The following is a 72089-nucleotide window of genomic DNA, read 5'->3' as shown; positions in this document are numbered from 1 at the left end:
ATCAGTTTTTATTTTTTTTTTACAACCTTATTCAAAATATGACTTTAAGTTATTTATTCAAACTTTTAAAGTTCTTTGATATTTGATTAAATTCTAAGTTTTTTATGTATAACAATTTTTTTATGTTAAATTTTAATTTAACCTATATTATAAAATTTGTTTATTCAATTATCTTTTGTTACAGATAAAGTACATGACAATTTTTTTCATTTTTAATTACAAGTTATATAAGTTTGACACACTCAATATACTAGGTTTTAGAAATGGACAATTCCTTTAAAAAAAAGTTGCACTATCATTGAAACATTGAAAATAAACTAAAAGTTTGTTAAATGGTAAAAAGCAATGTACTAAACTCTTTTTTAATGGAGAAGTTTAGCAAAGTCCACTTTGTATAACATTTTGAAAAGTGAAGAAAAGTTTAAAAAGTATAAAAGAGAAAAAGTAGAGTTAAGCGTTTGTTATTTATTATGCATTACATAATATACAGCAGTTACACTATCAAAAAAAAAATTATTTTGTACTTATCCAGACATGTTTACAGAAAAACCTTGCTCAACATTTCATGATAAGTGAATAAGCAGTGTAATACTATTAATTAGTAAAGATTGTTTAATACAAATGTTTTGTTAAAATAAACACAATGTTACTGGTTAAATGTTTTAATTGAATACTAAGAAAAAGAAAGTTGTAAAAAAACATAAAATCTACCTGTACGAAATCTCAGTTTAGATGTTAAATTTCAAGCTACTTATACGACTAATTTGAATTTTGTTCTTCTATGACGTAAAAGAGAATTAAATTAAGTGTTACAATGCTTTAAAAACATAACGAACTCTTTTTTTTTATAATAGGCTTTACGTTAAACTTTTACTTACAATATTTCTTTATCAACTGTTTATATATACAAGTTAAGTAATTTAGTAAATAACATTTACTCATATCAACACCATTAAGCTACAAAGAAGCCTATTCTTGTTTGTTCAAGTTGTGATGAAGAAACAAAATTTTTTCGCCGGTTTTTGGAAGAAATCGATTCCGCGATTTTGTTCGTACAAGTTACCAGCTTCTGAAAATAATAATTCAGTATAAACAGAAGATGGTGGTGCCGAAAGATACCTTATTGCAAACTGGCAATATGTGCGTATTTTTCTTGTTTGAGTTCCACCAAAACAAGATTTCAGCTTCCTTAACTTTTTAAGCAGATAAACTTTCTTCAGCCAAAAAAGCCTTTACTTCTGTCTCAGTTTCCTGATCAAATGAATCCTGTTGCTCACTTTCATGAGTCTTTGTACTTTTTTACGATTTAAATGTAAAATAGTGCGACAAAAAAAATTTAGAAACATCATTTATAGGTATTTGAGCTTTAGGTTTATTAGGCGGTACTAGAGGAACTTGACCACTTTGACCAGTCTCACAACAATTATAATTTTTTACTTGTGATATCAATAGTCTTACAATCTTCTGTTTGAGATTAGCAGGGAAAAAGTCAATTCGCTACCGTGGATTAACAGCTGTTGTGAGTAAAATCAAGTCGTCATCATGAAGGTTTATTCGTGTGCTGTTATTAGTAGTATAAAACCTTCTTTCTAAAGCCTCTTTAATATTTTCTGCCAAGGTTGTAAAATTACTTTGATCTAGATCTGGTAAATTATTAGCTTTATTACCAAAAAACTTTTTTAGTATTGCTGCATGTGACAGCAATGCGATGTTTTTACTACACATCTGCGTTACTATAACAGAAGGTTCGAGCAGTTCATTAAAAATGCTAACAAGTTTCTATTCATCAGCTGTAATAATAATCTTAAGTTTAAATTTGTTGTTAGCCACGTAGTTCTGAACACTTGTTTATAATTTATAAATCTTTTCAACATAAGGTAGGTTGAGTTCTACCTTGTTTCAACATCTTGCACAAGTAACAAGACTTTTTGCATTGACACTTATGAACCTAAAGTGACCTGTTTTTTTTTTAGTTTCTTGCACGCTGTAGTAGAATGGTTAAAGTGGCCAATAGTTTGATGGGCCTAGGCTATTAAGACGCCTATGTTACTTTCTGAAAACATTTAATCTTTAATTATCAATTGAAGGGTGTGAATGAAACAAGGTGCTTAAGAGGATTTCATAATAAACATACCAGCCTTAATGTTAAATGCATTGTCGCGCAGAAAAACGTGAACTCGACCCATATTAATATAACACTTTTCAAACATCTCCTTTATGTTTTCACAAATATTAAAGCCAGTGTGAGAACCTTCTATTTCCTTACAGCGCAAAGCTCAATGTTTGTACTCAAAGCTTTCATTTAACCAATGCGCTGTTAAAGAAAGATATGATGTCTTTGTCTTAAAATTTGTCCATATGTCACTTGTAAATGACAAAACGAAGCTTTTATTTTTATCTTCAAACTTTCATAAATCAGAGATAGCATTGTATCAGTTAAGTATTTAGTGCTCGGATTCAAGTAACCCGGATCTAAAGCAGTCAACAGGTCTATAGAACCTTGATCGCTAGCAGTTGAAAACCGTTGGTTGTCCATAGCAATCATGCTCATATTTTTTTATGAATTTTAATTGCTTTTTGATTGTTTATTTTCCACTGTTTAACAGGGCAATGACTTTCAATACTAGCTTGGTTCATTGCTGTTAGCTTCTTTTGTTTTGGAATTGTGGACGAACTATCGCTGACTGCTTTATTAGGTAATGATTATGATTTTAAGGCCTCTGAAATTTCTTTTTGATGTTTTGAATTCAAATGCTTTAGTAAAGAAGAAGTGCTGTACAAATTAGCTTTACCTCTTTTAATGAGTTTATTGCAAAGACTGCATTTTGTATACCAAGGGTATTCCTCACTTACGTTGAAAAATTCATGCAAATGACGTTTTAAATTAGGGAAAAATAAACTATGTAACTGTTAGAAAAAGATTATTTTAAAAATAATATGATTAGTTTTATATTTCTACAGGGTTGCCATTCTTTTTGACAGTGAAACTGTATTGATTTATCTTGAGTTTTACAAATGCTTTAAAAAAATTAAACTTTTCAAAAACATTAAAAATCAAGTTTTTATCAAAAAACATGGTTACAAAAAATTGAATTACAATAAATTCAACAAAATATTACTTAAATTAAAAACTTGAGTTTTTTATAATTATAAAGGTTCTTGAATTTACAAAGCTATCCTGAATTACCCTTATCTTTCGCACGTTGCTTGTGGTTGGTCTGATGGACCAGGTTGGCTACGGCGCGAAGAGTGTGAGTCAACACCCCTTTTGTTAATCCCTCTGTTTATATTACGTTGGCTACAGCGAGTTTCGGGGTTGTTGACCTTGTCTAAAGTATGATGTATGTTCTCTTTAGAGAACATACTATCCTTTTTGGTGGGCTTGGATCTGTTACTCATTGTGCTATACCAAGAGTTAGGTGTGGCCCACTAGTTTATTTTAAAATTAATTAAAGTTGGTTTGTAAATTTCAGAGATTTATAAGAGTACCAAAAGCTGCTTGCTACTTAAATTAATTATCAACAACAAAGCTTATTTATTCAATTTTATGTAAAACCAAATTACAGATAATTTCAATATATTTATTCTTTCAAAAATTTATTTTACAAACTAAGTTTCGGTCAAAGACCTCTTCAGTGCTTAAATAAATCTTATTCAAATAGAAATAACTTCAATATAATTAACTATTAACACCAAAGTTTATTTATTCAAATTTATGTAAAACCAAATTACAGATAATTTCAATATAATTAAGTATTAACACCAAAGTTTATTTATTCAAATTTATGTAAAACCAAAGTACAAATAACTTCAATTTAATTTTATCAACAGCCAAGTTTATTTATTCAAATTTATGTAAAACCAAAAGTACAATTAACTTCAATTTAATTTTATCAACAGCAGAGTTTATTTATTCAAATTTATGTAAAACCAAAGTAAAATTAACTTCAATTTAACTTTATTAGAAATATCAATTTAAGAGACAGAACTAAAAATAAGAGATTAATAACAATACTCACAATTTAGCACATAGAAAAGTTAAGCTTGAACTGCCACACATCTAATAATCTCAATCTAAGGCGGCAATTTATAAAGTTAACAAATTAATAAAAAAACCCTAATTAGAGAAAGCTCTTTTGCTGAATTTAATTTATAGCCAGAGGCGTTACATTTTCCCCTCTTATTAAATATTTTTAGAATTTTAACTTGGGTTTTTTAGATAAACATTAGTTTTAAGGTGTTAAACGTTTGTTAAACTGAAAAAAACTTTAAATATAGTCAAGGTGAAAACCATTATACACTAGAGCACTCAACTTAGAGATATATAAGCATGCAACATAAGTTTATAACTTTCTTTTTGTAATTTACATGTAATAATCAGAAATAACATTTTAAGAGATACTTATGATCATCAACTTATGTGCTAGAAGGTACTTGCATATAACAACCTTTATGAGCTAATTCAAAATCTGGATTTAAACACTCTACTACCATTTTTTAAAGTAAAATTAAAACTATAAGTATTTAAATGTAGTAAATGCTTAAGACACTTTTTAAGTGTGGTAAAAATGCTTTTTTTTAACAAAATAAAAAAGAAATTCTAAAGAAATTGTAAAGAAAAGACTTTTTTAAATATAAATTTACAAATTCCTAATTACAATCATGAGTCAAAAATTTTTTAAAAGTCAATGTTTACCGTTCATGATGATGGTTCCTTACTCTTACACTGGAGGTTGAGGCTCGGCCTCTTCTTACTCGCCTTCTCCTCCTCTTCTCTGGTTGCTCCAGCTGCGGCCGCTCTTCTTGTAGTGGTTCTCCCGGAACTCTGGCGGGAAGTTTGGCTCCACTGACGTCCTTCTCCGCGAATTAATCGCTGGCGACCTGGCGTTGTTCACCATCGTCATCAACGCCAACGGATTCGAGGGTCTGCTTGACATCATCAGCAGACGGGTTGGCATTGCCCCCATGGCATCCGAAGGTGTGCTGCCATGTATGCATTTCCAGACGAATCGACATCGTCACTACAATTCTGCTGTACGTAGTGGCAGCCTGTTCTTATTAGAATGGTTCATTCTGATGTCTCTGGGGTGTGGCAGTTCGACTTATGTTTTCGACCCCACCAAACTAGATGAGTGAAAGTTACTGAGCCATGATTTTTACAATTTGCTTGGCAAGCTTTCCCAGTGCTAAACAGGAGACAACCAAAACTCAATGCAATATAGAAAATTTTAGATTTTTATATAAAATATCACACAGTACCTATTTTAGCTAAGATAATTACAAAAAAAATACATGTCTATAAGATACCAATTTTTAATGGTTGTACAAATAAATATAAAATCAAAAACCCCATTAATTTTAAAATTAAAAAATTTAAAAGTTAAGTCATTTAACAGTAATATAAAAAATGCAAGCAGCTTCTAGGTGTTGTACAAAATAATCAGTGAAAATCAACTGTTGCTTATTTGAATAAGCCCTTAAGTAGTATTCATCTAAAAAGTACCAACTATCTTTTTATGCTTGTACAAAAAAAAAAAGAAGAAATCTTGGAGTTTACCATTCAGAACCAACGGTTCTCCATTGTAGCAGTTGTCAACCAGTTTTGTAATTTCCTAGTTTTCGTCGCTACTGCTTTCTTCCTGGCAGTTAATTACTTTATCCCAGTTAATCACTTTTTTCCTTTCCCTTAAATTATATCTGTTTTCGGGAATTTCATCACATTTACTCTCTTCCAATTCCTCTCTTGGGTAATATGCCTTAACATTTCTAATTGACACTTTTACTACCCCACCGTTTTTCTGAATGAACATTGAGTGTTCAGAGGCATGAAGCACCCTGTATGGCCCATGGTATACTGTAGACAATTTCTTTTTGTTGGCACGCTTCACCCAAACTTTCTCACATTGGAATAGGGAGGGTTCGTAGTATTCCTTTCTCTCTTTGTGTCGTTGGTGTTTACGAGTGACACCAGACATAATGTTGAGGAATAACCTTGTATCCGAATGATTGTACTCAAACTTCCCATCTTCAACCTTTTTGTCAACAAAAATCTGGCCAGATAGGTTCACACACATTCCTAGAGCGTATTGAGAGGGAGTGTATGGTGAGCATTCAATGGAGGTGTTGTTGATAGTGGCCGTAATCATAGGCAACCTTAGTGCCCAATTGGTCTTTGTTTTTTCTGCTCGCAAAGCTTGGTTGATTGTTCTGTGCTGGCGTTCGATGAAGCCGTTGCTTTGAGGGCTGTACGGTGGTACAAACCGGTGGTCCACTCCCAGTTGGATGAAGGCATCAGACAACAACTGATTTGCAAATTCTTTTCCATTATCACTCACAACCACCTGAGGTGTCCCGAAGTAGCTACACCAACTTTGCATAAATGCGTTCCTCACTGTCATGGCTCTCTTATCAGGAATAGGAGTCGCCACAAGGAATCCCGTTCCGCGGTCCTTTATTGTAAGAACATAACGACAATTATTTGAGACTACGTTCATGGGTCCTATGAGATCCATATGAACAAAACTGAGCCTAGTTGTAGTTTCGGGAAAGAATCCGATCTTTGGCCTGTTATGGCGGATTACTTTAACCGCCTGACACTGAAGACAGGTTTTGACCCAACGGGTCACATCTGCCCTCAGGGTTGGCCACCAGAAGTCTTTGGCTACCGCATCAATTGATTTTTCCACTCCTAGATGTAGGACCTGATGGGCCGCATTAAATGCCTGTAATCTCAGACTTTCAGGCAAAATTGCTCTTTTGTTTCCGACCTCTACAATTTCAGCAATGTTCTCGGGCTTGCTAAACTCAACTACTTTTTTCAGTGTTTGGGCTGTTTCAATCAAGTCAGGTTCACTTTGTTGCAAGAGAGCCAGAGAGTTCCTGTCGATCCTTTCTGGTGTGATTATCTCCTCCTCTATCTCCATGGACTCGTCTTCTGAGACTTCGTCTTCAGAGTCGGAGTACCACATTTCCTCATAGTCTGGATCCGTTTCGTACCTACCCATGTACATCGTTGCCGCTTGCGGTGGTCTGCTAAGATTATCTGTGCCTTTAACATGGATGACGGTCGGGTTGTATTCTTGTATTCTTTGGAGATGACGTTGCACGTAGGGGGATTGATCTGTCAACTCCTTCTTTAATGCGTTACAAAGGGCCATGTTGTCAGATCTTATTATTAGTTGTCGCCCATAGATTCGACTGTGGAAATGCTTAATTGCCATAACTAAACCTGTTAGCTCTTTGTAGTATGTACAACGTGCTCGTTTGTTTTCCGGAATGCTTCTTGAAAAGAAAGCAAGAGGTACCATCACATTTTTATCGTTTAGTTGTTCTAGTGAGGCACCTGTGTGGGTGTCCGAGGCATCAGAGAACAATATGAGCGGTTTACCCTGGTCTTCAAACGACAGGGTGGCTGCGTTAGCTAATGCTGTCTTTGTGTCCTCAAACGCTTTGATATGAGAATCGTCTAACTTCAAGATGGTTCGGTTGGTCTTTTTTGGTCCCCCTGATATTGCGCTTAAGGGGGCCAAGATCTCTGCTAAACCAACAATAAAGGAATGGTAGTAATTCGCCATCCCCAGAAACCTCTTGAGATCTTTGCGCGTAATGGGTACGGGGTACTCTTTAATGGCCGCTACTTTTGAGGCTTGTACATTGATCCCCTCTACGCCGATCACGTGCCCGAGAAATTCTAATTTCGACTTAGCAAAGGTAGCCTTTTTTTACATTCAAGAAGAGTCCGTATTTTGACAGGGTTTCAAATACTTTCCTCACATGATAGATATGCTCCTCTTCCGTGTAAGAATATATCAATATGTCGTCAAGATAGACATAAGTGAAGTCTTCGCATTCCCTCAGCAAGGCCTCCATTACCTGCTGGAATTTCATCGGTGCGTTTTTCAAACCAAAAACGCACCGATTGGGAATGAAAACACCACTATGAACGATAATTGCAGCACATTTTTGGGAGTTGGCTGCGAGAGGCAGGCTGTAGTATGCCTCTTTCAAATCCAAGTTTGTGAAATATCTCGTACCGCCAGGGATGATCTGGGCAAGTTCGTCAATTCTAGGTAATGGGTAGCTTAACGGCCGTGTTGCTTTGTTCAGCGTGGTATAGTCGATACACACGCGCATACTATCGTCTTTCTTTTGTACGCAAGTAACTGGAGATGCCCCTTCGGTTGCCTCTCCTCTAGTCACCACTCCCCGATATAAGAGGTCGTTGAAGTGGTCTTGTATGGCTGCTCGTCGGCCACCAGGTCTCCTGGCTTTGACCATGGCAGGCTTGTAATTATCCAATATTATCTCGAGCTCGTAGTTGTGTTTTGGCTTCGCGTGGTAGGTTGGCTTCCTGGTAATTTCAGGGAAGTCCATTAATAGTCTTTTGCATTTTTCTTCTAACGGAGTCGTATTCTTACCACCCAGATTGATGTGGTTGACTGAAGCGACTATAGGGGTGGGCAACTCAGCAGGTGCGAACAGTCTAGCTGATTCGTTTGACCCCATCTTGCATAGTTGAGAGGTAGATGGCAGGATCGCTAGTTCGTTCTTTCTTAATAGGTCCATGCCAATAATGCCAAAGTGGCGTGATTCTTGAGTAACCCAGAACGAGTGGTTGATGGGTTCTAAATTCCCCAATTGAAGTTCGACATCCGCGCTACCAATAGGGTGGGTTGTTTTGTTACCAAACCCTTGGATGGTTCTACTTTGTTTAGGAAAATATTTGTCTATACCGTTAGTCAATTCCTTCGGCAGGATTGAAATTTCGGATCCGCTGTCAACCAAAAAGATGACATTTGTGTTTGAATCCGCTACAAATAGTAGGCCCTGAGGGAGGTTCTTCGGTTTAGGTGCAGGGAATTTATTTAGTTGAAATGTCCATTTTTTTACACTTTTATCTTTGTTGTGATTGGTAGTGTCGAGAGATTTTTGTTGTGGTTCTGGCTGCGGTTGCGCTGACCGTTGGGACTGCCCGTTGTGGTGCTGGCTAAGGTAGCTCGGATCGTTGGCGCTGATCGTGGAGGTGCTGGCTTCGGTGGCGCTGACCATTGACGCTGGCCCTGGTGATGCTGGCTGTGTTTGCGCAGACCGTTGGGACTGCCCATTGTGGTGCTGGCTAAAGTGGCTCAGATCGTTGGCGCTGGTCGTGGAGGTGCTGGCTTCGGTGGCGCTGACCGTTGACGCTGGCCCTGGTGATGCTGGCTGTGTTTGCGCAGACCGTTGGGACTGCCCATTGTGGTGCTGGCTAAAGTGGCTCAGATCGTTGGCGCTGGTCGTGGAGGTGCTGGCTTCGGTGGCGCTGACCGTTGACGCTGGCCCTGGTGATGCTGGCTGTGTTTGCGCAGACCGTTGGGACTGCCCATTGTGGTGCTGGCTAAAGTGGCTCAGATCGTTGGCGCTGGTCGTGGAGGTGCTGGCTTTGGCGGCGCTGACCGTTGACGCTGGCCCTGTTGATGCTGGCTGCGGTTGCTCAGAACTTTGGTTCTCATCAGGTGTTTCTGCTGCACTACGTGAGGCTGTTTGCTTTATATGAAAAGTCATCTTCGGTTTGTTTGAAGGTGTGGACACTTCATTTCCTGGATGACTTATAGTGCAGTTTGAGGCATTTCTGGTTGGTCTCGGTTGAGATGGGGGTTGCTGTCGAGGGGCGGTTTTATTTACAAATTGAACAGCTTTGGTGTGAGATAGTGTAGCCCCAATCACTCTCCCTCTCACTGCGGAGAGTTTGGGATCTCGTTTTTTGCATGAGGCTGAGATATGGTTTGATGGCGCATACTACATCTCCTGTCAAAACAGGTACGGGTATTTACACCAAATCTCTGATGGTTTCTGCATATAATTTCATTGTTGTTAATGGTTGTCCATTGCTGTTGTGCTTGGGCTGGGCTGTTTTGATTTGAGCGCGGGGCATTGCTATAGTTTATATTTCTAGCTCGTCCCTTTGCCTCTTGCTCATTTGTGTCGAGCATTACTTTCCAAGCAATTTGAAAGTCTTTGTCTTTCAGGTGAAGCTTCTCCCGTAAACGATTTTTTAAACGAGGAGGTGCTAAGTGTATTGTGAGAAATTTTGTTAATACACCTTCATTTCTGAACTCAGCTAACCAATGATTAATCTCATCACCTAGTTCCCTACTTGACATGAAGTGCCTGTCAGTTCTTGCCAGTAGCACGTTGCTTACTCGCGCTTGCCCACTCATTAGGAACTCTTTCAACGTGTCGTAGTTCCTATCTTCTGGTTTATATCTGTGGTAGTAGCTCTCTCTCTCTTTCCAGGTCACTAATGTTTCAAGCAGCCTGTAAAGATCTTGATCCGATCGAATGTCATAATCGTTGGCGATCTTCTCAAAGTGTTTTAGCTTTATTTTTAACTGCTCTGTATCGCGCTTTAAGTATCCGATTTGACTGACAAGATCGCCCTTTTTCTGCATTAGTTTATACAGCTGGCTTGTTGTTGTGCGGGGCGTACTGCCACCTATGTCTACTGTGACGTCATACCTACTATCTTCTGGCTGGGGTTGGCAGTTGTAAGACGGACTGCGAACACATGATTGGAAGTTTTCTTTCACACCTGACCCTCCTTGCTCTACTGAAGGTCCTCTATAGTTCGGAGGAGAGCGACTGGTCACCTGGCTCCTTGGTAGGTCTTGAGCCTTTGAGGTGTGTGAAACCTGGTGGGGAACCTGGATTTGAGGATCCATGTATGTATTCTGTCTACCCTGAGTTGAGATGTCGTGATTTGTCCTTGTGGATGGATTTGGATTTCTCAATTCATGTAATTCTTCTTGTAATTTTCGAAATTCCTCTTGAAGTTTAGCCTGTCGAATTTGTTCCTTCAAATCTTTGATCCCCTGTACTATCTCCTCGGCACTCAGTTCTTGAGGTGGCACTTGAATAGGGGGTCTCCTGTTGTTTTGGAGGGAATAGTCCATGTTTAAGTTGTTAGGTTGGAGTTGTTGTTGGAATGGCAAAGGAGAGGTTCTTGCTGGAGGAATGGAGCTGTTGCTAGGTGTAGAATTTTGTTGGGGTGGGTAGCTTTGTCTTGGCAGACCACTTGGATTAGGCTGGTCTCTAGGTTGTTGATAACTGCCCATTGCTGCCTGGGGTTGTTCCTCCTCCTGGCTATTTCCTGACTGATCCCCCCCTGCGTTCATGTCAATCACGTCCTGGTCATCATATCTTTCGCACGTTGCTTGTGGTTGGTCTGATGGACCAGGTTGGCTACGGCGCGAAGAGTGTGAGTCAACACCCCTTTTGTTAATCCCTCTGTTTATATTACGTTGGCTACAGCGAGTTTCGGGGTTGTTGACCTTGTCTAAAGTATGTTGTATGTTCTCTTTAGAGAACATACTATCCTTTTTGGTGGGCTTGGATCTGTTACTCATTGTGCTATACCAAGAGTTAGGTGTGGCCCACTAGTTTATTTTAAAATTAATTTAATTTGGTTTGTAAATTTCAGAGATTATTAAAAGCACCAAAAGCTGCCTGCTACCTTAATTAATTATCAACAACAAAGCTTATTTATTCAATTTTATGTAAAACCAAATTACAGATAATTTCAATATAATTTAGTATTAACACCAAAGTTTATTTATTCAAATTTATGTAAAACCAAATTACAGATAATTTCAATATAATTAAGTATTAACACCAAAGTTTATTTATTCAAATTTATGTAAAACCAAAGTACAAATAACTTCAATTTAATTTTATCAACAGCCAAGTTTATTTATTCAAATTTATGCAAAACCAAAAGTACAATTAACTTCAATTTAATTTTATCAACAGCAGAGTTTATTTATTCAAATTTATGCAAATCAAAGTAAAATTAACTTCAATTTAACTTTATTAGAAATATCAATTTAAGAGACAGAACTAAAAATAAGAGATTAATAACAATACTCACAATTTAGCACATAGAAAAGTTAAGCTTGAACTGCCACACATCTAATAATCTCAATCTAAGGCGGCAATTTAGAAAGTTAACAAATTAATAAAAAACCCCTAATTAGAGAAAACTCTTTTGCTGAATTTAATTTATAGCCAGAGGCGTTACACCCTGACCGTGTGTAAACCCTGTTTCTAATTACTTATTTAAAGAAGAACCAAATCATATCTCCCTTAACTTATTATAATGAAACTAAAAACAATTTTTCTACTCCGAAACTATTTTAAATTTGCATCATAAGTAGATTAAATAATGGTCATAATTAAGATAAGAACTTAATAATTTTTTGATTAACTACTGTATGTACCTGTATTTTTACAAGAAATTGATGATTAACTAAAGTTTAATATGTCTGTCTCGCTTGACTTTTTTCATATATACTAAATATTCAAACCAAAAAAATCTAAGTAAATAAAACTAAAAGAAGCTGATCGCAAAAAACAAAGTTTTTCCAAACTAACTGGATCCGGACCCGGCCAAACTTTAGCTAGGATCCGGCCGGGTTCGGATCTTTTTTTAAATTTAGGATCTGACCGGACCTGATATCTTTAGAAATTAGGATCCGGCCGGATCCGATTACAAGCAAAAGATAGCCTGTTCCGGGCAGTTCCGGATCTTGGATCTGGTAGATCCATATAAGTAATATTGTTGAAGGGGGCCATAGCTTTTTTAATTTCTTCAAAAAGGTCATTTGAAAAAAATGTTTGGGAAACCCTGCTATAAACGATCCTAAAACTGCATTGAAAAACTTTTAAAATGTTAAAAATATATAAGAATTTTAAAATTATTGTGCATGTAAAGTAACAAGATAAATTAAGTGAGTTAATATAAGCTTGCAGTAAAAAAATATCTAGGTTATTCTATATGTAAAGAAGATAAAAAAGTACGGATTTTTTGTTACAAACACGGGCTTTAAACTATAGTTTAGAGATAGCAAAACATAATGTAATGTCAAGGTGAAGAAGAAAAAATAAAGAAACTTTGAATCAAACTATAATAATTATATAACTATATGATTTTTTTGTTACACGTTTGTGTGAAAATGAAAGTTTGAAAGTGCAATGGATATTATTTTAAAAAAAACCGTCGATTATGTACTAAGTTGTTCGACATTTCTTGCCTTTGGTTTAAATGGTATTTTTATCTTAACGTGTTATTGTCATGCACTCTTGGTTGCACACTTTGAAGGTATTCCTTATGCCAATGATGTTATTTTTAAAGGGATATAGGATGCACCATACTTATTCTAGTTTAGTTTCATACATGATAATACACTGCAAATCTGATTCTGATGGTCTAGTATTTTTTTACTAACGTAAAAAAAATATACTTGTGACCAATGTATGGTTCAAAATTCAATATATCAAGTGGTTGTATGACTATTCAAATTATAAAAATTTATACTCTTATAAAAACGATAAACGGCTACTTCTAAAAAATAGTTTTAATTTTTAAAAATCTCTAGTAGATCTATTTAGTAAGACTATATAAGTAAAAAAATATACAAAATATAACTTTTAATCAGAAATTTTATAAGTACTAAAAATAACCATGTTTTAGTTGGTTTTAAATATTTTATAAACCCTATTGTATGGTTTATTGCTTGTGTAGGTCTAACTAATAAAACTACTATGTTTTAAAAACTAATAAAAAACTATGTTATCAAAATAAATAGTTTACAATAAATATAAAAATAACTAGAACTTGAGTTAACGGAATTCAAATTTTCAAAGTTCGAATAATCGTGCACCCCTTCGAAGTGGCCTCTTGTCATCCAAATATAAACTCTATAATTACTACTGTTGTTATTATTTTTATTGTAAATTCTAACTAAAAGTTTAAATACATAGGATAGTGACTAGCGATTTATGGTCTAATAACATAAGTATAATAGTGAAGTTTTGCATAGTTCTAAAATTAAGAATAAAGAAAGTACTAGTTGTGTTTATCGTAAGTAAAATAATGATTTTTATTACAATTCCATCCACAAAAGAAACTTCTTGTAAAACTGGCAAGATAACTAGAAAAGTTTCCCACCGCTTAAAATAAGAATGAAAATTCCCTTCGAAGAAAGCTCAGCATTTTTAACAAGAAACAGTTCTGTTACCTATAGACATTTTCAGCTGTTGTAAATAAAGCCGATTTTAAAACATACTTTGATCGTTTAAGCAACATGGTATTGTATATGTTTTTAATACTTTCATCAGTATAAGTCAAATAGTTAAGTCAAGAAGTCAGAAATTTTATCAAAATTATTTACATAATATATTACAGATTTTTTAAAGGAAAAAAACAATTCTGATTCTTCTTGCAATGATTTGCGTAGAAGAGGTTATACTAACAATGGAGTTTATACAGTTAAAACAGCGACAAGTCACAACGAAATTGAGGTAAATTAAAACTATACTGTTGAAGTTTATGTAGTAAAAATAGCAGTATAAGTTTACAGATTGTTACAAATAATTTAGTAACAGAAAATTGTTCAAATTACTTGAAGTATTTTTAAAAAAAATTTTGTTTGTTTATAAATATATTTTAAAAGTTTCTCTAGTTCAGGGGTCGGCAAACTTCGACCCGTGGGTCAAATGCTGCCCACAAAGTCAAAATCTGCGGCCCGAGAGGTACTTTTCAGATAAAAATATACCTTTTTTTATTAATTCAAAAAAGCAGTTATGTGGTAAAAACTTATAATTAGACTATTAATTCAATGATTACTTTTTACTAGTGCTGTTTTATTGCTTATTTTATCTTTATTTTGTATTAAAACAGTGGTTTTGTATTACTTAGTATATTAGTTTTAAAACAACTGCGGCTCGCGGGAGATTTTTTCTATAGAGTACGGACCGCGACTTAAAAAGGCTGCTGAAACCTGTTCTAATTAATTTTAATTTTTAAGTATTACCTAGTGAAATATTACTAAATAAATGAATATTATGCAACTAAAACGATTATCTCATTTGTTACATATTTATAATATAAAACTTTATATTGGATAATACGAATATTTACAGTTGTATAGGACTTTTCAATGAAAACTTGCGTTAAAAAACTTATTTATTTTAATATATAGAAACATCAAACAAAACGTTGTTTAAACATTGCCTTAAAATTTTAAATTTTAAAACTTTGCAAAGTGTGAACCGCTCAGTTTCAACCCAAGATCAATTACCACCTGCGCACAATTCCTATCCTTACAATTTCCACTCAATTAAATCCGAGTACCGCTTACCGACCAAGGGTTAGGGGTAACAGTGATAGTAAAAATAAAAATATATAAAAAATTAACAAATAATGAAAAAATATAAATTGGGTGGGAATTGTGTGGGTGGAAATTATAAGTATACTGCTGCACAAGTAGCATTAATAATAAAATTATCTATTATCAAAGATATTTTTAAAGCGTATCTTACTGCTTCATTCATTTTCTTTTTCTTTTATCAGTACATTACTCAATTACTTATGATTAGGCATAAGTTCCTTTACTCGTTTTTTTAGATGACTCTAGAACAAAACTTTGTAATAATGATGTTTGTGCAGTTATATATAAAGTTTCAACATTTAAAATTATATGTTTAAACGTTCATTCAAACTTGATGCAGTTTTAGCTTATTAAAACAAACTTAAACTTTATAAAGAAAAATTCTAATTACACTAGTAAATTATTTAGTTATAGCTAGTTTGAGATATTTTACAACATATTACATACTTTTCACTTTTATATGCTTTCGTTTTACAGTAGAAGTATAATTGATTGAGTTACAAGTATCCCTCCCCAACCTGTGTTTTGTTTTGCAGTAGAGTTTGTTTTTATTGGGTAACAGATAAATTGGGTAACAGATAAATGAGTAATTACATTAAACTATTTTTATCATATTTTGAAAAATATTAAAACTTGAAAACTGGCTATTAGACTTTCTCTCTTCTAGCTAGAGCACTCGAATAAGTAATTTTTAGTTTTACTTATTTTTTATGCTAATTTTAACCATTGAATATTTGCCAGATATGTCGACGATTGTTATTAAAGTAAACAAAATTAGAAAACTTTGATTGATTGCAACAAAGTCAAATAAGGCTCATAAGTCAATAAATTTCACTTTGGCAAATAAAACAAAAAATTTCTACTATACATTTTGATGTACTCATGAGACGATGCAAAAAAAAATCTATATCAATTGTTTTTAGTAAAGACACGTTTACAAAGAAATGTTTAGTTTTTAATTAAATTGCAGTTAAAAAAGAAAAAAACAATTTAATTAGAACGCTTGACGCGCATACAAATTTTGTTTCCAAAATGATATTTGTTACATTAAATGTATACATACTGGACAAAAACAGGTATCCAAACTATCAAGCCGAACAGTTACAGTTCATTTAAAAAATTTAAAAAAAATAAAGAAATTGAATTAGTAAAATACGCAGTAAACTTAAAAATTGTTAAACAGAAAATAAGAGTTTTTAGAAAATAGTTTAAAGAAAGTTACAATGAGTTATTCTTTTTCTGCTAAACTAACAGTGATTTTTGCATCAAAACTATTATTAACACTAGCTGTAAAATATATGATGCTAAAATTTAATAAAAAAAACTTATATACTAACTGTAGTGCTACTGTGACAGTAATTATATTTGTCTTACCAATCAAAATCTATAAAAAAATAAAGAACACATATCAAAATGTGAAAATAAAATTTATGAGGTTAACAAAAGGAGTTTAAAAATTAAAAAAAATTAATTTATTAAATAAATTTAGTAAACTTTTAACAACTTTAGTATAGAGTTATAATCACAGTAAAATCTAACTTTGATATTTTTATATAATAAAAATTAACTTATTAAATTGATGATTTTTTTAGTTCATGGTTTTTTATAATTATTGATTTTTGTATTGTGCTTTTTAAATTAAATTTTTAGTATTACAAAAATAATTTACATTCAATCACTATTTAAAACTATTAATAATCTTTTACTAACCCTAACAATTTTACCAAAAAAAAAAACTGCATTTATATGTAGGGTCAAATGTTTTGCCGCTAGTAGTGTTACAAACGAGGCTAAGATTTTGATGAACCCTATAAATATTAAGTTCTAAGTATACTGTTTTTTATAAAAGATCTGAAAAAGTAGTTTTGTCTTTTTAGTTTCTAAACAATATAGATTTCAATAAGCTTTTTTTATTTTGAAACTAAATTCTACTTGTCAAAGTAGATTGTTTTTAATCTACTATTTAAAAAAGGTTTACTGTGATATGAATACTGATGGGGGAGGATGGAACTTAGTAGCAAGTGTTCACGAAAATAACATACAGGGACGTTGTTCTCCAGGAGATTTGTGGTCCGGAGAACTAGGGCCGGATAATCCTGGTATCTACTAATATAATTTTAAGATTTACATTAGACATTCAGTAAAAAGCACTTCTTGTTTATAAATATTAACAGTAAGTTAAGACAGTGGTTTTACTTTTTGTTTAAACATATCAAGTTTTTAATAAAACCGGTCTTAAAATAAGTTTGTTATTAAAAATTTACAAAAATGTTATAAAAGAAAGTTAAACTTGATGTGTTTAACCATTTTTTAGAAGCAGTAAGTTGTAAATATAGTGTATGTTGTTCATTGTTAAAAAAAAAATAAATAGTTTAATCAGGTTTTTTTTATTTCAAACTCGTTTTATTTTCAAAAGTAAATATTAATTATTTTTATAGCAAAATTTAGTTTTATTATGTCATTGTGTCAACAAAAAAGGTTTTGTATTAGATTTAGAATAAATATTTTCAGTTATTTTCAGTTTTTATCCTATAGTTTTGCTAGTTTGTACTAAAGTTAATTGATTTTAAAGTACTGGTGTATCATCAGCTTTGTATACTTTTCGTAGGCTATAAAGTCTGGCAATATTTAAATCAGATAGACGTATTGAATCATAATCATTACAATTTATCTTACTTCTCTTTTTTAGATGACAGTAATCTGAACTGTACAGCAGATTCTATTCACATGGTGTTTTCAAATAATTGAACTTGTCGTAATTTCAAGAACTTATATTTGTCAAACCAAATAGTGTCCTTTTTCTCTTCATAGTTATTTTTATAAGTTTGTCACGAATATCTAATTTAGAATATCTGCGAAACTTAACCTTACAACTTTTCGCAAGATTTGAAAATTAAGTAGCTCTACTTTATTTTTATGTATAAGAAAGTTTTTATAACCCATTCATTAAACTATTTCAAGAAAATACATTAACACTTTTTACCGAAGGTCACCAGTGTTATTTAAACAAACTCTTTCTTTAAACATTAATATAAAGCTAAACAATATTTGTTATAAACTCTAAATATGAATAACATTTATAGAAACGAGTTTAATAATCAAATAATTTAATATAGACAAGCAATATTAAAATTAAGGTTTTGAAAACAAATTAGTTTGTTAAAAGTGAAGTAGTTTTATTTATAAGTTAATAAGTCATGAAATTATTAATCATAGATTTAAGTTGAAAACAAATAATTTGGTACACGAATTTCTTCTGTTTACACTGGTCATGACAACATTATAAGAATAAAATATGCTATACAACTCAAATTACTGTCTCCAAGAAAAGTTGATAACTAATTTTTGATGTTAGTAAGTCATTACAGCCATCTGGTTCATATAGATCAGGGGCCCGCAAAAGGTAAATCCGCAGCCCGCGAGCACGTTATTTTTTTTCTAATTGAATGCGGCCCGCGAAAGAAAATTATATGGCCCGCGAGCATGTTAATGTGGCCCGCTGAGCAAAAACAAATTTTTAATCAAATTTTTTTCGTAAGTTTGATTTGATTTGATAGATTTCGTTTAAAGTCCCTGTTTTTTAAAAGATATATAAAAAGACTTTACTACTTTGGCTTAAAAATGTGAAAAAGACAGATTAGCACTCGACTAGTATTTTTTTCACAGTTTCATAATAACTTTCTTCTTACATCAGCAAGTTATTATCTGAAACGGAGTGTAAAGAGTGCTTGGATTTAGTAAGTTGTATATAAAACTTATTTAATAAATTAACTAAATGTAAACGGTTTTCATTGTGTACAAGAGTAATGCACAATAATTAATTAAAATGTCATTTAATTACAAGTTAAGTATCTAGTTTAACATGTAGTTTATACCTATGTTTCTCTTAAATATGTTTTATAATTATATGTTATTTTCAAGTGTACACAAACAAACAAAGTTATTAAGATGCTATATTTTTTTTATTTAATACTTAGTTAGATTAAGTTAAATTAAAAAATAATGTGTTGTTACTATTGTTTCTATATAAAATACTTAAAATTCACACTTAAAATAATATATATGACATAAACTAAAATAGTTTTTGTTAGGTATATATTTTCTGTTTTCAAACAATAATTTTTGGAAAATTTTTGTTTCTTTTTAATTGTTCTATAATTTAAAAAAAAATTCAATCAAGCTATAGCACATATTAAAATTTGGTTGTAAATGTGCGAAACACTCTAACAAAATACTTTTTTTGTGGAAGTTTTATAGGATCTGAATTTATTTTCTAATAATTGAAGGTCAGAAAGACGTGTTGAAAATTCGTCTGATAAGTTTATAATTGTATTTAAAAGTCAAAATCTGTTTTTAGTTTGATGTTCTTTAAGGTCTTGGAACTTTAAATAGTTTTATTTTTCTTCTATCTGAAACCCCTATAGGCTTAACTTTGTTTCTAAAGTCATAATATTGTACTATATATCGTAGAATTTTTTTTTCTTGTAATACCAAGTTATGTTTTTAAGTTACGATGTAAGAAATACCAGAAATGCTAAAGTTAGTATCAAGTTTTTATCTTTATAGACAGTATTGTTTATGATTTCACTTTTTATAAAAGATACAATTTCATTTCTTAACTTGTAGACTCGTTATTGCATCAAACAAAAATTTCACCAAAGAACAAGCCAAAAGTAAACTAGGTCAACGTATTGATTTTACGTTTTTCTAATACTTTTTGAAACTGTCGGTGGTAAAGTTTGTTTGACAAAATTGTTTTCACTACTTAAACTGTTAATTTCATAATTTTTTAAAGCTTGTTGTCTTCGCTCATAATGCTTCGGTTTATTACTAAAATGAAATTAACTTATAAACAACATAAGTCCATTATCTGGTTTCAAACAAAATCTTATTACCATCATGTATCTAGCAATAATTGCAGTAGCAACATTGTTAACATAAAATTAAAATCAACAACCTTTTCACCTTTGCTATTGAAATATATTTATCTTTGTTGTGCTTTGCATTGGAATTAAACCGATAAAATGTTCTAAATTTTTAAAGTTAGTAAAACAACCTCTTAAAAAAACTCTTTGATGAGTAGTATCTGTTGTATCAGTGCTCTAATCTTAACAGATTGATTAATGTCCTAATTTGATTTTTATGGCTTTATAATCTTCAGACAACTTTTAAACACGAATTCTTATTGTTATTAAAGAAATAAATAATAATTGTTTACTATCTCCAAAACATTTTCTTTAAAAAAGTTTTTAATTCAAAACTATATCTCCTTTTTAGTAATTAATTTTGCTATTTTATAACTTGCCTTAACAATTTGTTTCTGATCATTCTGTAATTACAAGTAGATAATCACGTGCTTTGTTGAAACTGACTTAGGTAATTTGTTTTTTCTCGTTTCTCGCAATAACTCCTAACTATCGTTTTTTTTAGTTCTTATTGCTCGTTTTATATTTTACATTTTCTCTTTTTAAACGCAATACTTTATTGCAGATAAAGAATTTCTATAATTCTCAACAAAAAAAAATAGTTTTTCTACTTCATTAATGGCTTAATGAATTTTACCCTTTAGTTAAAAATATTCAAGGAACTTAATTGTCTTATCAAGCTGACTTATAATATACATTTTTAAATATATTTAATTAAAAATTTATAAGCATTTTTATCTCTTTATTTGTGAACTTTATTCTAAACAGGGTTGTTAAACAAACAGGCTAGTTTAAAAATTTGAAAAACTTAGACTAGGTTAAACCTGTTTAAGACATTTTTTAAAACTCGGGTGTGTTTAAAACTTTAAATTTGAATAAATCTTCGATATCTCTTAATATTTTTTATAACTGTAGTGTAGTTAAAATTATTTTTTCTAGGCTACTTAGTTATTATGTACTTTTTCAAATGATGATATTTTAGATAGGTATTTAAGTTAGATTAACAGCAAGTTTTTAGCCTTTTCAACTTTTAATAAACTTAAACTGGTTTTTTATAACTCAGTCATTTTTGCTTTTTAAGTGACGACTATGTAAAAGACTAATTTATTACTAATAAGGTATTTTATTAAAGTACTTCAGTATTAATTATTAAAAAAATATTTTTAGTGTTTTTACCATAAAAATAGTGATAATATTTATTTAGTTTACTAATTACTCTATTTTAAAAGAGTGAAAACTATTTAAAAAGCAAAAATTATTTTAAAAAACTAATGTTTTTAAAAATATGAAAAAGCGGTTCATTATATAAAAATATATAAAAATGGCGCCCTAAAATTGTTTTTCAAGCTCAGTTTTCATAGAGAACTAGATTGTAAGTAAAAAAATAAAAATTTTAAGTTAAACTTATTTAGTCTTTAAGACAGTACGTAGTTTGTTAAGATTTAAGTATATTAGTTAATGTAAATTTTGTTTTGATAAATATGTATAACCTAAATAGGCGTTTTATGTGTAGCTAAAAGTCATTTAAAATAATAAATTGAACAAAAGTAAAACTTTCTTTAGTTTGACTAAAACTAAAACCAAAGGATTATTTAAAGGTCACTAAAACTAAAACTGCGACCCGCAAAAATTTTGAAAACTTGAAATTTGGCCCGCGAGCACCAACTGCCTGCTGACCCCTGATATAGATAGACCAGGACTTATTAGTTTAAAAAAATACACAAAACTGACTTGCCCTTCAGATAACCCTCAGATGTGTTAAATTGTCAAAAGTTGCTAATCCAAGTATAGCACAATTTTTTTTGCTGATGAAACAAGAAAAATTAAAGTTTTCTAAAGAAAAGATAGGTATTTCCTCATTAAAAATAAAATCCCTATTTAAATAACTACCTGTAGAACTTAGTTTGTTCTAAAAACATATTTTTAAAAGTAAAATTACTTTAAAAAATTAGAATTTTTCGATCATTAGGATAGTTGAACTTATTATTTTTTATTTGAAATATTTTTAGGCTAAACAACTTGTTTTATAATAACATTGTTTTGATTCAATACGATAAATTCTTTTTTTATAATCTTACCTTTGTAGGCTCAAACAGTTGGAGTAACTATGCAACATTTGGCAGTGTAGATTCTGCAACCAGTCAAGACTATAAAAATTCACTGTACTATGAATACAAGGTCAGTTTTAATAAATGTTTCTAAACAAACAGTTAAAATACAATTTAAGTAAGTTTCAAAAAAAAAAAAATATATATTTTTGTTAGCGTTTAGATACTTTTTATTTTCAAATACTGGATATAGGAAAATACCATTCTCTGTCATTATTTATGTAAACAGTTCTACTTCTGCATTTGTAATTTGAAAAATATCTGTTATAGATGCTATCTGACAAGTTATTTTTTTTAAGTACAAAAATACTTTTATTTTTGTGCTTCTTAAAATAATTATGAAATGTACATTATACACTGCATTAACTATGTTTTTTTTAAGTTTTTTTATTAGACTTATATTTAAAAAAAGTTTTATACTTAATATAAAATTACCATACCTACTATACTAGATTAAACTAATATTTAAATTAAAGATTTTAAAGCTAGGTATTTATATTAAGTAATAAAAGTTTTTATAGATTTGATTAATATCAACAAATAAAACAAAATTATACGAATTTATAAAAGTACTAAATATAATAAGTTTTAAGTAATAATAGTGATAATTGCAAAGAAGATTTCAAAACATATCTGCTTTTTATTAGTTAAATTTGTGACACTCATACTTAACATTTTATGAATATAAATTCTAAATACACTATCTTTTTTTTATTTAAAGTTTTTTTAGTAGTACAGTAGTTAATTCTAGTAATCATTGATAGGGTAATTTTATTTCTATATATATTTTTTTACATAATTTGTATGACTTTTTCATTAAAAAATGTTGTGATTTTGCTTATAAGTTTCTTAACAGGGTAAAAATGTTATGATGTGGCACATCTTAAACAACAACGTTGTACAGGACTGGTCAAACCAATCGTTTTTGCAGTATTACACAAGTAATAACTTTCTCACAAATTATGGAGGAAACCTACAGACGATTTATCTGAAATACCTACCTCTTGTTAACTTAAATAGTAGCTGTAAGTTTTTTAAATAAGAAAACATGAGTTTAGAAAATTAAAAGTTAAGTTTATTTAATATATAATAATGTTAATTGAACTTATTGTAGCAAAAAATTGATTAAAAGTATAAAAGGATAACATTAATGTCCTGGACATGACAATAAACTGTATCCTGGTGTATAATTTGATAACCGAAAGGTTTTTTCGTACACCAGGTCCTTGGACCAAATTTTTGAGCGCTTTTTTTTTCGTTCAATAAAAAATATATAATAGATAAAGTTTAAGTTTGTATAATTAAAAACAGTTAAAAATAAAGTACAAAATTAATTGTTAGTTGATAAATTTATTTGGTAGAATTTTAAAGAATGTTTTTTAAAAGGTTTTATAGTAATCCACTTCTTTTATATAACTATAGTTATTTTTGCCTAAGTCTTTATAAAATTAATGAAAAGTAAACAAATTTTACTGTTTTTTACAAAGTATAAAAATAACTCTAAGTTTAAAAATGAATAAGAAATAATGAATTTTACCACACGACCATCAACAACAGCATTAGAGACAACCTACGACCGGTTCTGTCCTTATTAGGACTCATCAGGCAGGCATAGTCGCGAGAAACCGCTGTTGAGATCAAACCAATCGGGCTTAAGTGCATATGCACTGAAGCTACCATTTAAGGGTAAAGTCCAAAAAACTGACGCTGTCAAATCGTTCTCAGCCCAACGTCTGAGACATTGTCAGCCTAATGTAAGATTTTACTCTGTGCTCGTTTTATCAGTTTTAGCCAATACTTATTTCGGCCATCATCAACAAAGTTAAGATGTTTCGCGCCATTAATAACTATTAATGAACTTTACCGCACGACCATCAACAGACCGTTTTCATCCTTATTGTGCAATATTTGTGCAAAACTTATCAAACGAGCGTAGACTGAAATCTTACAATTATCTTACAATGTCTTAGACATTGGGCTGTGAGTGATTTGGCTGCATCAATTTTTTGAAATTTACCCTAAAACGGTCGCTTCAGTACATATGAACTTAAAACCGCTTGTTTAAATCTCAGCAGCGATTATTCGTGACTATGCCTGCCTGTTGAGTCTGAATAAGGACGAAACCGGTCGTAGGTTGTCTTGGATGCTGTTGTTTTTGGGCGTGTGATGAAGTAAATTTTTGATGGCGCTAAACATATAACTTTAAAAATTGATAATGGTAACGAGTAAACTTTCAATATTTATTTACACAACAATGTGAACTGCTCTGCTCACTGGATACGATCACGTCACAAATATCGAGCGTTAAGCTTTTGTGTTAAAATTCATAAGTTAAACTTTTTATTTAAAGTTTCAAGATTCTCTGAGTCCTTTTCAATTTACTCCTAAAAATTTCCATTGATTCTGTTAAAAACTGTTTTATATACTTATTTTGTTTATGCAACTGTTGCAGAAAATAGGTGGTTCTGCTTTTCAACTTATCGTATCGAATTAAAACTTGTGTTTTCAGTTCTATGCATAAAGAGGATGGTTTATAAAGTAAGAGATAAAAATAAAGTTGAGTTATATAGGTTATTTTTTATACCTGCTTAGAAATTGAAATTAAGACAACGTTTTATTCCTAACAAAAGTAATGTCTTACATTTTAGATTGGCTTATGTAATCCAAGTTTAGTAAGTAAGTGCAGTGTATAGAGGTACCTTTATATATATTTTTTGACTGCTGAAAAACTAAAAATATTGCTAAGTAGCTAAAAATTAACTATGCAGAATTTAAGTTTAAATGAATAATTGTTAAAAATATATTTAGTTTTGAGGAGTTGGTTGTTTTATCTTACGTTATATTGCTTGTAGACCCTTATTTTAGAACGTAAAGACTTATTTTCAAATTTTCAATTATTTCTAAAAGTTTTTAATATTTATTGTTAGTAGATTAAATAATAAAACAAGTAATATTTTAAGTATATTGTTATTTTTGGTTTATTTTTTAAATAGTAGCTTAAAAAATAAAGATAAAATGACAAAGTAAATCACCAAAAATAATATTCGTAATAAAAGTTTATACTTACAGCTTCAGGCTCTTCTTTGTTCTCATTTATGGAAAGTAATCTAAGAGTTATTCTAGAGCAGATAGTGAATCGAATTGGACCTTCATATCACCCTGTAGAGTACGATGATCCTTCAAACAATCAGCTAAATGACGGTGGAGGTGACATGTATGATGGTGGAAACATTGTTTGTAGTATTATGTTCTCAATTATAATTTCTACTAAAAAATACTTTAAAAGTCGTAAAACAACAAAAAAATAATTAAGTCCGGTTTTTATAAATAACTTAGACATTTTTTATGAGTTTGTACTTAAACTACGTAATTAGGCTACACTATTTTAAACATTTCTAATTACTTATCTTGAGGTTCTTTAAGGTATCTTATGCAACTTTTCCTGAGGAATGGAAACAAATCGAGTACAGCAAACAATATTTGTAAGTTTTTAAGTTTAAAACTTATTTCACTAATGGGAAACAGAGACTCAAATACACTTAACAGAGACTTTGAACATGGAATACAGTTGTACAGTATAAAGTCTCAACCATTTACTACGCTTATGTGGGTAGAAAACCCTGATGGTGTAAATGAAAAATTTGGTATTAAGGTTCAATTATTTTTTAACCTTCCAGTAGGTTTTATTTAAGTATTTTTTGTTTTTAGTTAAGTATAATACAAGTAAGAATTAACTATTTTATTTATTACCATGTTTCGGTGAAAAAATATTCTGACCTCGTAGAATATTAATAAAAAAATTAAACGCACCCTACAATATTGTGTATCTAAATTAATAATACTGTTAAAACTTTTCCGTTTTCAATAATAAAACTTATATTTTCATTTTTTAGACTAGTTATTAAAGTTAGTTTAAATAAAATATAAGTATATTTTTGACAGGTATAGATTTCGAGACTATAACTTATGATTCATTATTTTTTATTAATTTTTAATCTACAGGTATCATCGGATACTGGAGCAGACGGCGAAGGAAGAGCAAATACAATTAGTATTACTCAAGTTACAGTAGGAGATATTACCTGTCATTATACAATGTTTAACATTTATAATAGTGGCGACCCAACAATTGCTGAACTATATTTTGCTTGTTTTAGTGATGTGAGTATACTAAGAAAAAAGTTTTGGATTAAATTTTTGTTTTATTTAAATATAAACAAAATAAATCAAACTAAATGTTAAAATAATATTTTTAAATTAGAATAACTAGTTTGTACTTTATTTATAATCTACAGCTTTATACTATATTTTTAATCTAAAACTAGAGAAGTTTTTAAATAAAAGTTTAAAATAATTTTAAATAAATATTACAAACTATGAAAAAAAACCTAAATAAGTAATAACAAAAAAATTTTAATAAGCTAAAATATATATTTAAAAGCAAAACAAGATATTAACAATTATGCTACCTTTTTAAATCAAATTAATTAAAAGTATTTAAAAATATAAACAAAGTCAAAATTATTATTAAACTTAAAATCTCCATTAATTTTTTTATGTTTATATTTTTAAGTTTGTTATGACTAATTTAGAATTTTTTAAGAGTTTGTTATATTTCTTGTGAAGTATTTACTGTATAGTATGTTTCAGAGAATAAGTTAAGTTTTTAGTAATAAAAAAGTGCTGGCTAAAAGTTTTAAACTTTATTCAAAATAGTAAATAAAAGGTCATCATTAAAAGTATGTCTAAAATAATTTAACATATAAAGTTATTCATTTTTACTTTATTAACATTATTAAGTTGTCTTTTTTTGAAAATATACTTAATGGTTTGTCTGGTTTGCATATTTTCTGAGTCATCAAAAAAATTTAAAATTTATACCGTTATCCCCAACCCACCTTATCAAAAAGTATTAGAAATTAAATAAAAACAAAGTTTTGTAATTATAATAATAATATAAAAAAAACTTTTTTTACTTTCTGACTCAGCTAATTTGTAAATCAAACTGACCTTAGAGTTTACTAGCCGTTTTTTTAAACGAAAACAAAATTATACTATTAAGAGAAAACGCTTATACATATAAGCTTTTGAACCATTTTAGAGTTAAAGTTTTAATGTTTTTTTAATTAAACAATAAATTTAATTTAGATATGGAACTCTACTTTTGAACAAGGTAACTTTTTAACTGGATTGTGGGGATCAAGTACAAACAAGTACAGTAACTCAGTATGGGTTAGGGGTTATTCTCAAAACTTTTTAATGGGTTATATGTTGCTTTCACTTAACCCTGGCCAAGGGTTAGTTTTTTAAGCTTGATTAAAAATTTGATTGCTTATAAGCATCTGCTTTTTAAATACTGTAACATTATTTTAAAGTTTATATACTTATTAGACTTTCAAATATTAGTTTTTTAATGTTTTTATTTTTCTTAATTTAAAAACAGAGTTTTCACTGGACTGCAAGTTGATTCTTATATGAGAACTATAACTGGTGGATTAAAAGATTTTTACCCGAGTGGTAGTTTTTTATATGAAAATTAGTAAAAAAAAGATTAAAAGGAAATATATTTTGTTAACTTTATGCTGTAAGGTTATCTATCTTTTGTTAGGTACCTGATTCTGAACTAGATTTTTTTTTGAAAGAAATCTTTTTCACAAATTTTATTGGTCTATTTGGTACTTATATAAAAATACGATAGCAGTAGATAGTTCCAAATTACCCAAATTCATAAGATATCATTTTTTTACTTTGGTTTTTACAGTAAACATTTACTTTTTTTATCTTAAGGTCTGCATTAAATATTGAAAACTAAAAAAAAATTAATTAACTATCTAGTTGAAGAGCGCAATAAAGATGGAACTTCTGCAATAATTTTTAAATAAATATTTTTAAATCTTTAAGAAAGTCTGTATATAATTGTTTTGATTATCTACAGCTATCAATTGCGATAGAACAGCAGAAAGTATAACCCAACCCGTTCAATTCATAAAAGGAAATGTAAGAGATCTGACAAAAAGTTTAACAGTTAAAAGTAAACAAGACTATATGACTGGTTTTATTCACTTCAGACCGTATAGTTTTTATGGTAAACCTTACGCTCTGTGTCCTGGTGTAAAGTAAGTTTGACGAGATTAACCCTAGCTAAATTACTTCAAAAATAGATTTCACCCTTATAAATGCTGCAAAATGTTTTTTAAATTACAAAAGTACTTCCAGTGTTTTTTAATGTCCTCCAGGTTTTTGAAAGTACAAGTAATTTTGTTTATTTTTGTATCAATTTAAGGTAAAAGTCTGTCTTGAACAGTATAAAAATCTAGAAAAGATACTATAATACTTCTTTAAATACGTTTGATAATATTAAAATTCTAAAACTATATTATACAAACAAAAATTATTGTATATAATAGATGTTTTGTACGTTTTCAAAATTTCATAGTTTATTATGTAAAAATTGTTTAAAGTTCTAGGTTTTAAATGATTCTTGTTCCAAATTCAAGTTTTTTTTTCAAAAAATTTTATATTCCACGTTTTTCTAAGAATTTTGGCAACCCTTTTAATAAATAGAGTTTTTGTGCATCTTAAAAGTATTATAAGTAATTATTTTCAACGTGACATTTTAGATCATTAAGCTGCAACCCAAGCAGAATGTGCTTAGGAGCTTTTCCAAGTATAAATGAAAACTTAAATGAAGATTTAAAAATCAAAATCGATAACGAATGTGGAGACTTTTCGAGTAAGTTACAAACAAAAGCAATGTGTTAATTGCATAGAAAGAACAAATATAAAATAAATATAAAAAAAAAAGCTAAAGAAATTTTTGCTGTAACATTTTATAATTTTGTAAAACTATAAAGGTTTTATTTAATGAAAATAATTTATGGTTATATTTTGTTTTTTATACATATCATTCAACGCTAAATTATTTTTAAGAAATATCCTATGGAAACTCATATAATGGCTCTTCACTGTTTTCACCATCCTCATCTGTGCTAATTTTTGTTCGTTAATAATTTTTATAATCGATAAGAACATGATTAAAAATATTTTTTTTATTGTTAAAATATAACTTTGAAAATAAACATTGTTAAATATGACAAAAGGTGTATTTGCTATTCTTTATAATATTGCTCAAACACTTTGTTTGACAAATAATATAACTATCATTAATTTTAACCAAATATAATGTTACTTAAACTACCTAATATAACTCACTTACTGCTTTACTTAGCTATAAATTTAAAGCATTTCTGCAAAAAAAAAAAAAAAACTCATAATAGTAGCAAAAATAAAAGTTTCGATCGGATTCAGTTGTTTTCTCTATGAATAAATTTTAATTGGATATAAATTATTACTAGTGTATTATAGAACAGTAAAAAATACACTTTTTTTAGTTGTCAACCCTTCTAAGTACTACCTCCTGGTAGGCAAAACGCACACCAAATGAACGATATCACACTTTGTAGAACAACGTTTTACTTATATAATAAGAGTATTTTTAATCAAAATATATAGAAAAATCTAGTATATATTTTATTCTAGCTTGTAAAAAACTAAGCTATCAAAACAGATTTATATTATAAACACTTCTCGATTTTGTTTAATGTTTTAATCGTAACTAATTTACTTAACTTTTAAGGAAAAAATAAAATTTTAAATGAATTCAAAAATTGTCATTCAAGACCTTAAATTAAAATATTAGTTTTTGTATAATTATAGTCTGTATACAATGATTTACATACATAATAAGCTTAAACAGGATTTATAAGTGTATCATATAAGTTTTAATCAGTTTATAATTATCAAGATGGCTCAATGCTTATGGCAAATTTTCTCCAGGTTTTCAAAGTTTCTTCCAGGTTTTTAGATGAACTTTTTTTTTTTTGATCATTTTTATTAGTTAATTAATTTTAAATTGAAAAGGTGTTTTTCGATATATTTAAAATAATTTAATGATACAGTAATATTATTATTGTTTATTAAACGACAAAAAGCGCTCAAAAATTTAGTCCTAGGACCTGGTGCACGAAGAACCTTTTGGTTATCGAGTCGCACACCACTCGGATACCTTTTAACGTCTTGTACAAGACTAGAAAGTATTATTTTATTTTTGTTTGATTCTGTTTCAAACTACACTATTTTTTTAAATCATTGTCTTCAAAGGTTTTTTCAAATAATTGTTCAAAAGCCTTTATATTGATATATACCATAAACAGCCATACAATCTAGTTGTTACATACATACATACATCATACAAACAAAAATTGTTGTTAGTTAAGTTTGTTATTGTTTTGTTATCATTTAACAACGTATTTAATTAAATAATATTTTAAAAGTTTCAACAACTTATATAAATATAATAGAACTAAGTGATGGAACTGAAAGAAACTTTATAAACAATAAATAATTAAAATCACTTTGAAATAGTTTTTTACAACACTTTTTTAGTGCAATTATAATTTTATTTTAGAAATACTTACTTAACTTTTGCCAAAACAATAAACTATGACGAAAAAAGTAAATGGAACACTGACTTATGTACCAACTTTTTTTACTTTAAGATTAAAATATAAAAACATATATGATTTATCAAGTAAAAACTACTTTAAAAAATTATGAACTAGGTCAAAACGAAAAACTAACCAAAAATTAAAAATAATTTCTACATGTCTAACGTAAGTTTTGAACCATATTTTTAGATGAATGCCAAAACATTAATCTACTAGAGTTAACAACTTATTCTGTTAATAACACAGTGCAAAGAAGAACTTTAAACCTAGTACAAAGAAGCTGCTACTTAAATAGAAAAGAAGTAGCATTTTTTTAATTTACATTTTTTTATTACAAATACTTGGTTTTTAAACTTTTAACTTGTAATCGTTAAAATTTTTTGACAAGAAAAATTTTAACTCAAACGCTTAGAAACTCTATATAAAACAGTAAAAGAAGTTTCGACTTATCTACTAATACTTAAACTTTTTCATCAGTGAAAATTAAATTAAGGAATAGTTGTTGAGCATAAACATTGCATTAGATACTTTTATTTTGCTCTTACTTTTAATATACTCTTAATCTAAATCTAAACGATTTTAGTTGAGTCAGTCAGAAAAAGGTTCTTGTCGACTGAGTTTACATGACATTCAAAATAATTTAAATGCAAGTAAAAGAGTATTTTTATAAATTAAAGTAATAATTTATCAATTAGTAATAAAAAACTTGTATACTCTTTTTTAAGTATAATAACAATATTTTTTTTAGTTCAAAACTGTTATAAAACAAAAATTTTTAAAAAAATTGGAGTTTTTTTTCGAAATTTCCTAATTTCCAGGATTTTTGGCAACCTTTTTTATTTAATTTATGACTTTAGTTCTATATTACATTAGTATGGATTTTATATGGTCAAACAAACAAAGTTTTTTTTTATGGCTCAAAGTTACATTTCTGCGTTAGCAAATGGTAATATGAAAAAATAAGCAAGTATCAGAGTAGATAAGTAAGTTCAGTATCAGAATGAAAAATAACATCACTAAAATACAAAATATTAGATTATAAAAATTGCGCATATAAACAAGTGAACTACTGGATCTACTAATTAGGATTCGGCCAGATCCGGAACTTTTTTTGAATTTAAGATCCGGCCGGATCCGACATTTTTTTAATTAGGGTCTGACCCGATCTTAAATATTTTAAGTTTTATGTAGTGTTAAAGAAAAATCATTTGTTATAATACCAATAGTTTAGTAAAAAATAATTGGTCGTTATGTATCTATATATAGTATACATAATTATTTCATAGATTATATTTTGTTAAAAAAAACAACACAATGTTACTTTAAACTTTTTTTTGAACTTTAAAAAGAACGCCGTACAACAAGACAAAAAAATTATATCTATACGAAAACTAAGTTTAACTTTTAGCATATGATTTCAAGCTACTTGTACGATTGAACTTGAATTTTGGGTGCAACACTATTTAAATTCGGGCATTCAAGTTCTTAAAAAACATTTAAAGGGCAACAACTTAAAATACAGTAGACTACCGCTTAAGTACGCAAATTGAACCCGACCAAAAAGTGCGTACTTAGCATGGGTAGTGGGTACTTTTTGACGACATAGTATATTATGAAATTTAGTTGTTTGTTTTCTATCTTACAACTAGCCACCAAATAATTAAGCAAAATAAACAAGTCTTTTTATTTTAAATAATATTTAATACATAATTCTAATCTGCAAAATTCTTTGATAGATTTTAAAATTAATTATTTTTTCTATAAAAAGTTTCTACACAATTAATACATGCATTTTATATAGAAAGTCAATGTCAGTCAATGATATAAAAAAGACTGTTAAGCCATATTTTCCATATTTTGTTTTGTTAGAGGGAAAGTAACAAACTACATTTTCAAAACATCAATGTGTGTACATTTGAATTAAATTATGACTTAACTATGTTGTATTTGTAGGTTTTTTTAACTTTGTCATTTAGATTTATTTTTTTTATAGCATTACAGCTAAAATATCATTATTCTTTTCACTTTTCTGCAGCCACTACATAAGTATTTAGTTTATTATCATTAAATAACAGGACTGTAACAATCTAAGGCCACTTAGACTACCCAGGATTACTAACCCTAGTTTAAAAGTTGTGAAAGTCTCAGGCTTACTCAGCAGGTTGGCCATTTTTGTCTTTCTGGATAAGTGCGTAGTTAAGGCGGGGTGCGTACCAAAAAAAGTGCGTACTTAAGCGGTAGTATACTGTACTATATATATATTTTTAGAAAGTAAAAATTTTTAAATAGGTTTGTCGGTGGCGAGAGCCAGATGTGCCAAATGTTCAACCTCTGAACGAATGACAACTGCAGCAGAAGGTAGTAAACAATTACTAAATAAAAGACATGATATTTCAAACAACTGTGTACTGACGGTTATTCTTTGAAAATAATTTTGGCGCTTTCTCACTTTTCATTCTTCTTTCACATGAACACACACACTCACTTTAAATATACTAATATAGTTGTAGGTTTTCCAAAACTAATACATAGCTTTTATTCATTTGTTTTTCTTTGTGCATATATTTTTATACATGTCACTTTTCATTTTTCGACCCGGTTTTTTGTCTCTAACCCAAATATATATCTTTCATGTTCCTTCATGTGTTAAGTTCCAAGTTTAATTACAAACCAGTATTCAAATCACAGATTTACCTAGTTTTTTTTACTTACTACGCCCAATAGATTGGTGAGAGGTTTTTCTACTGCTGGTTTATACTAAGCAAAACACATTGTAAACTTATATTTTGCATTTATACTAACATAAGTTCATAACTTATCATAAGTTTAAAATACAGGGTTGCCACTCGTCTTTTCAAAAACTTTTCTAGGTTTTCAAAGTTTCTTCCAGGTTCCTTTCCAAGTATACATTTTTGGGTCTATTTATAGTATATAGTTAAGTTAAAGGTAAGAAACTGTGTTAAATAGAATAAAAACATTAAAAAGATACTGTAAAGCTACAATAAATATGTTTTTCAATAAAAAAGATTTTTGATGATGACAAAAATCTTTAATTTATATGATAGATTTTTTGAGTCAAATCGAAATTTTACTACTAGACATGTAAAAATTGTTGAAATTCCAGGTTTTTGTTTTCAAAATTTCTCAATTTCCAGGTTTTTTTTGGCCTAAATTGTCAAATTCCAGGTTTTTCAAGGTTTTTCCAGGTTTCCAGGTAAAGTGGCAACCCTGAAAATAACTGTATAAATTTTATTTAATTATGTTACCTGACTGTTCTTTTCTAAAATAATACTTAATTATCTTTTATGTATTAATGTATATGCAATTTAAGTTGTGGTGTTTTTATACAGTGTTGTAACTTAGTTATTTGTCAGGGCTTTGAATGCTTAATAACAATTTAAGTTTTGCGCTTTTGTGTCTTTTCGATCTGCGTTTAAGTGATCTAAATTTTTATTTTTTATTTTTTTTACTGTACTATTTTATAATTGAGATTTAATCATTATTAATATTTTAAAGATATACATTACCCCAAATTTTTATTTAAGTTTATTGCTTTATATATCTTAAACTATAATTAAATTATAAGTACACAGCATTCCATAGCAGTTTAGTTTAAATTTATTAATCAAATTATTAATTTAGTAATTAATCTTTGTTGTTTTGTATATTTTTTTTATAATAGATAGATTTAATAACATACCTTCTTAACTTATTATGTATTTAAAATAATTGTGACAAACTATGTTTAGTTAAAATGCACGGTTCTTTTTTAAAACACAAAGAATAGATTATCTAACTTACAAAGCTAAGTAAAGGAATTTCTAAATGTTAATGTTTTAAAACATAATATTGTGACGTAATTATTAGTTAAATATTTTGTAACTTAACGACCATTTAGTTTTATGAATTAGTATCTCTTCAACTTTCATATAAGTAGCTTTGATTTTGATTTTGTAAATTATTTTGTATTTTACTTTAATTTAATTTAGATTTATTCATCATAAATATTATATTGTTTTATAACACTCGGATTTAAGAATATACATTATATCTATTATTCACCATTACTCGGTAGCAATTATTCTTAACTTTAGTAAACACATACATACATCTACTTAAGCTTTTATTTCTTCTTTACAGTATTTTTTTTACAGAACTCCATTGAAGTGTGTTAACTTATTAACACACAGAAACGTGTGTTAGTTTAATAAATAAAGAGTAGTGTGTAAATTCGTTATGAATAGTGATGTACCGGACCCACAATTTCGGGTCCGGCCGGACCCGGATCCGGACTTTTTTTTCAAGTTAGAATCCGGCCGGAACCGGACCCGGACTTTTTTTTCAAATTAGAATCCGGCCGGAACCGGATCCGGACTTTTTTTTCAAACTAGAATCCGGCCGGATCCGGATATCAGACAAAAATGGCAATATCAGGCCGGACCCGGACCCGGATAGTGAGTTCGGTACATCACTAGTATAAACTAGCCTGAGTCAGAATGATGTTTTTAAAAACTGAAAAAAAAAGAACTTTAATCTAATAATAAGTAGATCAGCTAGCCACAAGGTTTACAAATTTAGGTTTTATTTACAATTAAAAATCTGAAATCAAGTTCTTGAACCAAATACACTAGAAAATTACCAAATATTGAAAACTGGATCAGCTCAAACTCATTCAAAATTTAAAAGAAAACTAGCCTGAGCTTTTATAAAAAACTAAACTAGCCTGAGGCAGTCCAAGATTTTCTAACATTCCCAAAATTTTTCAAACTAGCAGGGTTGTCACTGTTTAAGTCAATAAAACTAGCTAGAGTGAGTATAAACAAGCCTGAGTCAGAATGAGGTTTTTAAAAACTGAAAAAATTACTTTAATCTAATAATCAGTAGAACAGCTAGCAAAGGTTGACAATTTGGTAGTAAAGTTGTGTACTGATTGTGGTACACTTAACTTATTAGTACTACCCATCATAATTAAATCCTACCTTATTTAATTAATATCTAACAAACACTAAATTCTAACTGAGACTACTTTCTATAATCAGACACGACAGTTTTGAGTGATGAATCGTTTATATAAAACACAACAAGAAATACTGTAACGAATTCGATTCTCGATTTCGTTATTTTATACTTTTCCGCCAGTTGGCGCTATAGTCAGCCGAAATTGTGTACTTATTTCAAGATAACGATAAGAAAATGCTCATTAGGCCCTAGCTTGCGCACTACGCGCAGCTCGATATGTTGTTCGTTATTTTTGTTTTTGGCTCAGTTAGCCATAAGATTGTGCAAAAAGCACACTAATTTTAAGAACTTAAGACACTGATTGAATTTAAGAACTTTGTTATGATTGTCATTTTATAAGAACTTTATCTTTATTTGTATAACTGTATTGTAATGTGCTCAGTTAAGCCATAAGACCGTGCGAGAGGCACACTAATTGATTATAAGAACTTTTTTATTATTTTTATTTTATAAGATCTTGATGTTTGTTTGCATTATTATATTATATTGTGCTTAGTTTAACCATCGTTGTACATGAAGCACGACATATATTAAGACTCTGTATTATAAGTACTTTTATTAGTAAGAACTATTTTAGTATTTAAGATTTTAAACACTTTAAGAACATTTCTATTTGTAGAACTTTGTGTTTATTTATTGTGTTTATATTTGCAGTTTTATTCAACTGATTTATTAGCTGCTTTATCACTTTTAATTCTACTTTCATTCACACTAAAATCACATATTCAATAAACTCACTTCATTAAAGAAATTATATATATTAACTTTATTACATACTTATTAATTACTAAGTTAAACCTAATGAGTAAGGTATATTCAGTAAAAACCTCAAGAGCTAAACGCGCTAAGCGTTTAGCACAAAAAAGGGGACTTCCCCCAATTAAAGGTAGTTCCTACCACAGGCCCTGGAGGACTACAATACTAGCATATACAAAATTATTAATTACTTTGGTAACACTTTAAAAACTGGAAGCTTTTTAAATCTAATAAAAAGACTTAAAACAATAAACTAAAAATTAAATAAAACTTTTAGTAAACAAGAAACTGTAAAATTTTTAATAAACTATTAAACCTGGCTTAAATATTAAAACAATTAAACACCAGTTGAAATATTCACTTATCAAAAAATTTCACAAAAAAGTTCAGATATTTTCGTGCTTCAAGCTGCACACCAAACTAACTAACTGCATACATATAAACTGCCTGTCATTTTCTGATGTTTTGTTGCATCAGTATTTAGTTTGAAACATTTCGTCATATGATTCTCATTGGCTCGTACATTCATCCGTATTAACTCTAAATATTTTCTGAGCTCAACTTTAAACAATAAATAAAGCAAGTATTCATTCTAAAGTTTTCAATTTTACAACAAATGTAAAGAGTTGCATTTCTGAAATGTTTATTTCATAGTTTAAATGTAAACAAATGTAAATTAGTCACGTGTACATAATGAGCCAATCACGGTAGGTGTTTAATTTTAACTGACGAAAATGACTCTTATTAATTTACACAGGATTTTTTTTTGAAAAAATACTTTTCAGTATGCTCTTTTCTACTAACTAGATCCGGGTCCGGCCGGATCTCTGTTAGGATCCGGCTGGACCCGGATCCGGACTTTTTTTTCAAATTAGAATCCGGCCGGAACCGGATCCGGACTTTTTTTTCAAATTAGAATCCGGCCGGAACCGGACCCGGACTTTTTTTTCAAATTAGAGTCCGGCCGGATCCGGATATCAGACAAAAATGGCAATATCCGGCCGGACCCGGACCCGGATAGTGAGTCCGGTACATCACTAGTTATGAAGTACTTTTTGCAAGATTCAATATTTTTATAGATATGGCTAAAACAAAACAATTTAAAGATAATAATTTTTAACAATTTCAAAATATCTTAATAAGTTTTTTTAATTTTACCAAAAAGAAAAAAAAGCAGATTGTAGATATTAATAAGACCTTCTTTTTTTTTAAATGTATATTACTTTTTTAGATATAGTCTGTTAAATATTTTTTTAAGAACTTGAACTTATGGAGTTTTAATTGTTCAAATTTGAGTTGTCATGTAGACTTTAATTTTGTCCCTTGTATGATGTAAAAGAAAAAGAAATTAATTGTTAAAATGCTTAAATAATACAATATATGTAACAAAACACAATTTATCTTTAAACTGATTTAAGTTCTTTTAAATAAGACTTGTCAAAAATTGTATTTTACTAAACAAAACTGAATATAAATCAAAACAAAAGTATACTGCAGTTAGTTATAACGTTAATTTTGAAATATAATAGGACGTAATAATCAACTTTCCAAACGAACATCTAACAACCCTGCGAAAAATTACTTCTCGGTGATTGGACAAAATTTAGTGAACAATCATGAGTGTGCGAAAAATTGTACAGAAGACAACTTTTAAGTTTTATTAAGAGCTAAGAACTCTTTTCAATTACATATTAACAGTAAGAATATTTTAGTTTTAAGTGTCTCAAATCTTCCCTTGGTTGTGTGATGTTCTTTGTGATTTTTTTGTCTTTATCGATCGTTTTAAATAAAAAAGTTATTTTTATTTAACAAAAAAATCTACAAATTTAATAGTAAACGTTATATTGCCTAAAGTACTTTCAAAATCTTCTTCAGTAGACAATTAGAACCCAATTGTCTATTGTTATAACGTTAAATTTAAAAATATAATAGGACGTAATAATCAACTTTCCGAACGAACCACTAACAACCCTGCGAAAAATTACTTCTCGGTGATTGGACAAAATTTAGTGAACAATCATTAGTGTGCGAAAAATTGTACAGAAGACAACTTTTAAGTTTTATTAAGAGCTAAGAACTCTTTTCAATTACATATTAACAGTAAGAATATTTTAGTTTTAAGTGTCTCAAATCTTCCCTTGGTTGTGTGATGTTCTTTGTAATTTTTTTGTCTTTATCGATCGTTTTAAATAAAAAAGTTATTTTTATTTAACAAAAAAATCTACAAATTTAATAGTAAACGTTATATTGCCTAAAGTACTTTCAAAATCTTCTTCAGTAGACAATGGAGTTCTAATTGTCTACTGAAGAAGATTTTGAAAGTACTTTAGGCAATATAACGTTTACTATTAAATTTGTAGATTTTTTTGTTAAATAAAAATAACTTTTTTATTTAAAACAATTACATATTAAGAAATTACAGCCTACATATAAGCTACATATAAGAAATTAAGAACCACTCTACTACCATTGCTTTGTTTTAATTTGTAGAAGGTGTCCTGAACAGGTTTGATAAGGGAGAAGCATTATGTGCGGTATTACTTAATTTAAGTAAAGCATTTGACATTTTTGATAGAAGGATTTTGCTAAACAAATTAGAATGCTATGGTGTAAGAGGGAAAATGCAATTGTTAATTAAATCTTACTTGACTGAAAGGGGACAGTATGTTAATTTTTGTGTGTATGAATCAACACGTGAAAAACTGACGTAGGAGCACCACAAGGTTCAGTCCTAGGACCTCTTGTATTACTTATACACATTAATGACCTACAAAATAATACTAACTAAAAAGTATTAAATTTTGCAGACATTACCTTACTGTATGGACATTTAATAAAAACAGGTATTTACAAGAAAGTGCCAACATTAACTTTGAACTTCAAAAGGTCTAAATTTGGCTTGAAGAAAATAGACTTAAATTAAAATAGATAAAACTAAAAGTATTCTATTTCATCCAGTTAAAACAATTTTTTTTTAAGTATAAAGTTTGAAGTCAAAATAGGTAAAACAGTAGTAAAATTGGTAAAAAGTTAAAAGTACTTAAGAGTAATAACGGATAACAGTTTAAGTTGGGCGGAACATATTGAAATGGTAAAAAGTTAATTATTAAAGGCAATTGGTGTTCTGTATAAAATAAGGTTCTTTTAAATAAAAAATCTATATACTTATTAATTCACTTTTTATGAGCCATTTAAGGTATGGTCTGTTATGCTGGGGAAGAACTAATAAAAGAAATGTTTATGAAATTAATGTACTCTTTAATTAAGTTCTCGGGTGAATTCACTATAAAAAGTACAACGAGAGTGTAAGAAATTTGAAAATAACAACAAATATTAAATGTTGAAAACTCATTCAAATATGAGTTGGGAGTTTTTAATTTGTACATAATTTTTTACCAGTAAATTTTAATTGTTACTTTAAAAGTAAAATTAAGGTACATAGCCATTTAACATGGTCCTAAAATACAATTTTTTTCTTACCAAAATTTAAAAACAGTAATGGTCATAGATTACTAGCTTATAAAGCTTTGGAAATACCTACCTGTTAAGTTAAAAGACCAAAGCCATCTTGGAAAGCTCCAGGTTGAACTAAAGGATAATTTATTAAATGATCAACTAATTCAATAGAGTTTACACAAGATGAACAGGAATTTTTTTGATTTATAGACAGTAGACTAGTATTTTGTCCTGGACATGACTTTAAACTGTATCCTGGTGAACCACTCGATAACCGAAAAGTTTTTTCGTACACTAGGTTCTTGGACCAAATATTTGAGCGCTTTTTTTTCGTACAATAAACAATGTTATTCATTTTCACCTGAGTAGGTATTTATTTTTTGAGTATATTAATTGGGTTTCAATAGCATTGGTCCAGTCTAATTTGTAAAAAGATGATTAATGTTTTTGTTTGTAGTATATTAGTAAACAACTTTATTTAATAGTCTACATTTTATCTGTGTAAATAAAATTATTAATCACTAAAAATATTTCTGCCACAAAAAAAAAGTTAAATATTTAAGTCATGAGCTTAAATTAGTAATAAAATTTGAGACTCTAACAATAGGTTGACTTATTTTTGATTATTATTGTTTTTTACTCTATTCATTTTGAGTTTTCAAAAAAAAATTACTAATTAAAGTGTTTTTTGTGGTTGTTTACATTATTATTTTAGTTTAGTTAAACTCCTGTATTAAGACATTTATTCAAGTTGGTAAAAAATGAAAGTTTTAATTAAAAGAATATATTTATTTGTACTTCTTATTTAGTTTAAGCATTTTTTTGTTTTTATTGAATACAGCTTTATTTTATTTTTACTGAATACTTCAGCTTTTTTTTATTCTTACTGAATACTTCAGCTTTTTTTTTATGTTTTAGTTCTATTTTATTATTAATTATTTTTTAATAAGTTAAATAAGTTGATAGTAGAATTTAAATACTTGAACATATTTTTTTTTTAAAGCTTCAATTTTATATATTTATTTCCTTTTAAATCATATAAAAACTTAAATTATTTGCTAAAGTTATTGATTAATTTTATAATCAAAAACATTTCAGATTGAAATTTTATCTTTTAACATAGAGTTCAATATATATTTTATGTGTGTATAATGTTAGATACTATTATACAAAAATTATATTTATTTTTAAGGATATTTATTTTCTTAGGAAAATATTTAATGGTGTAAAGTTTATTTTACATAATTTTTTTCGTTCTAGCGTTTAAATTTTGACTGTGAAGTTTATTTTATTTTAGCTCATAATAATTTTGAATAACTTTGGTATACAACTAGATGACCAAAAGGTCTTTATGTGTATCCAGGTCCTTGAACCAGTGGCGTCGCGTGGTATTTTGGTTAAGGGGTGCTGAAATTGAAAAAATAGAACAAACTTAAAACTTTTGCCCCTGCTCGAGTTGCCCCTGCTCGAGTTGCCCCTGCTCGAGTTGCCCCTGCTCGAGTTACCCCTGCTCGAGTTACCCCTGCCCGAGTTGCCCCTGCTTGAGTTGCCCTGCTCGAGTTGCCCTGCTCGAGTTGCCCTGCTCGAGTTGCCCTGCCCGAGTTGCCCTGCCCGAGTTGCCCTGCCCGAGTTGCCCTGCCCGAGTTGCCCCTGCTTGAGTTGCCCCTGCTCGAGTTTTCCCTGCTCGATTTTTATCTGCTCAAGTTCAACTTTTCTTATTGTTCTCACGTTGTAGTGAATTTTCAACAACGATCATGATTTAATTCACACGGTGATGGAAGTTCATGCAGCTCCAGAATTCAGCTTTTCAACATTTATTTGTATTGAAAACTTGTACACGTTTAAGATGCAGCTGACACAGATTGGGCTTGCAGCTCTAATTTAACTAACATTTTGAACATCAAATAAAAAATTCGAAAAAATTTAATTTAGCAGGTCATGTACACATTTGGCTGTAAATTTGTACAACTTCATAATAATATAACTTTCTTATTTTTTAAGCTACCATAAACATTTTTACATCATTAAAAAGCTCTATTTCTAAGCTTTAACATTAAGTTATTTTGATGTACTTTGGGTTGTACAGCTGAAGCAGGGCCCCATTTAAAGCAGCGAATTTAAAAGCTTAAACTCTATAACTGAAACAATTTTAACAATAAACTTGTTTTTCTTTTCCTTGGTGGAGCAACAGCTCCGGCGGAGCAAATTTTCGTTTTTGATCATAAAACCACTATAACATATTCTGGAAGCATTATGCATTCAATCTTTAAGGCCCAGTTTATGTAAGCAGAAAAAGTGCGTATATCAAACAATACTTTTTACTATTTACATTAATTAAATTTTTAGTAGTTGGGTTTCTAACATACTTTATTTTTAGCTTTATCGCTAATTTATTTAAACTATTCAAATTATAAATTTAAGAGTTTGTTAGCAAAAGGTCCCAAAAAATTGTGTAGTATTACTATCTAGTTAGTTTTAAATCTTCAATTGATCACTACTTCATTTTATATTTTTAAACTTTAACGTTATAGCTACACTATACTTTTATTTCAATTCAGTTTAATTTAATAAGATAACATTTTTTGCAAACCTTACTTGAAATGCTTAACTTAAAAATAAAATTTGTTTTGTTGTATTATTTGAATAAGTTATACACCGGGAAATTGTGGCTTAAATATTCACGAGCTTTTTTTTGATAAGCCTAAATTTAACTTTTATATATAAAACTTTGAATGACGTTTTGATATATAAAAGTAAGTAACTATTTTTAACATTTACTCATATCCACGCTATTAAGAAACCTATTCTTAACTTTTAAAAGATGTTATTAAGAAGCAAAAAAATTTTGCCAGATTTTAGAAGCAATCGATTTTGCTTTTGCCCGTACAAGTTACAAGCTTCGAAAAATAATATTTGAGAATAAACAGTAGATGGAAGTGTTGAAACAGACTTTACAAATCTGGCGAGGTGTAGGTATCTAGTTTGACTTCCACCGAAATAAGACTTCAGCTTCTTCTATTTGTTCAAGTAAATTTTCTTCGGTATAAAAAACACCTTATTTTATGTCTCAGTCTCTTGATACACTGAATGTTGTTGCTTGCTTTTGTGATTCGCTGTAATTGTTTCTGTTTCAAACGTGGAGTAAAACGATAAAAACTCATTGGGAAAATCATTTGTAAATTTGTAAATAAAGTTTTAGGATTATTAGCTAGAGGAAAATGACTACTTTGACCAGTCTCATGACATCTATGTTTTTTTTTACTTTTAATTTCAACAGCCGTGTATTCTCCTGTTTGAGATTAAAAGGAAAAATGTAAAGTCGATACCGTAGACTAACAGCTGTTGTGAATACCTAGGGCTTAGAATGATAGATTCTAAGCTGTCATCATAAAATTGAAAGAATTTTGCAATTTAATCATTCACAACTCATCATCTTATTTTGCATAGTCAGTAACTTATGTTTGTAAAACACAATATCTTATTGAACCAGTCTTTGGAATGCACGAAACTCATTTAGGCGCGCAAAAAATTCATTCTGAAACTTATATTTATTAAACTGGACTTCACGGTGAAGAGAAAAAGAATTTTTAAAATTTACACTGCTTTTACTGGAATTTTTTGAAACTTACACTAGATATTTTGGAGTTCGTGGTGAACTATAAAAAGAGTTGAGCTTGGGTGAACAGAAACTTTGTTTTCCAGTCCGGTGTCACGTACAGATTACAATTACCGTGAAGACCACTGCTCTAAACCATAGTTGCCAGATTTCGATCACTTAAAACCCCTTTCAGGGAAAAACAAACAAATATTTGACATAGCAACTCTTATATTAGCATTCTAGGATTTCTCTAAAAGCATTAAAAAAGTGTTTTTCAAGTGTTTTAGCCTAGTTTGGAGAGAGTTTATATTATCAATTACAGCTTTTGTTTAAGTTATCAATCACTGGTTTTCCATACTAAATTTAATTGAGTAGTTCAAATTAAATCGTGAAAACTTTTAAATTTTAGTTTATATTTGTAAGAAATCAGTATTTTTTCACCTGTTTATTATTGATCTTCTATAGAAAAAATATTAAACTTATAACTTTTGATTCCCTAAATCTAAAAACTGTTTAAAATTTTATCAAGCTAAAATATTACAGAAAAAACCTTATATATAAGACATTTTTAAATCAATCAAGACCCCCAAAGACCTAAGTTAGTATTTAACTTCATAGATAAAAATTTAAAAAAAAAAATTGTCAATTGTACATTAATATTTTCATAAAACTCAACATTAAACTTAGATTAGATTGTGTTCGAATCTAAGAATATATCATTATCAGTCATAATATACCGAATTCTATAACTTCTGGTAACCCAGATTTGAGAACTTGGTTTTAAATTGAAAAATGTTGCTTCGTCCACGCAAAAATTATAAAATTATGCTGCAGTATGTTTTATAATCTTTATTATTATAGCTACCAATATCAGTCATGCAATAATGAAATGCAACAGACTTAGAAAAGTGTTTTTTTAAGATTGAGAAAGCTAAAATTTTAGGTTGTTAAACAAAAACCAATAATTTAAAATTTATCATTTTAACACTTCTAGAAAAATATGAACACAAAACTTTGTTTTTAATAACACAAACTATTTCGAAATCATAACTTAGGCTTGTTAAAATCATTTGTATGACTTAGATGCATCCTCATAATCATATCGAACGAAATCTATTTTAAGCATACATCTTTTTTCATTCAAAAGGCTTCTTCAATCTTGACCTGTTGAAAAACAGCATTATCAATAAAAAGTAATAACTTGTTTTATTTACTTAATCATTTAAGTTAATGCTAATTAAAACCTTTAACTTAAGCTTAAATAAAGCTAAGTTTTTGTGTTTTAGTTATTACATTTCATCTTTAATAAGTCAGATTAAGTATACATGTTCTATATTTTATTGGTGTACAAATAATTTACATTGTTATAAAAGGTAATGAAATTTAAAAATCAATTTATCACAGTGGTTGCATATAATAAAGACTGTGGAAACGAAAAAAAATTGTTAGGTCAGGGTTGCTACTCTACGAGGCAAAGAAAACTATTGTGATTGCATTGTGTAGAGTTTAATAGAAAACTTTTTAAAAAATTTAAGTCGAAGGCGCAATGATCTTTTAGCAAAAGGGCATTTTACAGAATAGTGTGCAAGCATATTATATATTTTAGTGTACACAAAATTATTTAAGTTGAAACGATCGTAAGCATTTGCACAATAACTTTGGTCTTCTTATAGAAAATAGTAATAATATTTAATGAAACTATAAAAAACCTAAACCTTAAAAAAGTTTTTTATTAAAAAAAAAGCTATTTACTGAGCACTTATATTTTAATTTTTAACTTAGGATAGTTTACCAAGATGATGAGTACTGACGTTTTATATTTATAAATAATTTCTAAAAAAAACAATTTAAATAGAGTTTTGCAAATTAAATACTTTATTCACGACCGGTTTCAGTGGCAAAAAATTGCGACCTTTTCAAGCAAATTAAAATATTAAACTGCACATAAAAATGTTATTTATTTATATTGTTATTTAAAAACCTTATTCATGGTTGAAAAATATAAACAAAAACTAAAATGTTACATATTCGAAAATTCAAGCATGTTAGAGTATAATTAGGTAAAACTGGTACTAGTTTTTTAAAAAACCAATTGAATTTAATTAATATTAATATAATGAGTCAAAGAAAAAAACTTATTTAAGAGCTTTTTTTTTAATTTAAAGATGTTTATTATACCTTGAAATTTATCTAAATGGAATTAAAATCATTTAAAATTGTGATTTTAAGCCAAGAGTCTACAAAATATTAATAAAGCTCAAAGACACTGAAAATTTCAAAATCTAAAATATGTCAACTTAATACAAATTAGATTTTGAAATTTTCAGCGACTTTGAGTTTTATTAATGTTTTGTTGACTCTTGGCTTAAAATCACAATTTTTATTCCATTTAGATAAATTTCATGGTATAAACATCTTTGATTTTTTTTAAAGCTCTTAGTTCAGTTTTTTCTTTGACTCATTATATTAATATTAATTAAATTCAATTCGTTTTTTAAAAAATAATAGTAGTTTTACCTAATTATACTCTAATATGCTTAAATTTTCGAATATGTAACATTTTAGTTTCTGTTTATATTTTTCACGCATGAAATCAAGTTTTTAATTAACAATATAACTAACTAATATTGTTATGTGCAGTTTAATATTTTAATTTGTTTTAAAAGGTCGCAATTTTTTGCCACCGAAACCGATCGTTAATAAAATATTTAATTTTCAAAACTTTATTTAATTAAGCTCTTTACATTCCAGTAAATTGAGCATTCTTTTTTAATTAATGCAAATAACTATATAACAAAACTATTGAAAAACTAGACCTTAGAAAAAGTTTTTTTACTAATAAAAAGTTTTAAATATAATTTTCTACTATGTATAAATTCTCATAGTTTAACTACTGTGCACTTATTTTACAATGTATCACTGTAGAAAGTTTTCAAGATTCTTAGAATCTGTGCTTTTTATTTATGAGTCAAGATTTTTAGACTAGACATTATAAGGTATCTGTGGTGTGCGACTAGATAACCGAAAGGTTTTTTTCGTGCACAAGGTTCTAGGACCAAATATTTTAAGTGTGTATATATATATTATATATTCATATACTTGATTTTTAATACATTGAGAATGGCACTGTATTTATATTTTTTAGGTTTAAAAAAAGTTTTTACAACTACCTTTGACACAGTTAAGTAAGGCTATTGTGACTCCTAATTTTTCAAGTCTATGCGGATTTAGGCATGACATATTTTTTACAAATGTACTTCCAATAGCCATTCTGCTTCGGAGACCTTCAACCGCTTTTATAACAAATACTCTACATTTTTTATTGAAATTTAAGATCTTTTGTTCCTCAACTAGGTCTTTTTTCCTCAAATTTGCAAGCAAATTGGTTGCAGCACAACCAAGATCAAGGGCAGGTTTCAGTGAAGCTTGATCATTTAATTCAACCTTGAATAACTGGTTAAGCTGAGATTCGTAACTATCACGTGTTTCATAATGATGTACAGCAATTTAATTACTAAGAACGAAATGTTCTCGTGCATTAAGGTAACAACAGGCTGGGTACTCTGGTACAATGTCAAAAAAAGGCTGCATAAGAGATATCACAGTTTCACTATGGAAGTGTTGTTGCCATAGATCATCAATACTAAAGAACATAAAAAACTGCTTGTTCAAGTAGGGTAGTTGTTCAATATGTTAATAGAAAAACTTTGCAGTTTTACAATGAATGGATATTTTATTAATTTATACCAGATGAAGGCATCAAAAAATAAATAATTTTGTAAATTTCTAGGAAAATTTTGCAGTTTTAGTCTGACTTTTAAGGATTTTTAATGAATATTTTACAATTTGAAGGCTATGGAAAATAAGGAATTTTGTAAATTAATCTGAAAAATCTGACCTTTTTTTAAATTTAGTCAAATTTCCTTACTATTCCTGACTTTTTTTTCAAAAACCCCTATTTTTGCCTACTTTTCCTGACCATGTGGCAACCCTGTTAGTTATATATGGACTATTTATCAATTAAAATAATATACTATTTGTTTTTAGAGATAAATAATATTCACATACTACTAAAACATAAAAAAAGTAGTATATAATTTATATTATTATTTATCACGAAAATTCAAGAACAGCTTTAAAAGTTAAACGCTCAAAGCATTTAGCTCAGAAAAGATGCCAAGCCCCCTAAATGTCCTTGAAAGTAATACCCAAAAACAAAGCTGGGGCTACACGTTTTTAAGGGGTAGCTGTCAAATTTACACGAGGGTACAAAATTGCACGAAGATACTTTTGCACGAGCAGACAATTTTGCACGGAGACATTTTTGCACGGTTAATTTTTTTTTTTGCTGTATTATTAATTTTATTTATTTTCGTTTTTTTACTTTCACTGTTACTCCTAACCTTAAACCTCAGTCGGTGAGTTTTTTTTATCACTGTTATCCCTAACCCTTACCCAAGGTCAGTAATTTTTTTTTTAACCAAGGGCACGTAAAATCAACGCAGACAAAATAAGGTCATCTATCTTTCTTCAAAAGGTGTTTAAAGGTACAGTTACTTTTCGCAATTCTAAGCACACTGCGTTCACAGCAAAAGTGCGTAATTAAACAAAAGAATGTAATTAAACAAGAGGTCGCAAACAAACCTAAATATAACACCCAAATATAAAGCCTATGTATATACCCAAATAAATTATTTAAAGATATAGAGGTTAATTAGCATTTAAAATTTAACATAAAATAAATATATTGTTTATTTATTAAATACAAAAAAATTTAACTTCTACAATATCGATGATTTTTCAATTTTTTATAATGGTATAAATAATTCTAAACGAGTGTGTAGATTCGCGAAGAGTTAATTTAAAAATTTTTTTATTCATTTTTAGTACAAAATAAATTCAAGCTACTGTAATGCTATTGCAAATGTGTTTTATAATAATATAAATTTAAAAAAAAAATTATTTTATACATGGTTATTTTTCGTATCTAACCGTAATTACGATATTTTAAATGTAAAAGTTGTTTAAAGTTCCTGGTTTTCTATGTTTGGTTCAAAATTTTGTGAATTCTAAGCATTTTTTTCCTAAACTGTCAAATTCAGGTTTATTTCAAATTTCATTTTTTATAGAAACTCTTTTCCGTGCGTTTAGTACATCAATATTTAAACATAAAATGTCAAAAGATTTGAATTGAATCAACTCAAACACATTTAAAACCCAAACAAAAAACTAGCTTCAGTTTCCAAAAACAAACAAAACTGCAGAAACTTATTTTTAATAACGTTGTAACGATATGTCAAATTGGATTTAATAACCGTTTTGTGTTTAGGGGAAAATCCCAGAATGAGACGCGTGCAAATACTGTTGTAATTTAAGTAGAGTTTAGATAAGTAGAAAATAAAGTTAAAGTTTAGAAAAAAAGCGCCTGATGTAACAAAATATCATGGAGAGAGATTTACTATATATAGGCGTCTGTGGAGAAGGTGTGTCAGTTTGATTGCAGTAAGATTCGAGTTAAGACCTTTCCAAATGTAGCTTTAGAATTGAACTTATTGTTATTATCTATGCTCTTTACTGTAAACAGGGTTGCTAAATTTTTAAAAGGTCCTCCAAAATTTTTAAAGTACATATACGTTTTAGGGTCTATTTTTAGTTTAAAATTAAGCTTAAGGTAAAAAAAAATGTCTTAGTATTAAAACTTTGAAAAGATACTGTAAATCTACTTTAAATGTGTTTTCTAATAAAAAAAACTTTGATGATGAAAATTTTTGAATTTTTTTTATTTATTTGATAGATTTTTTGAGTCGAGTCGAAATTTTACTGCTTAAAATGTAAATATTAGTTAAAATTCCAAGTTTTTAATTATTTTTGTTTAAAATTCCAGCTTTTTTAGCCTAAATTGTCAAATTCAAAGTTTTTCCAATATTCCAGGTTTTTTAGCAACCCTGTGTTAAGTTCTTTTTCAAACAATGTTATTTTTTTACAAGTGTTTTATGATTCTATTAGTTAATTCCCATTTCATACTAAATTATTTTGTGAAGTTACACTTCAAAAATTACAAATGAAATCTCAATACTTTTATTTGCTTACTTCTACGACTAGTTTCGTTTATAATTAATAGTAATTTTCAAGTAGAAAATAATGTTAAGAACAGAGCATTTTTTAGTTAATACAAAAAAAAACATTTAACATAGTGACGTAACATTCATTTTTGATTTTAAGATTTTTTAGTAATAATATAATTTTGTAGCATTTTAATTTGCTGTAAAATATTATATAAGCATTATTTGCAAAAGAGTCGCCGTGCAAAATTTTCCACTCGTACTAAAGTGACGATCGTGCAAAGGAGTCGCCGTGCAAAAGTGACCCGTTTCCAGATTATTTAGAGTAGCATTTAGTAGCTTTTTTAAGTACACTATAGTTTTAATTGTTAAAGTTTTACTATGGTTAATAGTGTGGGTTTTAAACATATTATAACAATAAGTCTCTTTATTTAAGTAATTTACAGCCCTTATAGGTTATACCGTACTACCCTGAGTTATGGGTGGGTGTCAAAACAGAACAGCAACAATTTAGCACGGGTCGTCAATTTAGCACGGTGCGTTTTAAATACCACTTTTAAAGTTAATTTACTACTTCAAAAATTTTCGTTTAGCTTATATTTCTTTTATCGATTGTTGAAGTTGAAAACTTTCAATTTTTGATATAACTTTTTTTAGATGATAATAGATTGTAAAAGCATGTGATGCATTCTGTGTTAAAGTGACGCCGTGCAAAAGTGACGTGCCGTGCTAAAATGACGCACTGTGCTTAAGTGACGCGGTAGAAAAGTGAAACTCCGTGCTAAATCGACGACTAGTGCTTAAGTGTCGTTGTGCTATTCTGACACCCACCCAAGTCGTTTAGCATTCAATTAAATTGAGGTTAGACCATGCGTTTAAATTTTTTAAGTTTATTTGAAGCTTCAAATGTTAAAATTTTTTAAATATCAACCTATAAATTCTAAATTACAGAGGGTTGCCAAATGATTTTCTCCAGATTTTCAAAATTTCTTCTTGATTTTTAAAATTACTCATTTTTAGGGTCTATTTTAAGTTTAAAATCAATTTTAATGTAAAAAACTGTGTTAAATAGTACATTGCCATTGAAAAGATCTTAAACTTCTTGAAATGTTATTTTTAATATAAAAAAATATAAAATCGAAATAATGCAAAAGTTGTAAAAATTCCATACTTCTTTCAAAATTTCTTAAATTCCAGGTTTTTTGGCAACCATAATTAAATCAATTTACGTTTCCTGATTTAAAAGAAAATTAAATGTTTGTGTTATCTTTTGTTTTTCGTTATCCAAAAGTGGTTTTAATGTTAAGTGGCCCAGGTTTTGATGTCTGAGTCCATCGTAGGACAATAAACTTGCAATAAAAATACAAGTCTTTTTCAAATGACTTAGTTGTGCTACTAAAGAATTAAAACTTAAAATAAAAATATAGAATTAGAATTTCTATTTTGTGAAAAGTTGTTTCGTATAGACCAGGGGTCGGCAAACTTCGGCCCGCGGGCCAATTGCGGCCCTCGAAGGGTAAATCTGCGGCCCGCGAGCACGTTTTTTTTTTAATGGAATGCGGCCCACGAAAGAAATTTTCGTGGTCCGCGAGCATGTTAATGTGGCCCGCTGAGCAACAATATGTTTTAAGTCAAATTTTTACTGGTAATTTGGTTTTGTTTTATTTCGTTTTAAGTTCGTGAATAAAAATTTTTAAATAATAAAAAGACTTTACTGTATTAGCTTAAAAAAGTAAAAAAAACAGATTAGCTTTCGAACAGGGTTTTTCCTCATTTTCATAATAGCTTTCTTCTTACAACAGCAAGTAGTTATTTGAAAAAGGAGTGTAAAGAGTGCTTAGATTTAGTAAGTCAGTTATATAATAGCTACTTAGTAAATAAACCAAATGCAAATGTTTTTTATTTTGCACAAAAGTAATGCACAGTAATTAAATAAAAAAGCATTTCTTTACAGTTTAGGTATTCATTTTAAATGTATTTTATACCTAAGTTTCTTATAGATGTATTTTTACTAAATATTATATTTAAATGTACACAAATACGTTTAATATAACATAATAATAAGAAATAAGGTTTATTTGATTTTGGTTTTAACACGTTTCGAATTTTTAGTAGTTTTTTTCACTTATAATTAATTCCAATGCACACAAGTGTACAAAGATGCTCATATTTTAAACCACTTTTTATTTACTGCTCAAGTTAGATTAAGTTTAGTTTATGCATAAATGTCTAACATTATTGTATCTAAGTGTAATTTCTAAGTGTGTTCAGAAACATTTAAAACAATATATATGACATAAATTAAAATAGTTTTTGTTATGTACACATTTTTATTTTTCAAACAATGTTTTTAGGCAAATTAAGTTAGTTGTTATGCATTGTATACTAATATAAACTATTGCTGTTTTTTGAAACTACCAATTTAATACAAGCTAGATTCAAGGATGGTAAATTTCATAAGTTTGTACATTGTGAATCAAATAAGTTCAAATCCAATTTTATAAATAACTAATCATTGCTACAAACTCAGACTATGACCATTTGAAGACTTTAAATCTCAGGCCAATTTAGTCTTTTTTTCAGTTATTTACTTGAATTGCTTTTTGTATACGAAAATATCAGACTAGTTTTTTGTCACTAAGGCTGGCTTTTTTTCTTTATAGAGTGGCAAACTAAATTTATGATTTATGTTTTGGTCAATACACAGTGTTGGTTTGAATTATAATATATAATAAATTTTAAATCTTGCAGCTGATACAATTTGAAATACTGTTTATACTACTGTATATAAGTGTGAATAATCAGTGTTGCCAAAAAACTTGAATCCGGTAAATCTTGGAATCTGAAAATTTATACTTAAACAATCTGAAAAAAGTTTGAATTTGAGAATTTTTGAAAAACCTGGAATTTCAAACAATTTCACATGTAAAGTAATGGAATTTTGATTTAAAACAAAAATTAATCATATAAATATTTTTATTAAAAACCGCATTTAAAGTAGCTTAAGAGCATCTTTTTAAAATTGATATTATGTTCAAAAGATTTTTTTTACCTTTAGTTTAATTTTATACTGAGAACAGAATAAAAAATTTGTACTTTAACAAACTTTATATTGGTGCATTGCACCTTTGCTTTTAAAATCTATTCACCTATTGCTGTGCTTTGCATTGGAAATAAACCTAGAAATTCTTCTAAAATTTCAAAATTAGTAAAAACAACTCAAATAAAAATTCTCAGATAACAATATATGTTTTATCAGTGCTCTCATCTTAACAGATTGATTTAAGTCCTAATTTGATTTATGCTGCTTTATAATCTTCAGGCATTTCTTAAACACAACTTTTTTTGTCAGTAAAGAAATAAACAGTATCTTTTACTACCGTCAATATAAACTCTTTAAGAAAATTAAAATTCTAAACGGTATCTTCTTTTTAGTAATTAGTTTTGCTACTTTATAACTTGCCTTTACTTTTTCTTCAATCAGTCTGTAGGTACTGAAGATAATCATGTGCTTTGTTGGAACTGACTTAAGCGATTTGCTTTTTTTTTCGTTTCTTGCAATAACTCCTAAATAACGTTTTTCAATGCTTATAGCTCGTCTTATATTTCACATTTACTCTTTTCAAATGCAAGATTTTTATTGCAGATAAAGAATTGCTATAATTCTTAATAAAAAGTTAGTTATTCTTCTTCATTAAAGGCTTAATAAGCTTTAATACTTTTGTCAAGTGTTTAATAAACCGTAATTGTCCATTGAAACTGACTTATATACTTTTTTTTTGATTTATGTTTAATTCACTGTTAATAAACTTCGTTATTTATTTATATATTTTGTGAACTTTCTTTTAAACAGGGTTGCCAAACAAGCAGGCTAGTTTAAAAGTTTGAAGAATACAGACTAGGTTAAACCTGTTTAAGACACTTTTTAAGACTCAGGTGTGTGTGAAACTTTTATTTTAAACACTTTGAATTCTCAGAATAGATTTTACAACCGTAATGTAGTTTACTAATTGTATTCTCTTTCTTGTCTTCTTACATATTGTGTACTTTTTTATAATGATGATATTTCAACTAGGTATTTAAGCTTGATTGACACTGAGTGTTATGCTTTTTCAACTTTTAATTAACTTGGCTGGCTTGATATAACTTAGACATTTTGCTGTGAATGTGGCAACCATGTAAAATACTAATTAATTTCTATTAAGGTATTTTATTTAAGTATTTGAGAGTTAATCATGTTAAAAATGTGTTTTAGATTTTTACATAACAAATAGGTATTAGATTTATTTAGTTAATTAATTACTGAAGTTTTTAAAGAGTGTAAACTGTTTTAGACGCAATTTTTTTTTTAATAAATATTTTCAGAAACATGAAAAAAGGGTTAATAGTACAAACAAGGCATAAAGTGACCTCTAAAATATTTTTAAGCTCAAATTTTTATACAGAGTAAGGTTATAAGTAAAATTACAAAATATTAAGTTTAACCTATTAGTCTTTAAGAAAGTACATAGTTTATTAAGGCTTAAGTACATTAGTCAATGTAAATTTTATTCTATAAAGTATTTATAATTTAAATAGACATTCTCTGTTTATCTAAAAGTAATTTGAAATATCAAGTGAATAAAAGTAAAACTTTCTCTAGTAAGACTAAAAGCAAAATATTATTCAAATGTCACTAAAACCAAAACTGCGGACCGCGAAGACTTTGAAAATTTGAAATTTGGCCCGCGAGCACCAACTGCCTGCCGACCCCTGGTATAGACTATATAACTATGTATTCTACTATTTATAAAAAAAGTTAATACAAAGCATTTTCATCTAAACATACGTTTTTTGCTTTTTTGATTTATATCCACCACTCGAAGGCATCATATGACCATCCGGTGAATGTGAAAACATAGAAAGACCGGTTGAATCAATAATATCTTTTTCATTCTCTTCAATCTAAGTTAAGATTTTTCAATTAAAGGTGCATTAAAATAACAAAATGTAATTTAAAGTTAATACGTAAAATGAGGAAAACAATGTTTCTTTGTACGCAAACACTTTAAAACAAAGGACATAAGTCTATTAAGTACGAATAGCTCTACCTAAGTTTTAAAAGACTATAACGTACCTTAGAAAAAACACAACAAAAAGGTGGTGTACAATACGACTTAGTTATTTAACTAATTTATCTAACAATCAGGGTTGCCATTCGTTTTTTCAAAATTTGTTTCCAGGTTTTTAAAAGTACATATTTTTGGGTCCATTTTTAGTTTAGAGTTAAGTTAGGTAAAAAACTGTATAAAATAGTACAAAAACATTAAAAAAGATAATGTAAAGCTACTTCAAATATTTTTTTTATTTAATAAATAAAAATTTTGATAATGACTGAAAAATTTATCTATATTGTAGATTTTTTGTGTAAAATCAAAAAATTTCTACTTAACATGTAAAAATTGTTTAAAATTCCAGGTTTTTTTTTTCAAAATTTCTCAAATTCCAGGTTTCCAGGTAAAGTGGCAACCCTGTATATAAACCAAAAGTAATACATGGTACTTACATTATATTTATCGTTATCATATCTTAAAAGTATAACTTGCCTTCAATGTAGTAAGTTTTAGTACGTACATAAAGTTTATTTATGTAATGAAACTGAAAGTATTAAAAACAAATTTAGTATAAAATTTTCAAAAATTAAAAACCACTTCAACGTTAATCTCTTACTTTATATAAAATTTATTGCTATAAAAGGGAAATTTATTAAAAACTTTATTTTATTATCTAATTCAAATATATACATTACAAGGACTTAAATTTTTTGAAGAAAATAATAAAAGCAAAACCATTAACATTTCCAAGTTTTATTTTGATCTTTTAAAACAAATTATAATTTTTTTAGTGAGTTTAATTTCATTTATAAAAGTGTTTATTTTTCAGTGCGTTTCAGCCAAACTTGATTTTCATAATTTTTCTCATTTAACACTTTATATAGTTGAATAGTCAATAGAGTATCAGAAAAACAAAACTAATTGTTCTATTTGTAAATTTCAAAAGTTATTTTTTTACATTTTTAAGATATAATAATTCTAATAGGATTATTTAGAAAAATATTGAAGCTGACTACACTTCCTTCAACAAAACTCTTTTATTCAATATTCATTCATTCACCTGTTGCGAACCTACGCTCGTTTAGTTACGCATTTTAGGATTCTTTAATACTACAAAAAGTATTTGAAAAATCTGTAATATTGTAACTTTATTTTATGTATTGAGTAAACAATATATTTTTCTATACACTTCTAATCTATATTTTAAAAACATAGAAAAAGAGAGATTTTTAATATAATTGAGACTATGCTTTATTAGTTTGTGAACTCCATAAGGAACCTATTAAACTATATGGCTTTGCTCTTTATGTTTTAGGAGTCTTAACCCCCTTGATACCTTTAAATCAAACAAGATCAATGGCCAATTCCTCACAATATTTTTGACACAAAGTTTCATTTCAACTTAATAAATCTCTTCTTTTTTGCTAATTTGTTCCTTGCCCACCTGAAATCAAACTTTTCTTACATAATATTAGAGAAAGAACTTTTTCTAATACCATGTGAGATAAGTTTAATTTTTATTCCTTGCTTATCTAATATTAAACTTGTCTTACATGGTATTAGAGAAAGTAGAAAAAAATATTCTGTTCTGACATTAATAATTTTTATTAAAAAGCTTTTTACGCATATGTACAACTTGAATATAAACAATTTTTGCAATCGAAAAAAGTAGTAAAGTCACTATAATGTATTCAAACGAAATCATTTTAAGAAAGTAGCCATTATAGTAAGTTTATTTGCTACCTCTCGCTTAGTTAAGTGTGGACACAATGTGAGTAGATTCGCAAAAAGTGATTTCAATGGAGTTTCTTACGGTTCTAACTTTAATATTGCTATTTTTTAATTCTGTGTCTTGTTTGTTGTACCAGCTTTTCGAAGTTAATGTCCAGTTTACAAATTATTATCGACTTTCTGAAAGTTTGGAGTGAACCTTTATTAAACATAAAAATTATACAGACATCGATTCCGTTTAATAGTTTAGTTTTTATTTATTGTGTAAAAAATTAATCTCCAGATATAGGTTGTGGATACAATAACTACTTCCTAATAGAATTTTGTTTTTCCAAGTATAATATATTATTAGAAATTCTTAACATTTTTGTTAATGCTTAAGTTTTTTCTCAAGTTCTCAAGATTTCTTCTAGTATTTAAAGCTTATAACTTTTCAACTCTAATTACCATTTTACTTTCAGGAGTTAAATTGCAATTTTGAAACTAATTTTAAAAAATTTAAGAAACTATCATGGTTGCCACTGATCAAGCTGAGAAAAATTTCTTGACTTTTCCTGACTTTTTACCAAAATTCTCTTGACTTTTCTAAATGAAACTCTTAAATTAAACTTATTCTAAAATACATAATCTAACACTTGAAACTATATAAAGTTGTTCAATATGTTAATAGAAAATTTTTGCAGTTTTACAAAGGATATTTTACGAATTTATACCAGATGAAGGCATTGGAAATAAAATTTAAAAAATTTGTAAATTTCTAGGAAAATTTTGGAATTTTTTTTTGACTTTAAAGGACTTTTAATAAATTTTTACCATTTGAAGGCTTTGGAAAACAAGGAATTTTGTAGATTTAAATTTTAAACTGACAAAATCTGAAATATTTTTTTATTTTATCAAATTTCCCGACTTTTCCTGACTTTTTTTCAAAATCCCCCATTTTTTCCTGACTTTTCCTGACTTTTGTCATCTTTTAAAATTTTTCCCGACTTTTCCTGATTTTCTGACTTTTCCTGACCGAGTTGCAACCCTGAACTATGCAGAGTTTTCATCAAGATTTCCTAAACTTTTTGTCGAAACGCCCTTTTGATTAAATTTAAAACGCTATGACCCCTTCAAATAATACTTTTCTAAAAATTACTTTTTAATACGCATAAAACCTTTTTTATGCTCTTCATCATGAACTCATATGGCGTCTATGGAAATCATGGTATACTTTAAGATCAAGTTTTCACTTTTACTCTAAAGACCTTTTTTTAAAGATTATAAACAACTTAGAGAAAAAGAACAACAGAAGTAACTTGTATTACTTTTACTTACTTGCTTGATGATATTGGCTATAAAACAAAGTTATGAATTAATTTCAGACCGTAGAAAACCATGATTTTTCTAATTAAAACTTAATTAGCAATATTTTTTTTGAATATCAAAAAATACAAGTATCAAAAACAATTTAAAATTATTTTTATCATAATTAGCTTAATAGTAATTATTTCTGCTATTAGTTTTAGTGCAAATTAATTCACATATAAAAATATATATTTCATAAAAAAAAATTAAGTTTTTTGATCTTTTCCTTCTATTTTACAAAAAGAACTATACATTCCAACTCAACTTTTAATTTACCTGAGCTTTAAGAGCCGCTTTTTGTTTACTACTCTCTTTCATTTTTAAGTCAGATGTTTTAACTTGTGTTTCAATATCTTTCATCAATTTTTCACAATTTGAGCACCTAAAGACAGGTTATTCAATTTTATTTTGTTATAATTTTCAGGTCTAAATATTTTGCCACATTTAAGTTAATCGTATAACACGTAAAATTTTTTAATAACACATGACATATCTTAAATGTTTTTAAAGCTAATGAATTAACTTACCAAGTTTGTAATGTTGACAAAATATAAGTCATGTCACTGTTAGTCACATCTCTACCAATACACCAGTGAACTTCTAGTCTAAAATTATTTTAAGATGAACTGCATAATTGTAAATCACTCAATCAATTACTTAAATTGTTGATTTTAAAACACACTTAAGAAATCATGCAATTTTAATGTTAATATGTGAAGTATGAACAAATGATCACCCAGAACTTTGTTGATTGATGTGACCTTCAATAATGTTTAGATAAATTGCTTCTATAACTATATCTTCTAATTCCTCTTGGTTACTAATAAAAAGTTCTTCACTAAGCTCCTTGTATGATAAAAACTATAAAAAATCTTAAAATTATTTCGCTTTTACTCATATAGATAATTACTTAAGATTGTTTTTGGGAAGTTAATTGAAAATTTGTTTTAAACGTCAATTTTTAACATACTACAGTTACATATTTAATTTATTAATTGTTTGTTTAATGAACTTTTATTAAATATTTCTATTAAAGAACTATTAAGGCCATAGGGGGGGGGGGGGGGGTAAACCATGTTTTTTACAAGTTGATCTTATTTTATATAGTTTTTTTCTAAGCTTCAAGATGCTTTTTATTGTTTTACAAAACTCAAATTACTTTTTGAGATATGACCAGTCAAAGTCGGGCCGCATAATAGGTTCCCTATGGGAAGGAAAAACTAAAACAACAAAAAAAGACTATTTCATTTAAAATCTATCTCCTCCTACATTTTTCAAGCAATCTTCTTCAAACTTTCGGTCTAATCTTTATACAATAACAAAAAAACGTTACTTTGGGATTTAAAAAATTTTTTGTAAAAATTTTATTTTTTTGAAAAAAAAAACACTTTTTTTTTCAATTTTGTGATAAAATTTTTATTTTTTTAAATTATTAAGTTCTAAAGTAACGTTTTTTCCTTTTATTATAAGGAATGTTTCCTGAAAATTTGAAGAAGATTGCTTGAAAAATGAAGGAGGAGATAGATTTTTAGTGAATTTTAAAATTTCCAAGAAAATTGACCCCAAAAAATTTGCGGTCCATACGTTTATATTGGAAAATTTTTACAAAAAATTTAATATCTCAAAAGTTAAATGATATTTTTAAATTCTATAAAAACTGGCTTGTAGTTTGTACTTAAAGCTTTAATAAAAAAGCCAATGATATTTTTTGTAAAAAAAAATTTTGGATCCCCCTATGGCCTTAAGGGCATATGGGAAGAGTGTCCACCTTGATTTTTACAAGTTGATCTTATTTTATAGAGTTTTATCTGAGCTATCAGACATTTTTAATCAAAATAAATGTTGATATATAAGCAATCAAAATTGTTGACTTCAATAGGTTCCAAATGAAAGTTGCAAAACAAAACACAAAAAAATCTATTTCATTAAAAATCTATGATCTCCTTCATTTTTAACCAAACTTCTTCAAGTTTTCACAGAAAGTCAATTATTAAATTTTAAAAAGATTTAATACAGGATTTTTCCTAATTTTAAAAATTTAACTTTTATTAAAAAACCAACCTGTTATTTTTTTGTTTTTTTTTTTTATATAAAATATATTTATTTTTATATTTTCACAACTACAACATTAAAATTCTTTTCAACTATAAAAGGAACATTTCCTGAAAGTTTTAGGTCTCTAGCACGAAAAATCCATAAGATAGAATTTTAACTGTTCAAAATATAGATTAATAGTTTGCTAAAAAAAGATCCTAGTGAAACAAGTTCAATGGAATATAAATAAAAACAATTTATAGAGTAATCTTCCTTTATTGTATTAACAAATCAACACACTTCAACTGGGTTCTGTAAAAAAAATTTACTGTAATGTAAGAATAGAAGCATAGAACAAAGTATTCATGTTTTTATATTTATAATAGAATTTTATAATTTTTAAATTTCTAAGAAAATTGACCTTAAAAAATTTGCGGTCTATACATTTGTTATAGAAACTTTCTACTAAAATTACAATATCTCAAAAGTTTAACAATTATTTTATTTATTTAAAAACTAACTTGTAGTTTGCACTTGAAGCTTTTATATGAGAACCAATGTTATTTTTATTTAAAAAAAATGTTAGACTTCCTTTATGCCCTTAATAAATAAATATTAGAAAGCTAAAGCTAGTTAAAATTATATATTTCTATATTGATCTGGAAAGGAAAGTTTTTCTGTAAATTATAAAAATATACAAATACAAAAATAATTTTAAAGATTTGTTTTTTTATTTACATTTGACACAGTTCTCTGGAAATTTTGTTGAGGAGATAAATATTTATTTTTTACAGAACTCTGTGGAACTGTGTTAAATTGTCAAGAGAAACATATGTCAGTTAAATAAAGAAAAGAAATGTGCAAATTTTTGTTATTGTTCTATATTCCATTTAACTTGTTTCATTAGGAACTGTACTAACAAACTTATGGTTGACACTCTTTGAGTCAAAAAAGCTATCTTAGTTACCGAAATCTGTTTAGAGTCTTCCTGAGTATTTTCAATTTTTTTATAAAACCTGTAACTGATTTTTATTAAACTTAAATTAACGTTTAAAATCAATAAAGATCAAGCTTTTGAACAAAATTAGGATTACAGCATATCAAAACATTGAAACTGGAACAGCTAAATTTCATTCAATATCTAGATAAAAAATAGACTTGTTATTTTCAAAAATCTTAAAATTTTTAAGTCTTTTATATAAAAAAACAATCTGATCTGGGTAATCCTGAGTTTTTTTTATTTTCAAACTTTATCATTGTACTAAAACTTGGTTATTTTGATGTAGGTAAAATGAGTTTTTTTGTTTATGATCTGCACCTCACAGACATATGAAGGGTTGTCACTAAAATTTTTAAAAATCCAGTTTTGGGAAACAAAGGTCCAGTGTAATTATTTAAAAAAAGTTTAATTCCCCATAAGTTCTGGTATTTTTAGGACACATTTAAATTTGATTCGGTTTCATTATTCTCTGTTGATATAATATCAAAAATAATGAACTTAGTATAGTTAATACTAGATATAATATTTATATATGAAATATAGAAGAGTAGAAGCAACATTTTAGAACCCATTACACCTACTTTATTCTATGCTTCTATTTCTTACATTACAGTAATTATTTTTTACAGAACCCAGTTGAAGTGAGTTGATTTGTTAACACACAGAAACATATGTTGGTACAATAAATGAAGAATACTGTATATTTTGTTTTTATTTGTATTAAATATATTTACTTTAAGATCTGGTCGCAATGAACTTTGTTTAGTTATCTACTGTTCAGATTTTTAAAAGTTAGTGGGCCAATGACTTAAGCTAATGTGCATCTCCTGTCACTCACTTTAAATAGCAGTTTATTTTGGCCAAAACGGTTTTTAATTGCATATAGTGCATATTTTATTGTAATTGCTTTGGAATAATAAACCTGTAATATTTTAGCTTTATTAGTTTTTTAATATAAAAAAAATTATACAGTAATCTTCCTTTATTTTACCAACATATGTTTCTGTGTGTTAAAACGAATCAACACACTTCAACTGGGTTCTGTAAAAAAACAATTACTGTAATGTAAAAACAGAAGCATTGAATAAAGTAGGTGTATACATTTTTTCATTTAAATTTAATTAAAATAATTTCTACAGATTTTTACAAGTTAATAGTTAATAATAAGTAAAATACTTAATGTTAAATCTGACTGTTAGAAAACTATATAATATTTGTAATTATTAAGTCTAAATTAAGTAAAGTAAACTAAAATACACAACAAAACAACAAACCATAATATAAACAAACCACTTACTTTAATGGAAAGAATAGTCAATTTAAATTTATTTTACCCCTTATGCCCTTAATGATCACTACACAAACCCTAAACCTTAATACATTAGTTTTAAATTACAACTATTAAAAAAAAGTCTTATTAACTTTTTATCTAATATAAATCAGTTTTACTCTTCTTTTTTTTCTAAAAAATTACTTTGGTACAAAAACAGACATTAGTTACTAAATGTAAAATGCTTAGTACTTTTTTATGAACAATTCTACTAAAAAATATGAAATTTATAACTAAATAACCTTAGAATTTGAAGCTAGTGTTATAAGAGAAAGTAACTGAAGCTTTTTTTGCATTTTTGCAGTCAAGGTTGGCAAACTAAACGGACTTTTTTTATAAGTTTTCAAAGTTCCATGTGAAAAAATTTGAAGTAAATTGAAATACTTTTTAGAATTTTCATTTTCTTTTTCCATCTACCAAAATCAAAACATTTAGTTAATACATAACTACTCAAAAATATAAATTTAAGAGACTGTTAACAAAGATCCGAGCAAAACAAGTTCACTGGAATATATACTAATAACAAATTAAAAATTACTCATTTAAACATTTATATTTGATTACAATTTTAAAACTTTTTTTCTTTATGAATTTTACTTTACATTCAACATTTTTTAAATAAAAGAAAAATGCCCATCTTTGAACAAATACTTTTATTTAGTTTTTCATAAAAACAATTTGCACAGTACTTTTCTTTATCAAACTAACATATGTTTTTCTTTGTGTTACACAAGTTAACACAGTTTCACAGAGTCCTGTAAAAAAGTACTGCAAGAAATTAATCGAATATAAAGTAGAAAAATATAGGTATTTCATAAAACTAGGCTCTAATTATGTTAGATTAATAATTAAGGGCATAGGGGGGGGGGTAAACACCCTTTTTTGGTTTTTTATCTTGTTTTATATAGTTTTTACTAGGCTACAAGATGCTTTTTACAGATTTTACAAATTCAAAATAATTTTTGAGATATAGCCTGTCAAAGTCGGAGGCAGCAACAGGTTCCTTATGGGAGGCACAAACTAAAACAACAAAAATTGACTATTTCACTAAAAATCTATCTTCTCCTATGTTTTTTGAGATAACTACCTCAAATTTTCAGGAAATGTTCCTTGATATATTTAGAAAATTCTGTCGGAAGTAATTTTTAAAAAAATTAAAACAAAAATTTTATATAAAAAATAAACAAAAAAAAAAAGGTTTTTTTTTTTTGTTATAAAAATTTTATTTTTTAATTTTTTAAAAATTCCTTCTGACAGAATTTTCTAAATATTGCAAGGAACATTTCCTGAAAGTTTGAGATAGTTATCTCAAAAAACGTAGGAGAAGATAGATTTTTAATGAATTCTAGTTATTTGCCATTTTAGTTTGCACCTCCCATAAGGTTCCTATTGTTGCCTTCGACTTTGACCAGCTATATCTTAAAAATTATTTTGAATTTTTAAAATCTGTAAAAAGCATCTTGTAGCTTAGTAAAAACCATATAAAATAAGATAAAAAACCAAAAAAGGGTGTTTACCCCCCCTATGCCCTTAATAGTAGATATGTTAGTTTAATAAAGAAAGAGTACTAGGAAAATTTGTTTTTATTATACGTTTCCAGTGAACCAGTGAACAAATTAAAAATTACTCATTTAAACATTTATATTTGATTACAATTTTAAAACTTTTTTTTCTTTATGAATTTTACTTTACATTCAACATTTTTTAAATATAAGTTAATGCCCTTCTTTGAACAAATACTTTTATTTAGTTTTTTATAAAAACAATTTGCACAGTACTTTTCTTTATCAAACTAACATATGTTTTCTTTGTGTTACACAAGTTAACATAGTTTCACAGAGTCCTGTAAAAAAGTACTGCAAGAAAATAATCGAATATAAAGTAGAAAAATATAGGTATTTCATAAAACTAAGCTCTAATTATTTTAGATTAATAATTAATAGTAGATATGTTAGTTTAATAAAGAAAGAGTACTAGGAAAATTTGTTTTTATTATACGTTCCAGTGAACTTGATTTTATTATACGTTCCAGTGAACTTGATTTTATTATACTTTCCAGTGAACTTGATTTTATTATACTTTCCAGTGAACTTGATTTTATTATACTTTCCAGTGAACTTGATTTTATTATACGTTCCAGTGAACTTGATTTTATTATACGTTCCAGTGAACGTTTCACTAAGATTTTTAGTAACAAACATTCAGCTTGAAATTTTGAATATTAATAAAAATTACAATACTATTTTTAAATGCTTATTGATTTACTCCATTTTCACAATTTAAAACAATTAGGTTATATAACATATATTAACAAATTAATTTAAACTTTAATTAATAAATTTAAAATTAAAGTACTATGAACAGGGTTCCCACTAAAACAAAGTAAACCCATGGAAAAATGACAAATATCTCGGGAAAATTATCAAAAATAGTAGCAGCCAAGTTACACAAGGTAAGTTATTAATAAAATAAAAAATAAGAAGAGTAAGACAGGTCTTTTTCTAATTTAAAAATCATAAGTAAACATCAATGCCTAAACTGCGAAAAATATTTAACAAACAAATTATAATAAAATATGTTTTCAATTAAATTATTTTTCTACACTTTTAAAATGATTTGTTTAATTTGTTTAATTTATAAAACTTCTAAAAATAATATTAAAAAGATGGTTGCAACAATTTATAGGCAATAACTAGCCATAGTAAGCAAAAAATAGATTGAGTTGTATCAAGGTAACTTGAGTATGTCTAAGTATATAAGACAATTGAAATAAAAAGTAGTATGGTGAAAAAATTAAGAGAAATTTTGAAAAAAAAGTGACAATTAATCAAAATATAACACTTAAAACACCAAAGGACTTGATAAGTACATAATATAAACAAAAATCATGATTTAACTTATGAATTATCTTGTTAAACTTATTAACTTTTTTTTATTCAATTTTACTCTAAAATAAAAATTAATTTAGAAAAATATCTGACTTAATACTACAATAATTTCCAGCACTAAGCAATAAGAGATAAATCTAGGGAATTTCACAAACTTTTCAGTTATATCTTGGGAAACCTAGGACTTTCAGATAATAGAAAAACTTAAAGGCATTTTTGAGAAATGAAGAGAAGTGGGAACCCTATATTTATATGAATTTTTAAAGTCATAAGTGCAGTAATTTTGTTAAAAATAGGACTTATTGATCAGAATTCTGCTCCCTTCAGAAGTACATTAACAAACATTAACAATTATTTCATTGTTGAACTCTAGTAGTTAGTCTTGACAAAAAATACTTAACTGATTTTACTTGATCTTGAGCAAGTAGTTCAGCAAATGTATATAACCCTTCAGCTTCTAAGACTTGGACAATGACATGTTGAAGCTGCTGGCAACTTAAATTTTGAAAACTTGCTGTATTTTTGTTCAACAATGAAACTGATTTAGTATTCATAATAGATATTGGACTTCTAAAAAAGTAAAGTTTTAGAACAACACTTTGAATTGTTTTAAATTGTGTAATCACTGCTCTCACTTTTCTAAATTAATAAGTTGCACTATTTTTTACTTGTTCATCAATTCCAAGACGTTTTTTAATTCCCCACTTTAAAAAGTACTTTCCTGAAAAAGACAACCTATTCAACAAAGGCTTTTATGTAACTTGTATTTGGAATCTAGTAAATAAGTTTATTAAATTAATAGAAACAATAAAACTCACAAACTAATATAAAGTAACTTAAGCTTAATAATACAACTTAACTGGTCCTAAGAATTGTTATTGATCAAGTGTATACAATTAAAATATGCTTTACTTTGTAATAAGAAATAGTTAAACAAAACAACATAACTAAATATACACAGCATTATAATAATCAATTTAGTCAGTTTAATACAAATTGTAAACCAATAAATTAAAAATTTTAAGTATAAAATTTATAATAGGTTTAGTTTATAAAAATCAAACTGTTGTACAAGTGAAAATTCTAAATACTGAGATGTTAGTTATACCGAGATTTTTTAATATTATTTTAGAGATTAAAACAATTTTAGTTTTCTAAAATCTAGAAAAAAAAAATTAATACTGCTAGTAACAAGTTTTTAGAACTAAGTTAGCATCGAAAAAGAAAACTCGATAAAAACTAACTACTTTGAAGTTGTGTAAAAGGAAATTTAACTAAATAAAAAATAATGTATTAATTATTATAAACACTAACAAACTCAAACTAATAATTTGGTAATAAAATATTAGAAACAAAGTTTAACAGCGTTTAAGAAAGGTGATAAAGCTTCTTCTTTTTTTGTATCGTATTAAATATCAATAAACTATAAATAATTAAAGGTTATATTAAACTTAAAGTAAGAAAACTTGGTTTGAAATTAAAATAAACACATCGCTATAGGTTTTTTTAAAAAGCATTATAAAGTTTTTTACATTTATCTAAATAAAATTACAAACAAGAATTCAATTTCTAATACTCATTATTAATTTACTATTCATATAAAGTTTTATTAGTGTTTTTATCTTTAAATAATTGGTATTAAAAACATTTATTTTTGCGGTTGTTAACGAGCTTGTCACACTCATCAATGCAGACGAGCAGCTTCAAAAAATTAGAAAAACATACAGAATTGCTTCTATTCATCAACGAAAACACCGGCGATAGTTTAAAGAGCATAAGCCTGGAGCTGGATTTTCGAATACTGTAAGAAAAGCTTAAGTTTAACAAAGGTTTTTCTTTAAAATTGATGAGTCCTAATAAGAACGAAACCGGTCTCAGTCTACCGAAGGCTTGTGGTCTAATAATAAAACGTTTTCTAAACTTGAGCTTTGTATTCATGCTTTTTTAAGGCTGAGTTTAAATGATTTTTTGGTAAAAATATTACAAAAATCAAAAGTTAAAAAATTGGTTTAGATTTAAGCATAGGTTTGGTGAGCTATAAAAAAGGATATAATGAAATTTTAAGAAAAACACAACAAAATTGAAATAGATGTACAAATTCACTCAAGTGTATCGGTAAAAATATGCATGTACATAAAGCAGTCCTATATATCTGTCCAGATACTTTTAGAACAACTGCTGTGTTAGCCTACGACCAACTTAAAAAATTATTTTTAAAACTTTATAGCAACAAAAAATAACCAACATTGAAGTGTTAAGAAATGTATTAGTCTCGTGTATATGTATTTTATAGAATAGCCAGAGCAGACTTGATCATGTTCCGAGGGTGGACAACAAGCTAAACAAAAAGTCTCTATTGTACAGCAAATTGCTGTTGGCAGGCGCAACCGTGGTCATGCAACTCAACGTGTTAAGGACGTTTATATGAGCGAATTAAACAATAACTTAAATGACAGCACTAACGAGTAAGGATATTTTTATAATGATTGCTAAACATGCTATATTCTATCTACAAACGATTTAAAGAGAGAGAAATGGCATTTAAGAAACATAATCAGTTGATAAAATCATAATTTAGAAACAATTTTTTTTTTAATATATTGTTCAGTTTTTTTTTTTCTATCAATTTGTTGCATGTTGCAAAAAAAAATAGGAGAAAGTATATAGTTGAGTTTAGTTTAATTGTATTTACCTATAAAATTTGCTTTACCCTTTACAGGTTTACGCTCAAGTACAAAGTATTTTACTATTATTCATTATAAAATAAAGTTTTGTTTGCTTAGCTGCTTCTAACAAGTTGAAAATAATAAAAATTTCTTTATTTCTAAAGTTTAGCTAATGAATAAGTATTTATCTAGCTAGCATAATGTTTTACAAACAAAAAATTGTTTAATTTAGATGTAAGCGGTTTGTTTAATTAAACTTTGAATAAACTTTATATAAATATAGAAATTGTTGCAATCTTTTGATTAAAATTTATTACGTTTTTGTTACTTAATTTATAAGAACAAACATTCATTTATAAGATGTATTTATTATGACATACTTTTCTTGAATCTACTAATACGATTATAACTAACATACATAAATTTGTGAACAATTCCTAAACATATGAAAAATATTAAAAAAAATCGATGGCTGAGCAGCCTAAGCAGCGAGCGTACTATGTAGAAAATTAATTGAGATTTGATTCTTCACCAACCAGTATTTATTTATTATACTAACTGAAATAATTTATTTATATCTAGTATTAAACAATGTAAATGTAATATAAAAACTCACAATTAGAACAATATTAAATATAAGCTTGATTTTTTCCCAAAAATAGTTCGAATGTATACATTTTGGGTATTTTTTATGAGTTCGTAGTTGCAGCAAAACTTTATCCAGAAAGTCGTGGTGTACCACTCGATAACAAAAAAGTTCTTATTTGCACCGTTAGACCAAACTTTTAGAGCGCTTTCTTACCGTTCAATAAACGATAATAAAAATACATACCGTATTTCTTTATATTAGTAACTTTTTATAAAGTTGTTTAATTTTATTTAAGGCAATGCCATTTTTGTAAATATAATGTATAATTAATTTAATTAGTAAGTTAATTTGTTACTTTTATAACAAAATGATCCTTGAAGTTTGAAACATATAGTTAGCTATACTTTAATTGTTAAACTGACTCTAGGTTTTTAACTGAACATTTCAAAAATGCATAAAGTTTGTTTACATAAACAATTTCTACATAAAACTTGCTAAAGTTAAATATATAAAAAAAAAGCTGTGAATGCAATTCAATTGTGTAAAACATAGAAGTTGTAAACACAGATAACTTCAGGATTTTTAAAAGTTAAAAAGGTAACGACTTTGATCAGGTTTATAAACACTAATATATCAAGCATATTTTTTTAAGAAGTGTTCTAAAAAAAAAAGTAGTTTAAAAATAAATAAAACTTAAAGTAAATCCAAACTCAAACATAAAAAGATGTTACAACTGGAATTATAACACTTAAAATGCTTTACTATCATTTTCTAACCCGATCATTTCTACCCGATCACTTCCAACCCGATCATTTCTAACCCGTTCGTTTCTAACACGATCACTTTTAACTCGTTCGTTTCTAACCCGATCACTTCTAACCCGAATATTTCTAACCCAATATAGCCCGATCATTTCTAACCCGAACATATCTAACCCGATCATATCTAAATCGATCATTTCTAACCCGATCGTTTTCAACCCAAAGAGTAAAAATTTGTTGTGTTTTAGATTTATTTTTACAGTATTTATTTTCAAATCTTAACAAAGTTTTTATTTACTTAAATTATAATTTTCTTTCTTTTAAGCAAAACTTATTGTTGTATAGTTTTGATTAAAATAAACTTTTAATAATCAATTTATTTTTACTTGTCATAATTTTAAATAACCTTCCTTATATTGACTATTTTCTTTATATCAATCTGCTTAAATCGATTTTTTTTTTGATTAAGTAATATTTACTAGATTTCTTTATTTTGTTTAAAATTATGCTTTGTAAAATTCTTAAGCTAAGCTTGTATTGCTGTATCTAAGTTTTATTTTCACTTTAAATACAAAAGTAGAATAAATTTTTAACGCAAGTAAATTTTAAAAGTTTAACTGTCACAAGTTCAACATAAAGACAGACAGATCTTTATATTACAGTCTAGATCAGCGGTTCTTAACCTTTTTTTCACGTTTTATCCCTTTTTGGAAGGTTATTACCAAAAATACCCCCTTTGGAAGGTAGTTGCCAAATTTTCCCCCAATATACAAAATTGTAATTAAATTTGAGCAAAAAAAAAGAGCTTTAAACTTATTGAACACAGAAAACTTCAAAACTTAAAGATTTTATTTAACTTAAAATAAAATAGTTAAATACTAACTTATTTAAATAACTAGAAATAAAGAAAACTTGTCCTTTTATACAAGGGAATTACCCCTGGGGTATATTTACCCCTGGTTAAGAATCACTGGTCTAGATGCTATTTTGTAAATCTAGCGCTAGCTTTGTATTGTTGATGACTTATCTATTACTATTTTAAAGTCGGTATGTTTTCACTTCAACCTTAAAAACTTGCAAAAGTTGGAATTTAATTAAACAAACATTAAGCGAAATAATAATTAAATTTTGTCTAGTTAATCTTCTTTAAAATTTTCACTTTATGCAATATCCAAACTTTTATAATTACGACTTAAACTAGTACTTAAGATGATATATTTATTTTTTTTACGATTGAGTTTTTTTTATAAAAAAACGTTTTTACGAGCTTTTGCTCGTAATTACACTTAATTTAACTAAAAGGATTTTTTCGAGCTATTTTTTTTTGTGATATTTTGATCGTGCTTAAGTTGTTTTAACATTTTTTAATAAAGTCAACAATAAAAAACTAAATATACTAACATAAGTCTTAATAAAGTTGTACATAAAACAAAAATTATTCTAAGAACAAAACTAAAAACTCTAATTAAGATTAACTAGACGAGATTTTATCATATACGGCCTTGATGTTATTAGACTTCACAGTACTAGATTCCATAGAAAACGTGGGACATTTTGGCTTTTCTAGTCTGCGTAGCATATCATAACAAAACATACAAATTTTCATTAACTTTTTTTTTCAACATCGCTTAGTGAACTAACTTGGATAATGGCCATTTTTGGTTATTTAAGTTTTGGTCTTAAATTACGGTTTTCTTACTTAGTCAAAAAAAAGAAAATCAAAATTTATAGACGTATACAAAAAAATTGTTAATCATTTTTAAAATATGAAAATAGTTATTTTAATTTGTCCTACTTTACAGAGAGATTTGAAAAAAAATAGTCTGCTACAATTACAAAAAATATTGATGCTGGAGTTTTCTTTTTGGTTATGTTAATAGTATATCTTGGAAATTACAGTTAGTCGCGCCTAAATAAATCGTTATTTTAAAACCGAGTTCATTAAAAGTTTTTATTTTGTTCTTTTATAGAATTTCTAGCTCTTGGTTGCTTTTTCTGTTTATTATTACGAGGCCGTCATCCCTATAAACTCCGATACCTTTGTAGCTATATAAATGTCTGAGTTTGCTAAAGGCATACAGACCTATCAGGTTGCAAAGTTCTGCGCCAAATAATAAACCCATCGGTACATCAAATTAGTTACTATCGTTTTTTACCCATGTTCTATTATCATAAGTTACAATTATTTTACATGTATGCTCTATTAACTTAACATTTCGTTTTTAACTTCTGTGTATTCTGTTGCAAGTTGTATGACTTTAGATAAATGTTCATGACTGATGCTACGGTAAAAATTGATGATATCGAAATTAAAAAAACAGTTATCATTTATGTTGTCAATTTTATTGAACATTTCTAACACCTCATAAGAGTTCTTCCAATTTAAAATAAGAGTTAAGTTCTATTCCCTTCTTATGTCATTAACAATTCTTTCTAGTATTACTTTGTTCAGCAGTCCAAGTTGGTTTTTTCCAGGGTTTGATGTTCTGCATTCAACTTCAAATGGGAGTTTGGGTTTCTGATCTTTTATGTTGACAAAAGCATCAGCTTCATTCTTTTTATAATAGTAAAAAAAAAAAAAGTGCAGGCTTTAGAATATTTACAAATTGTAATTTGACCTATAATTTTTAAAAATATAAATCACAAACTGTTATCTTAAAAGTAGACAAATGACTTTTTTGTGATGTTAAATAAAGATGTTTATATAAAAAATTGATATATTTTTAAAATGATAATTCGAAGTTTATTAAATAAGGTCAAATTGATAAAGCTGATTCAATTGTTAAAACTGAAAATATTTTCAACAAAAACGGAGAAATTGGTATAGAAAAGACTATACTTCCAAAGATTAATACGAGTCTATTAGACAAACTGGTCCAAATGGCCAAAACTATATGCCAAAGACTCTTAAAAAAAGTAGTCCGGGCAGACCAATTTTTGACATGGTAAATCCAGCCCAGTATAAAGTAGCTAAGTTTATAATGTCAGTTTTAAATCACGTTTGTGATAATTTTTT

The 72089-nt window shown here is 27.9% G+C and overlaps 2 protein-coding genes across 4 annotated transcripts; one reads left to right on the top strand and one right to left on the bottom strand.

Moving 5' to 3' along the window:
• The first annotated feature begins 17151 nt into the window (after positions 1 to 17151).
• On the top strand, positions 17152 to 24403 carry LOC145832315 (intelectin-1-like). Its single transcript, XM_082939633.1, has 4 exons — positions 17152 to 17302; positions 22215 to 22306; positions 23093 to 23261; positions 24309 to 24403. Exons 1-4 carry the CDS (start codon positions 17188 to 17190, stop codon positions 24401 to 24403), a joined length of 471 nt encoding a protein of 156 aa, XP_082795759.1. The 5' UTR covers positions 17152 to 17187.
• Positions 24404 to 44415: 20012 nt separating this feature from the next.
• On the bottom strand, positions 44416 to 65821 carry LOC145831728 (COP9 signalosome complex subunit 7b-like). Of its 3 annotated transcripts, none has more exons than XM_082939042.1 (8): positions 65693 to 65821; positions 65459 to 65627; positions 62412 to 62582; positions 58542 to 58666; positions 58333 to 58410; positions 58082 to 58187; positions 54463 to 54578; positions 44416 to 44736 (listed from the first exon to the last, which is right to left on the bottom strand). In XM_082939042.1, exons 2-8 carry the CDS (start codon positions 65609 to 65611, stop codon positions 44709 to 44711), a joined length of 777 nt encoding a protein of 258 aa, XP_082795168.1. In that variant the 5' UTR covers positions 65612 to 65627; positions 65693 to 65821; the 3' UTR covers positions 44416 to 44708. The 3 variants fall into 3 exon arrangements, 2 of the variants coding, with proteins under 2 accessions (XP_082795168.1, XP_082795167.1); XR_014369680.1 differs by adding an exon at positions 56064 to 56171 and having other exon boundaries at positions 44720 to 44736; positions 65459 to 65765; XM_082939041.1 differs by having other exon boundaries at positions 65459 to 65765.
• Positions 65822 to 72089: the final 6268 nt, after the last annotated feature.

The sequence above is a fragment of the Thalia democratica genome, chromosome 3, assembly GCF_965202585.1.
Source record: "Thalia democratica chromosome 3, ktThaDemo2.hap1.1, whole genome shotgun sequence".
NCBI lineage: Eukaryota > Metazoa > Chordata > Thaliacea > Salpida > Salpidae > Thalia > Thalia democratica.
The sequence above is the reverse complement of the archived record's forward strand: the minus strand, read 5'-3'. Positions and strand labels throughout refer to the sequence as shown.

Bases quoted from the DNA above. Each gene is read 5' to 3' on its own strand.
- LOC145832315 (XM_082939633.1), top strand. From the start codon at position 17,188: ATGAATACTGATGGGGGAGGATGGAACTTAGTAGCAAGTGTTCACGAA. The intron at 17,303-22,214 runs GTATCTACTAAT...TTACCTTTGTAG, and splicing joins ACTAGGGCCGGATAATCCTG to GCTCAAACAGTTGGAGTAAC. The intron at 22,307-23,092 runs GTCAGTTTTAAT...GTTTCTTAACAG, and splicing joins CACTGTACTATGAATACAAG to GGTAAAAATGTTATGATGTG.
- LOC145831728 (XM_082939042.1), bottom strand. From the start codon at position 65,611: ATGAATACTAAATCAGTTTCATTGTTGAACAAAAATACAGCAAGTTTT. The intron at 58,667-62,411 runs GTTATTTAGTTA...GATTTTTTATAG, and splicing joins CACTAGCTTCAAATTCTAAG to TTTTTATCATACAAGGAGCT. The intron at 44,737-54,462 runs GTATGTTTAGAT...GTTTTTCAACAG, and splicing joins AAATCAAAAAAGCAAAAAAC to GTCAAGATTGAAGAAGCCTT.